At 40.3% G+C, this 72,089-nt stretch overlaps 2 protein-coding genes across 2 annotated transcripts; both read right to left on the bottom strand.

Moving 5' to 3' along the window:
• Positions 1–13,637: 13,637 nt before the first annotated feature.
• Positions 13,638–45,182, bottom strand: LOC144453285 (galactosylceramide sulfotransferase-like). The gene is made up of 2 exons (XM_078144545.1): positions 44,129–45,182; positions 13,638–13,997 (listed from the first exon to the last, which is right to left on the bottom strand). Exons 1-2 carry the CDS (start codon positions 45,170–45,172, stop codon positions 13,638–13,640), a joined length of 1,404 nt encoding a protein of 467 aa, XP_078000671.1. The 5' UTR covers positions 45,173–45,182.
• Positions 45,183–45,612: 430 nt separating this feature from the next.
• On the bottom strand, positions 45,613–47,041 carry LOC144453291 (uncharacterized). The gene is made up of 2 exons (XM_078144551.1): positions 46,349–47,041; positions 45,613–46,127 (listed from the first exon to the last, which is right to left on the bottom strand). The coding sequence occupies exons 1-2, from the start codon at positions 46,691–46,693 to the stop codon at positions 45,651–45,653; spliced, it is 822 nt and encodes a 273-aa protein (XP_078000677.1). The 5' UTR covers positions 46,694–47,041; the 3' UTR covers positions 45,613–45,650.
• Positions 47,042–72,089: the final 25,048 nt, after the last annotated feature.

Genomic DNA, 72,089 nt, shown 5'->3' on the forward strand with positions numbered 1-72,089 from the left:
AATAGATGTCATACAAAAAGCTGTACTCGACCTACTCGTTTGTAATCCCTCCCAAGCATCATGTGAAGGAAATCCATTGTTGGGGGCTGTCAATCACATTTCCACAATAGTAACAAGCATGTTGCAACCTCCGTCTGACATTGTAATAGTATGCCCTTCCCCCACAGTGGAAATACCACAAGAAATTTGTCATTTGTTTGACGAAAAATCCAAGCAGACACGCATACCACTTCTCTGACATAGCATACTTACTATACGTTGGCCTCCACAGACAATGCCCCCAACAAAACCAATGCCAGAAACATTGGATGGAGTGGGGTCTATGGTGATGCAAAGTCCTGATGTACACGACAATAGAATGTCATCATTTACAAAGATACGCCTCTCGGCCAGATGATCGAGAGTGGTGTCAGCAAACAGTTTTTCTATGGACGTGTCTGCAAAATCAGCAATCCCTAGACACTCGAGTTCATAAGACCCCTTGGCCAGGATGTCCATCAGCAATCGGACAGGATTGCCTTCACTGCCATCAATGTGACGAGGGACAAGATGGCTTTTGTGAATGCAAACTCCTCTAAGACCTTTACTCACACATTCTTCACACATGTACGTCTGCACTATGCTTTTGACGAGTGGTCGACCATTCCAAGACAATTCCAGCAGTCGACTTGACCAGTGGTCTCTGTTCGTCATTGAAGACGTGAATAACACCGACACGTTCTTTGGTTGAAAGATAGGGGCTGAGGTGATTAAAGAAGTCTGTTTCACCCATGGGAATTCGTCCACCCAGCCAAATGTGCAACCTGCTCCTCTTGATGCCTAATAGAAAGAAAGAAAGAAAGAAAGAAAGAAAAGATAAAAAAAAAGATTAATATGCAAATTTAACCTCGTACGACATGAAATAACAGAGTAGTTGCATGGCCTTATTAAAAGATATGCTTTATTAGTTGATGACTCATTAATACATGGAATCGCAAACGAGAAACACGTATATACAACAGAGTGGCATTGAAGTCTGGTACATTGTACCCTTTCACATGTGCACAGAGAAGTGTACACTGGTTAATCCCTTTGGCAGAGGACAACACTACATATGTACGGAATCCTTACAGTATCACAATTGCAATGGAGAAAACCGAGGTTGTTCCCTTGTCTTTTCCGAAGATGCACTTGTTTGTCGATTGACTGGTCGGTCTCACAAAAAAGGTGTATATGTAGGACTTGACCGACCACTGTATCCCTCTATTACACCCATCAATAGCGACACAAGAAGCCAAACTTTTGTCAAGAGGTCCAATGCTATTTTTAAGACAGTTGCACCTGTCCTGACAAAACTCTATAACCCTTCAAATCGAAATGAGTACAACAACTTGGAACGCATACAGAATTTGTCAGTTGATGACCTGTTTGCAGCTATTCAAATGAATGTCTTTAAAAAGCGAATCTCTTTACCAATGGCTTTGACGAAATGTCTCTATAGTAGTGAAACGTACCATCTGAAAAGAATCCACTGTCGGTTCTCTGAATTACTGGCCCTCGAATCGAGTGTAAGGGATATACTGAAAGTCGTCTTGCAGCACGCTTCACGAAGTCATTTATCATTTCTCTGTATTCATCCAGAAGCAACTGTTGTCTATGTCCTGACATGTGTTCTTGAAGGTTTTGGTCATGGAAGTAGAAACATTTTTGATGAGAATCGTCACAAACAAATGGGCCCCATGCCTTTGGACAGACATTTATATCAAATATTCAACATACATGTCAGGAAATTAACTCAATGTGCTAAAATATTGCAAACCATTATGACATCAGCCCCTTGTTTGAGAGCACTTGAGAAAATAAAATAAAATAATTATTGAAAAAACACACGCATACAATGCATTCTCTTGTCTTGTTTATTTATTCTGTTCAAGCATTATATCGAAATGGTCAGCACACATTCTAAGATGTATAGGTGCTTTGGCAGCATCTATTCCTTTCAATCTATTTGTTGTGTCCAATTCCAGAATTAAGGCTTTGTTTCCTTTCCTACTGTCCCTCCCATAAATTTTGATTGGAAGGCTTAGCATTTGGCTGGCACATACAATTTCGATGGTCATTGCTGCATGAGGTTCATTACTGAGTAAGTGTTTTATACTTTGTTCGAGTGTTTGAAATCCTCCAAGTAGAAATTTACCCCGCCCAAAATCTTCCAACAGTTGTTCTTTTTGGGTATCGTCCAGATTGTCCATATATGCTCCAAGATTTTGCCTGAACTCTGTGGCTTCCCATTCCAGGTTGTCAACAACTGTTGAATTACTCCATCTTCTATCCACATAGTTCTGAATGTAGCTTTGATTTCTTGCAACAACACAGCAGCGAAAGAAGCATGCATCGTTTATGCCACTTATCTGTATGATATGCCAGATCTTACCATCAATACTTGTGTCTTTGGGTAGTTTACTAAATTTGTTACTTTTACTGATTGTTTGTTTTTTGTTGTATGTTTTCTTAGGAATTTTAACCACCGGTACTTGCAGCGTTTCACATTGAACAGGTGTTTTGTTTTGTTTTTGGGATGTGGTTTTGGGATGAGAGTTTTTGTAACTTTTGTTGTCAACAGGATGGACGTTTTGTTTGCTATATCCCATTCGCTTCATTAACATAGATCTCTTCTTGTTCTGCCTCTTTTCGAGCAAACGAGCCCATTTCATCTGTGGACGAAAGGTTGTGGAGTGCATGTCAATTGTTTATTTTTTTACATGGTGTGCTGACTTTTCCCCATAAATACAGACGTTTTGTGTGTTTCTAAAAGGAATGGGGATATTTACGCACCTGTATTTACCTCACTACAATGTAAGGATTTGTCATGACGACAAGGAACAGCAAGAAAAGGGTTAGGACTACAACACCAGATGAGGACAACACCAGTGACGATGATTTCACAAATGATGGCACAGGGAATAGCAAACGTCGGGTGTGTCGATCTGGCAACAGAATCGAGTCCGAATTACTACAAAGTGAAAATCCTATTTGTCGACTCAATAGGATTTTAGCAACAGGATTCGATAATGGTTTTGATGTGTTCACAAAAACAGGCCTTAAGTTTCATGCAAGAGGGTGTGCTGCAGATTTTATCAAGTGCCTCCTGCAGGTACCAGACAGTGTCGTATCCGACAACAAGGATTTGAAATTGTTGTTGAATGCATACAAGAGACTGTTGCAAGTATACAAGGACGTGTCAAAAGGCTCAAAGAATGGGGTTCCACCCAACAGCTTAAATAGAATCATGTACATGTTGGTGTTTGGTGGGGGATTTCTTTTAAAAAAAAATTCGAATCACAACCAGTTTATTACATTCACGAATTCAACAGAAAAGTTTGGCAGGTACGATTACACAAAAGTGGTGTGTTACAAGAACATGCGGAGTTTGCCAGGTGCAACATCGTACAGTGGAAGAGATAGCGAAGAAGGTTTCGAAGTGAGCTATGAAAAAGCCAAATCCGTTCGCCAAACGTTTACTGCCTATGCTGCAGCCAAATTCATTGAACAACAAAGACAACTGCTTGCCACTGAGGGTGTACAAGCCAAACAAATCACTGAGCTGAGAGACATATGTTCACTGTTGTGCAGGTACGAAAGAGGTACGTCATACCGTTTCTTTGAATACATCCACAAGACTGTAAGACAAGAAATGCCTGGATTCTTCACACTGTTGGTTGCAAGGGTTCATGCAATGGTTTTCCATTCTCTTGAACAAGTCGATGCGAACCTAAATATGTATCCATACCTTTGGAGTTTTGTATATGGTGATTGTGAAAATGCTTTGCGTTTGTCCAGCGATGCCCACACAGATAGGAATGAATTGCTGAAAATGATCACCAAACTATACAGAGAACACTCGGAAAACAAGTACTTTGACAACTTTCTGACATCCTTTCCTCATTTGGGTGTGCCAAACAGTATCAAAGATGGTACATTCGAAAGTATTCGCAGTGCTATTCATTCCATTGCCAAAGGGGTTCAGGAAATGTTTGGAATGCACAAAGATAGTCACATGCACATCGACTTCAATCAGCTCTTTGGCCAAATGGCAACGTTCTTGAAAGGGAATGACAATCACATTATCAAGACAAACATGGTTGTGCAGAGAGCTTTAGAGGAACTTTTAAAACAAGACACGAATAGTCCATCTACGACATTGCTGTTCGACTCTGACAAAATGGGGCAACTGAAATGTGGTCACACTGAGGCCAATTGGGTGGCATTGGTGTATGGTGGTTTTTGTGTCACTTCTGACATAGAAAACAGTGCAAATCAGAGACAAAATAAGCTTGTCAGGACCACAGACAGTACACAGAGATACGGTCTATCTGGTGAGCGTATGAACAACCAACAGTACGAACGGATGAAAAAAAATGAACCATGGTCACGTGAGCACACTGCCGAAGTCGTTACTTCGAATAGCGAAGACACTGAATTGTACACAGTGTCAGATGCCAGTGTCGTTGTTTCAGAAAATTCATTAGATTTCAATGATGATGATGACATAACGTTAATCAGTGACCCCAGTCCACAACATGGTGGTGAAATGCAGGACTATTGTCCAAATGTTTCAGACGACGAAACACAGTTGAATACAGAGACACCACCATTTGAACTAGGTTCACACGAATCTGTACACAGTGGAGACGATAATGAAACACAGTTGAACACAGATGCACAACTAATTGGACTGGGTTCAAACATTTCAGTACATAGCAATGATTTTGATGACGACGACGACACACAAATGGACATGGCGGCACAGGGACTTGAACTCAGTACACACGTGTCAGTACTAGACAATGTAGAAACACAGTTGTACCTAGAGGCACAACCAGTAGAAGTATCTTCACATGTGTCAGTACATGATGATGAACCACAGACACAACCACTTGAAAAAGGTTCACATACACCAGTACATGCTGTTGCTAATGATTCTGTTGCTGCTGCTGCTGCTGCTGATGATGATGATGATGATGAAACACAATTACCCGAAGAGGATGATGATGAAAAGAATGATGACGCAACAAGTCAGCTGGTTGACACTGTGACATTACAAGACATTATTCTTCAGGCTACACCTGATTGGCAAAATGACACTAATGATGAAGATGATAACAGTAATTTGGAAGAACAAAAACAAACATCTTTGCACACACCCAAAGTGAAAGTAAAGACACCATCTCTGGTGGGTGGTAAGGATTTTATTGTTGATGGAGAGGAGCTGTCCCATGCAAAGCGCAGACTTCCAATGTCAACAATAGAGGAAGCTTCCACATCCCAATCCTATATGATTGTTGCACCAGGCTCAGTTAAAGATCATTTGAAGACAGCTGAAGATATGAAAAAACCGATTGTTTTGCCATCAGATAGTGAGGACAATGAATCTGAATCTGAATCTGAATTGGCCAAAGAAACCAAAAACGAGATGCCTCAGGTAGACTCGTCCCTTAAGAGCGAAGTAGATAGACTGAACAAAGCTTTACATGAAATGAAGCAAGAGAACGAATACAAAGACAAGAGGAAAGCACAAGCGGAATTTGCTCTCTTCAAAGTGCAAGGTAGTGAAGAAACTCTCAAATACACACTTGAAGAAATGAGTCAAGAGCTGGACGAGAAGACAAAAGAATTAAACAGCTTCAAACAAAAATGTTTGCAAACACAATCACTTTTAGAAGAAACGGTAAAGGAAAACAGCAGTAAATTAGAAGAAACTAAGGGCTCTTCTGATGAAGCAAGTGTGCAGTTGAAAAGCCTAATGCGAAAATATCAGCAGGTCGAATTAGAAATGAATGAAGCTAAGCGGGAAAACCTTCATCTGAGACAAGAACAAGTGAACGAAAAACTGCTTGAGTCCGAAATAAAGAGACTCAAGGAGGAAAATCAAACCATGCAAAAACAGTTGATAACTGTCGACAAAGAAAGAATGGCAATACAGCAGAAATCAGAGGAGACGGAAAATGTAAACATTGAAGCTAAGCGGGAAAACCTTCATCTGAGACAAGAACAAGTGAACGAAAAACTGCTTGAGTCTGAAATAAAGAGACTCAAGGAGGAAAATCAAACCATGCAAAAACAGTTGATAACTGTCGAAAAAGAAAGAATGGCAATACAGCAGAAATCAGAGGAGAAGGAAAGGGCAAACATTGAAGCTAAGCGGGAAAACATTAATCTGAGACAAGAACAAGTGAACGAAAAACGCCTTGAGTCTGAAATAAAGACACTCAAGGAGGAAAATCAAACCATCCAAAAACAGTTGATGACTGTCGACAAAGAAAGACTGGCAATACAGCAGAAATCAAAGGAGACGGAAAAGGCAAACGTTGACTTGTTAAATCAAAACAATATACTGCAGCAACACATAGAACAGGTCGACATGAAAAATAGGGATATGAAACTGAGGATGGAGGAGACGGACACGACTTTGATGACAGAATTGGGAAAAAGCAAAGCGGTCATCGAAGATTTCGCTAAGCAAAACAGTGATTATCTGCAACAGATAAAAGCACTTAAGAAGAGCAAGGAGCAGTTACATTTGCAAATAATGGAAAACGAAGGGGAAAGTGAATCTATGTCGGTAGAGAATGATTTGTACAGAGCTCAGACCAATCAGAAAGTCAGACAGTTGCAAAACACAAACGAGGGTCTTGTACAGGAAATCAGAGCGCTGCAGGCACAACTTGAAACTGCCGTGTCATCGAAAGATGCAGATGCAAGGCATGTGGAGAGTAAATGGAACCAATTTTTGGTAGAGAAGAACAGTGAAATCGATTTACTGAAGAACCAGTTGCAGGTATCAACAGAAAGAAGTGAGAAAGAGATGAAAGTGATTGCTCATCAAATTAAAGACAAATTGTCGTCAGAGAAAATCAAAATAGCTGAAGAGCTAGGACACACACAACTTCAGGCAGAGGAACTAAATTGTCTTGTACACAAGAACCGTCAAGAATTTGAGGACAAAATCAAAGCAATGCGACTCGAACACGAGTCATTTTTGATCGAGAAAACCAAGAGTGACCGGGAAAATGAATGTTTGAGGACTCAAATTGAAAAGAAACTGGTAGCAACAAACGAACTGAATACCCAAAAATTACAACTTTTGGGAAAGATTGAGGATTCAAATCTTATGTTGGCACAACTGCAATGTCAAAACAATGACAAAGACGACAGGTTACGGCATTTGGAAAATCAAAATAGGATGTTGGAAACAAGAGTGAAAGAATTGAAAGACAAGACTATCAATAAAGATTTTGAAAAGACTAAGCTCTTGGTAGACAATGATGACCTCGGGCAACAGATGAATGAATTGAAACGTGGTAACGAGAACAAAGAGAAAAGAGTGGCAAATTTACAATCCGAAAAGCAATTGTTGGAAAGCAAAGTGAATGAAATGCAAGAGAAAGTCAGAAAGACAGAAGCCGATAAGGACAGGCTTTCTGAAGAGTGCTATGGATACCGAAGACTTATGGAAAATTTGAAACACAGGTGCGAGAAATTCGAGAGTGACAATGAAAGGTTGAAACCTTTTGAACATAAAAAGTTGCTTTTGGAAGACGAAGTGACCACACTAAAATTAAAGGTGAGAAAGACAGACTTGGAAAACATGGAACTCTCTGAATATGTTAGAAGTGTTGACAAGCAGATGAAGAACTTAGAAGGAGATAAAGATCATTTGAAGAGAACAATGGGAGGTGAGATAGAACGGTTAGAAATGAGGTTGAGAGATTCAAAAGAACGCCATGATCATGGCATGGATGAACTTGAAAGAGCCAAATTCGAGACAAATGAAACAAAATATGAGTTGAACAACTGTAAGAGGCGCTTACAGTTTCTCGAAGAACTGATCGAGAATTTGCGAGAGGAAAGACTATCTCTTTTCTCAGGGGAAACAAGCGGCAACGTAGTGAAACAAAGATTGTTGACATTGGAAAATGTTTTGCAAGAAACCAATGAAAAACATGCCCAGGAAATTGACAGTTATGCCAGAGAAGTTGGAATGTTAAAAACAGACAAAGAAAACATTATCAGAAAGATAGAAAGCATGCACGATCAATTGAATGAGAGGGAAAGACAGCTTCACGGTGAAATTAACGATTTAGTTGAGCGAATTAAAAGAGACAGAGAAACGATAAATCATCTTGAGCATGAAAATAGTACACTGAGAAAACAACAAAAAGTACAAGAGATAGAACAGAGTGGCAATGAAAAGGATGCATTACAAAGAATTCGAAGTGTAGGAACAGGTGAAGCAAGAACTCATGGTCTTGAGAAAGAAAACAAATCACCGAGAGCAGGACATGAAGAAGAGATCGGTAAGGGGAAAGAATGTTGCAGTTGTACACAATTGACCATACAAATGGGCAGGCTAGAAGATAAAATACAACGTTTACAACAGCAAAACCTTACACTGTCAAAGTCATCCTCCAAAAATTGGGAAGTCATAAGCAGAAAAGAGAGTACCTCATACAGTTACAACCCGTGTTTCATACCAATCGTGACATCGGTGAGAGGATTGCCAAGATTTTATTCTGACGACATGTGTATAAATGTTTTGAATAGTTCTTTGAACCCACATGTGACCTTTGATACACTAATACAACAGGCCCGATTATTTATGGCGTACAGCAACTTAAACCTTGAAGGCCAACAAGAAGAGTACAAACGCATGGGTGCAAGTTGTGCAATGAGAAATTCCAAAGTGGCTACTTTCTACCCAGTGGTCATTCCACACAAACCAAACGAATCTACAGTTACCATGTTCCGTCTCATTCTGTTACTGGGAAAGACACCGAATGTGCGCTTTGTGGACAGACACGACGCCATGATACCACTATGTTTTTTTGCAACAGAGGAAAGAGAGTTTGAGTTTAAATCCACGTCAGCAAAACATGTGCTTGTCACCCGGAGCAAACGAAACATGACGACACTCTTCCCATACGTGAGAATGCTTTTGCAACACAACAGAGAAAACAACACAAGTCAAATAACTGTAAAATGATAACTTGATCAGTCATCAAGGAGTCAAGATACAAATAAAGTATAGTATAAACGTACACCGTCTAAGTCAGTAAAAAGAATGATGGCACATGTGTTGCATTTCCTCGTACTGCTTACGCCAATGGCACTGGCACTGCCAAACACTGATGGATGTGATATACCTACCATGGCCAAAATAGACAATCCCAGAATTCCATGTCAGGAACTCATTACAAAAAGTTACATTGCCAGTGACGGATGTGCTTCGAAAGATGTTGTCACTCAAAAAACATGTGTTGGACGATGTTCTCGCGAAGACAACGAAGACATGCGATGTGTGGGAGATGGGTTTACTCGCAAGATGGTGGCATTGCACTGTCCAGATGGCAGTATTAGAGAGATCATGATGCAACTAACCACGTCATGTAGATGCAAGGCATGCACACAGAGGATTAACTTAATTGATACAACAGGACAGATCGATAGGACTGTTTAGTAGAATTCTACTTCAATGTATAAAGCAAGCAAATAAATAAATGACACTACACTTGTAATGAATGTGGTTTTCTTTTAAGAACATGTTTATTAATGTTGTTAACATCGTGGTTCACAAACACACAATATGATAAGTGTTCAAAAAAAAATTCCTTGTGTTTTCGTAACAAAGAGAGGGGCTATAGCTACACCTGAACTGAATACTAATGAACCACTCATAAATCCGAGTGAAAAGATAGACGGCAGTTGTTGTTTTGTGCATGAATTCGAAAACGAACCATGGTTATGGGCTCGGCACATCAAGAGAAAAGAGAGGGAACCTGACGACTGGATGAGTGCACAAACACATAAACGTATTGGGTGGGTTCCTGTTTCTGAAGAAGCAAACTACCAGTGGCATTATAGTAGTGTTGACAAAGACTCGGGTTGTGGTTTGGTCTTGCAACCATTGAACGACAGTATGTGTGAACTCACGACAGTACCCCTGGAAAAGTTACTGGGTCAGACAGTTGAGCTTGTGGGAACAAAGGTAAATGCCAATCCGTATCGACTGGGCAATGAAAAAAAACCTTTCCACTTCTTGGTTCCCCATGGTATATTTATATTAGACAAAATGCCAAAAGAATGTACATTGAGTGAAATGAAAGCATGGATGAATACACAAGATATGGAAGGAGTTGTGTGGGATGGAAAATACAAGCTTCATCGCCATCATTTGGAAATGCAGTGGCCATTGAAAAAGAGTGGTGACACACGACTGACAAAATGGCCAGTACGAGTGCATCATGTTACTTTTGGGCCACTACAAAAGTTAAATGGTCAATGTTTTAACAGTTTGAAAGAAGTCGACGAGTGGTATTGTACCCAGAGCTAAATGTTTTGCATTTTTTTTCCATCAAAAAATATGTGTGACTCTTTTCTCAAACATGTGAAATAAACGCTGTGCAATATCATTTCCTTGCTTCTGTGTGTGTAATTCTTGCAGTCTGTTCACCATTGTTGCAAACACATACACTCCCTTGCAGTGTACATCTGGGCAGTTAACGAGGTAGTAGGTTCTTCTGTCAGACATCGTCACATTGTATAACACGATCCTGTTCTCTGCTCGTACGATTTTATCAACACCGTATACATCGTGAAAGTTATACTGTCTATTGTTCCTGTCAATGGTAAGGACTCGACAATGCGAGCATTGGCTGAACTTTGCTAGTTTTGCTTCGAGAGACTCTAATGAGTCATCACCCTCAACGTCTTTGGCCCCTTGGCTTGTCATCTGTGTGGAGATTTGGAGAACAGCATTGAAATTGCGATGTAGATTTGTCATTGCTTTTACAGCAAGTTGTATGGTGGAGGTTGAAGCAATACACAACACACCATAGAGGGTTTTGACAGTTGGCTGAAGCAGTTGTGCAATACCACCATGTGATTTGTTCTCTTCAACGAATGTCGTTTTCATGAGGCTGGCCAATTTCTGCACGTCCAAGGTATTGCCCGTGCAAAGTGCATAAAGAGGGTGCATGGGACCTTCTTTCAGTGTGTCCACGTAATACATGGAAGCAGGAACCTTGCCACAGATGTGACGATATTGTTCCTCGATCTTTTGTCTTGTACACTGGTCTGCATTTGGCAGAAGTTGTTTTAAAAACAATGTCATGTCTTGTCTGCCCGATACAATGCTGTTGAGGTTGTGAAGAATAAACGTTCCCATCTCATGTCGAATGCACTTAATTTTCTCTTTGTCAAGTATTTGTATCTGACTAACACTGTCAATTGTTCTTTTGCACAGCACTTGATTGTTCATTCCCACCAAAACAAAGGTCTTTATACTTCCATTATCTTTGCATTCGACATGACCTAGATCAACCCATGTTCCTTTCTGCATATCATCCAAAGTGTACACTTGCCATTGCGATGATTCAGACAAAGTTTCTGGATGCTTAACAGAAACAAACTGTGTCACTGTGAATTTGACAAGTACGTGGCCTTGGAAAAGCAAGGCAAACAACTGGTCTTCCATTACTTTAATCAGAGGTGGTGCGTTTTTACTTTTTGATCGAAACCCTTTCACTATGACTTTGTGTCCACCCATTGCCCCTTCGTTTCTAATGCACATGGCATAGCGCTGCTTCATACCCGTACAAACGGTTATCTTAGCTCGCCCCTGTGACTCAAATAGAATATGTTTGTCAGTGGCATTACTCAATTTCAGTTGTTCTGTTAGTGCATGCTTGTAGTGGTCACCTAGTGCCGTGATGAGGCAATTCCATTCTTTTGGTGTAAGCTCGTGATCTGGAGTGAGTTGGGTCATGAGTGAATCGGTCAGACCACACAGAACTTTAGGGTTAGTTTTTGAACTGAGCAAGGGATGTTGGAATTGCAAAGCAGCATGTTGTACCGTTGTCAACATATGTCGTCCCACAGCAGTTATAGCAAGGGCAATGTGTTCGCGTGAAAACAACCCAGAAAGAAAATTCATGCCATAGGCTCCATTGACAAGTAACTTACGTGCCTTCTGTTGACAGTCGTACCAGGGATTCGAACAACTCAATTTCTGATATTCGTTACGCTGGTGCATCAGCTCTGCCAATACCTCTGGTAGCAGGCCCTGTCTCACAGACGAAAGAACAAAACAACTACCATCTGCAACAACTTGATGCAGTGGCTGACATGTCTCGTTTTTTTCCAGTATGAAAGTTGTCACATCGATGTTGAAGGTAAGAATGATTGTGCCATACATGCTCTTGAAATCTCTAATTTCAACATCGCCCAAGTGTAAACCTTGTAAAGGTCGAAGGAAAAGACCTCCTCTTGGACTCACGTCATCATTATCGCAATCGTCATGGACAGTGGCTTTGCGTTTGACCCCACGTTCACTCTGAGGAAGCGAGAATACGAAATCCCTTTCCTTGGCCTTTCGACACATAACCGAATGGAAGAAATGACTGTGTATTACGAGAGACACATCTGCATCTGTGAAGCTAACGAAAACATTGGCAGCTTCACAAACGGCTAGATAAGCATGAAGCATGTTTTTCGTAAAAACATGTTCACAAAGACTCTCCATGGATTCTGTTCCTTCCTTTCTCACATCGATAATCCCAATGCCAACCCCTTCACGTTGGATTCCTTTCCATGATCTGTGTCGTTTGTCACGCACCAACAACAGTTCAGACAACTTGTGACAGGACAAAATGTTTTTCAGGAGAGAATGTCCACACAAGAAATCATACTTGCATTCACACACAAACCTTTGTACTTTGTCCATTTCATTTGTCAAGGAATAACGACACGTTCTAAGTTCTTGAAATTCATCTTTTGACGACTGTTGAATACAAGATATGATGATGTCATGAGTGTCCACATCGACGCATAGCACATTTAAAGGTGGTGGAGGCAATTGTGGTGGTATTGCTAATTCAACAAAGTCACGACCCTTGACAGTGGCATGACAATGGGGTCGCCCACATAAAGACTGACAATGACAGAAGCCATTCCAACCACGAAAGGCAAGGGTGTGCCAACCTGCACCACATAGTTTCAAGTTGCTAGCCACGTCCAAATTGCCATAATGTGGACTATCGTCAGCAGCAATCAAGAGTCGGTCAGCATGAATACACTGTCTCAATATCTCTTTTGTCTGAACAACAACTTTTCGACAGCTTGTTTCAATGAAAAAGAAATGCTGTTTGTTGGGAGAGAAGTAGTCTCCAAGGGTTTTAGAGGTCGAACCAAACTTATAGAGAGAGGAATGCACTTGTAGACCATTTGTTATTACTGCCACAACGTCTTCTATGTCCAGTGATATACCAAGTTTTGGTTTGAAATACAGGCGATAGAAAGGGTCACAAATGTCAATGATCACATCTTCCCCTGTTTTTGTCTTTGCAAACAAAGTACAGAGGTCTGGAGACTGGGTGCGTTCCTTCACTTCTAGCTTCAACAAATACACTGATTCTCTGTAGATGGTCATTGTGAGACTGAATAAATCTTTCACAGACCTTTCATATATATAATATGGTATGGCCCCTAGAACATGATAAGAAAAAACTACCTCGAACGTGACAACACTTACGACAAAATGCAATAACAATAAAAAATGTTTGTTTTTTTTCGAACAAGAGTTCACTTTATTTAAAATAACACTACACATATGACTGCTTTGCTTCTTTCTTTCGTGCTCTGACTTGCCTTGTGTTTGCTTTCTTCATTGACATCTTATGCATCAAAGTAGCATAAAATATTACTCTTTGATTAGACTCTTTTATGGCTCTGCTCAAACTCTGCTCGAGGTTTTCTATTACGTGATCATATCCAAGTACTTCTAGCACCAAGTCAATGCATTTGTCCAAGTCTTTCTTCTCTTTGCTATGGTGTACCCGTCTCCTTTTGTACTCTGCAAGTTGGTTTCGATAAAAAATGTATGTGTCTCGCATCTCTGTGCAAAACCCAAGATTATGGTGTGTGGAAGGTTGACATGGTATTGGTGGCTCGTTCACTATTACCTGTGGGATTGGAGACAAAACAGAAAAGAAATCCTAAATATCTAAATCTATCAAAACAAATTAGTGTGAAGTGGTATGTGATAATCACACAACAAACTTACTGATATACCATCATTTTCACTAAGTTCATCTACAACTGATGGTTCAGAATAAGAAGCCATGGCAAGTTGTTTCTTCCAAAACACACTGAGTAACTGATCGATAGCAGATGATAACACAACATAAATACCTTAGTTATTTCACGTGAAAAAAGTCTTACATCACATGGTCTAACAAAAAACTTGATTCATTGTCGATGTTGCAGCTGTCATCGTCGTCATCATCATCATCATCATCGTTGTCTGTTGTTGATGCCAAATTCAGCGATATGTGTGTCATTCCTTTTGATTTTTTGGATTTAGGTTTTTTGGATTTCCTTTCTGAACATAGAACCGTGTGCTTTCTCTCTCTGTTCCTAAGCAAGACCTCACCTGCAAAGTATCTGTCCATGTCCAATACTTTGTCTGGATGTGTGACTGAAATTGCTTTGGCAGTACACTTTGTTAATTCTACCAAAACAACACCGAGTATTGCACTGGCAACCAAAGCAATACCATAGGCTAACAAGTTATTTTCTGTGCTACTTTGACCAAACTGGGAAGTCGAATCGCCCTTATAAATATTATACAAGAGCGCAGGTCCCATCCACTGTGACAAGTCAAAAAGACGTCCCATGTTAGAATTTGTAAAGTTGAGCGGTTCGGTGTCAAAATAACAGGGAAAGTATTCCATGACAACAGACTCTGGATGTGTCGTTGTCACCAGTATGTCACCAGTGCATTTGTCGCATTTCACTGTAGCATTTGTGATGTTGGTTACTTGAACGTTCATCAAATTGAGATTTTCATCGGGTGACATACTCGCCAAGTAAATCAAAACAGGACGTGTCCCCATTTCTTCACCAGGACTGTCGAATGTGTACATTGACACGTTTCTGATAGAGATGTTAGACAGGGTTCTCAATGCTGTTGCTAATACCACTGGTGACTCCGTTCTGTGCCAACTGTCGTGTTTTGTTTCAAGAGAAGCCATGCATTCTGTGTTATTAATTGTCAGGTCACGAACTGACACATCATCACCCCTAATGACAAATAAACCACATGCAGGGCCTCTAGAAAAATAGGCTTCTTCCCCAAAGTCACCAACATCATTGTGATTGTCATTTGTTCCTTTTCTTTGCAAAAGGGGTTCGACAACACGTATGGTAGGCAAATTCTCACATCCTGGTGATACAGACACGTTTTCTTCCAATTCTATGAGTGACCCCCCTCTAAACGTAATGGGTTCTGTATCGTCTGGACATGTGCATTTCAGTTCTTTATCAAAGTTGTCACAGTTTACAAGAGTGTTAGGAATGATGAAATATTCACTAGGTGACAACTCTGTGTTTGTTTGTTCACATAATGTTGTTAATTCGTCAATGGTTCCCACACATTTTTTGTAGTCTCTTGTGCATTTCAATGAGTTTATTGTTGTGTGTGCACCGAAGAGAAAAAGGATGACCACAATAGAAGACAAGTGCATTGCATTGCATTAATGTTTATTGTTTTGCATATACTCATTTATACGTACTCTTTTGAGCATACACATACATGCCTGTGTGACCAAGCTCTTTAGACGTCACAAGTCGTTCCACATGTGCACTTGATGTGAGTTCCATTCCAAAAGGATGCATAACTTCCACAAGTGTTCCAACACACTTGTGTAGGACACAACATTGAAGGAACGAGTTTGTTCTTGTGCTGCAGTGCATGCACACAAATACCTTCCTTTTGATCATAGATGTAAGCACAGTGGTTCCCCAGGAACATACACCCTCTGTCTTGGACGACAGTAATGGTCTTTTCGGTATTTGGAGGTCTCATGCCTCTACAACGAAAGAGGGACAGTGGTTTGTCACACCTGTTCTGTGAATTACACGAAATCCAATAGAGTCCATGACTGTATTGTAGACATGCATTGTCGCCAACTGATGAATGAATACATGACTCTGGATACAGTATAGGTGACATTAAGTAGTCTTTGGAACCAACATACAGGTTTCCAATGATTACGATAGGACTTACATCTGTCTCTGATCCACATACGACAACAAAGACATATAATGCAAACAGGATTTGTAGCATTCCTCGGACCATTGCACTCGTGAGTTTTTATCCAATAGAAATCTAGCAACGTATATAGTCATTCAAAGACATTCTTGCAAGGTCTATATAAACGAAGAGAAAATGTGTTAACGTCACATGATCAATGGATGAGGAGGAAGCCTCCATATTGTTTTCACGCGATATTAGCCATTTTGAGCAATCAAACAAGACCTTGTTATGTTTGTCATTTCTCGTTGGATGTATTTTTATTGCTCTGGTAGCTGCAGTGCCTTATTACACTCCTGTCCATGTCGTATTCACTTGCAATCGATACAATCAAGAGATCGAAAAACACATTGTCTACGATCATAACAATAACAGTGTGAGTTGGTTTACAGAAGGAAAGTCTCATCTTAAAGCATTCGAAATAACGTCAGAGTATATTGATTTACAAAACTGTCGAATTGATGTAGTATCTGATTGGAGAATAGTGCACGTGACCCAATGTTTAAATTCCACTGCCACAAGCTGTTTCATCTGTCTGAATGATGTGACCATCTCTCTTTCAAATAACCTGTCACTGTATTTGTATATAAGATGTGATGCCAGTGACTTCAGATGGCCTATTCGACTGAAATCGGACCAATTCTTGTCCAGTCCAATTTTTTACGTGCAGAATGATGAGTACATGAGTTTTAGTGATGCAAATGTATCCGATACAAGACGTTATGTTATATTCAACAACTGAGGTTCATTTGCTTCCAGCCAGCAGTTCAGTATGAATTCAGTCATTTCTTGGGGTGACGTGCCACTTGTCAAATTTACATCAACTATTTTTTCCATATTGATAATAAGCCAGGACAAGTGTAGCAATCGCATTAGACGACTGGTAACACTGACTGTTTTGACATGAGATTCATGCAATGACTGAAACTGTTGTAGAAACGATTCAAAGGATGTGTACTCTAACCATTGCAATGCATTCATGTTTTGCCAAAAACTTATTGGGTCTGGAAGTGCTATGAGGTTTTCTATGTTAGACGTTCTTTCACCTGTCCACATGCACAAGGGTACTTCATTTGCACTTGTCCTCGAGTTTGCATTTGCATTTGCATATGCGAACACGTGTGTTTCCAGTAAATGGTACAGCTGCTGTTGTTGGACGTCTTTGGAGAACCATCGCTGATGTATGTCTTGAGCATGGTAATTGGTCGTCTGCTCAAAGTTGTCCTTCATAGAGAGATATCGAACCACGTCTTCCTTTGTCACATCACCGTTATTGCATTCTCTTTGAAACTGTGAGTCTTTCAAATACCCATCGCGGAGGGTGAGGTATTCATTTAAAGTCTGACCATCCATGGTTATCATGGGAGAAAGAAACCAACGTTATTGCAATAATTCACTTGCCTACTACATAGTTCAATACGACAAAGTAGAAGCAGAGTATCACACTCACTGTGCCATGTCCGACATCACACAGTATGTTGAAAGAGCTCTCGACCTGTTCATTCAGGGACCTTTTTTGGTCCAGAAGGAGGGCAAATTACACCTTGCTTGGCCACGCGATAATTTTGTCACGAGTGATTCTGTATTGTTGCCTGCAGAGACCGATAACTCTAGCTGTGGGTATGCTCCATACAAACTGATCAAGCTGATAGTGTGCAAGCGCCTTGAAGACCTTCGCTTGAAAGCTGCCATAGTGAGTAGGTTCAAGACGAGGTCAGATCGTGTAGGTTGTCAAGCAGTACGTGTAATTTTCGAACGCCTTTTCGTGGAACAGTATCCCAGCATGCACTGTGTGTTTTTCTCTGTCTTAGAAAGTCTGGATAATGCTGCAATGAGACGCAATGTGTATGCTTTTGCAAAGAAGCTCCAGATGGCATGTGATGACTACAGACACCAGTCGTCTGTGGTTAACAGGATGATCGGGACTATTTGGCTGAAAAACAGTCAGGAAGATCATTTCGTGAAAAATTTGAGAAAGGGTCATGGTATTTACGTTCGATGTATAGGCATCTCAAACCAAGTAATCAGAGTGCAAGACAAGTGGAATTACACATGGAAAGACTGCACCATCATTTTGTCTACAGGTAAAAAAGAATACGAACGAGTGGACGAAAGAATACGCTGGTTGTCAACTGCCTTTGTCAATTGCCCAGTAAACAGCTTGCCAGAAAACGTTCTCAGTATACTGTCATCAGCATGAACAGCTGCAACATATGGGACATAGTTTCCACTGTCGACATAGAAATGATTCTACTAAACAGTCCTATCGATCTGTGCTGTTGTATCAATTTGTCTGGCCTGGTAGGCCAGGTCATTTTCTCCTCTAGTCCTACTTGCCAATGTACAATAGCCCAAATGAAATTGCCCAATGATGATCCTTCGTTTTGTCAACCACAACTAATGGGTCATGCAACACTTCATATGATAGCAGATATGATAGCACCGTTTTCAAGTGATGTGACAATTGAGGAAAACAGTTTTGTTTTCAACAATGTTGTTCATCTCAGCCACGACGTGTTCTCTCTCATACTGAAATCACCATGTTTGAGTGCTGTGTGCAACCTACAACAGAGGACCTTCACAGTTACACAACACACAAAGATAGACATGACTGTGAGGTATGAAGATTTACAAAAAGACATTTTACTTTCCAAAACATTGTCACTTCTTGCCCATGATGCCCTAAGACGTAAAGAAAAGTGCAGGAAACACTGTCGTCGAATACACCCTTACAGAAAAAAAGATATACTCTTAAGAAATGTAGAAAGCACACGTGCTATTTACGGAAGAGAGTTATCAAGAATAAAATAGTTTTTATTGGTTACAAAAATGCAATACTGTTTGGCTCATATTGTAACAGATGTAAAAGAGAGTGTAGCTGACATCAGGAATCCAAAATACGATGTTCTTATCTCAGAAGTAGACAAATGGCGCCTAACGAATCTTCCCGTGAGATGGGAGCACGTTGTGGGAAATGAGAAAGACAAGTCAACCTCCAGTATTTTGTCAGACAAAGGTATAGGTCGTGTAAAAAACTGGTGGTTGGATTACTCGTATCCAAACACACCCTTTGCTGTTGCTGTGTTGCTAGAAATCACAGCTGAAGACTATTTGCAAAGTCCACTGAGAGAAATCTATGACAGCGTCTCTCTGAGCCAGGATGCAAACGATCGAGGTAGGTGTTTAGACGTATCAATGGTGAGAACTGGAGCAAGATCTGGGACCAGAGTGGTGTTCGTTAAGGACAAAGACAGCATAGAACGTCTTGGAAGAAATGCGTTCGGTTATGGATCACAGTATAAACGTAAAGGCAACTACAAAACCATCAAAGCTAGCATGAACACAATGGAGGGAAGAGACGATGGACTCCCTGATAACAAGGGCGACCACCACGATGCAATAACATGCGACATGGACGGAAGAAATAGTGAAGGAGAGACAAGTGAAGACGAATTGACAGCCAAAGAGTTGGCTCTAGTGGCCAAGATAGCCCAGGACCTCCCTGACAGAGAAGCATCGGATATGATTGACCTCATGCAACAGAGACAGACCCAAATGAATGGAATGGCTTGTAAATGGGACACTGTGACTCTGCAGTTGCAAAAATTCATGAAGTATGTTAGCTCCTTGCTTGACAAACAAGACACATTAGAAGCCAAAAAAAGGCGTGAAGATTTAGCCGAACTCCAACACAAAATAATGCGTCATCCACATGATGAGAAACACATCAATGCCTCTTTTGAAAAACTCACTGAAACATGTGAAAACGTATTTCAAGCATCAAAGATGGGTGGTAAACAGAAATCGTCCAACATACAAAATAAATTGAATGATTATTATAAACGTGTAGCCAGTAGGTTACAGAGAAAAGGATCAAATGCCATGTTCAATCTAAATACAGAACAAATGCAACGTTTAGAAAGACTGAAACAACAAGGTCAGCAAAATGAAAGTACACAATCTCTCAAGGAGTATATTTCAATGCTGGAAAAGGCTACAGACAATATGTTTACAGTGCAACAACAACAACAACAACAACAACAACAACAACAACAACAACAACAACAAACCCAGAAGCCAGTGTTAAACCAACATCAGCAATATTCATCTCTTGAAGCCCCTCTTCCATACAACCCTGCCTTTCAAACACCTCCTGTTCAACCATATCCATACCTGGGACAATTGACCTGGCCAAACCAACCGGTCAACTTAATTCATCCACTACAGCAACAACAATGGCAACAGCAACAACTGTATGCAAATGGGCAGGCATATCCAAATACAATTGGACAATTTAGTCACACTGTTTCATCCAATGCACCCTTTTCACAAAGTACGATTCATCCAGCTTTAATTGACTACAACCAGCAGCAACAACACCAAACACCCACATCCTTACCACCACCACCTCCTCCTCCACCACCACAACAACAACAGCAAGCACCCCCACCCACAGTCCCACCCCTACCCCAACCACAACAACAGCAACCCTACCAAAAACCAAAAGAAACTCAAATCACAGAAGATAAGCAGACAAATGAAAGAATTGATGCAAGTTTCAACACCAGTAGTGTCAGTGACGGAAAACTAAATTACTGGAAAATGAGAAAACCCATCAGTATTACTGGTGCATTGCCAGAAAATTTGTATGAAGAACCACAGCAACCATTGACCAAGAAGATGTAACATTAACGTTGTGATGCAATTGTCTTTTGTATGTCATGTCTCATTACAATACACAAATCAAGGCTCCTCCTGTGCAGGGCCCAGTCATTGCTCTTGAAGCGGATAGAACATTTTTGTTTCAGAATTTCGACAGCAACCGTCTCAGTGACACCCGTGATGTTCTTTACCCTCGAGATGGAAATGTCAGTATTGTACCAGGCCAAGTATTGTTAGGTCGGAGAGATGCAATAACAGGAAAATGGGGTGTTGTACCATCGCCTGTTGGGCTTTCTAGAAAAACTTTGGATCATATGCAGGACATAGAACAACAGAGAAGTGAGTGGCATCTCGACCCTCAAGAATTCAAACTCGTTGGTATAGCATCTACCGAGAGCACCGAGTGGGAGAAGGGCAAACTGATGTCAGTGGTTTCCAAGTCGCCGAGCACGGGTTTCCTGCACACGGGTAGCCAATGGATTGCAGACGGCCAACTCGTCTGTGTTCGTCTACCTAGTCACGAAGAAGTGCAACAGCACCTCAATCGGTATGGATCAATAAAGTTCTCCACATTTTCCTGTGACAACAGAGACAGATACAGGAGCATTTACGACTTCATTGACTATTTAGGATTGAATAGAGGAACTGCTGCATTGTCGAACTGCAACGATAAAGAACAAGGTCTAAAAGCACTGACTAGCATATTGGCACAATGTGTCGAGTTTTCTCAAGCCCGCTGTCTACCTAACATGATGAACATGGACGAATTTCACAAGTGGAAACATTCTGCATACTCACACGAAATACCCATCGAATTGTACACAAACGAATCAAAAAGAATACCACTGCAGCATTTTCTACATAACGTCATAAAATTGGCTGACTGTCTGCAAGCAACGAATGATTACGTTGTGCTTGGAATGGCACGACAGGACATAAAACCCTATGAATATGGGAAAATCGAAATGTTTGTGTAGCAATAAAAACACATCAAACAATGAAAATGATGCCTTTGTGTGTTAGTTTATTGAATCAATAAAAAAACGACTTCCAAATGAGAATGCCTGTTGATCGTTTTCTATCTTCCCTTTTATTGGTCTTTGTTTTGGCCAAACTTTAAGTTCATACGAGAGATATGTGGTGACACACATCCCCACCGGACAGCACGGTCTCTGTCCACCCCAGAGTAGGTGATTGGGCATATTAGTTCATTTATGCCCAACGATTCCATACCGTGTATCCAAAGCCAATACAGGCAATGAGTATATTTATCACTATACACATCTGTGTGGTTACATTTTAAATGTCCTGTGTGTAGCTGATATACAGTATCATTCTTACAATGGACTGGTTTTTTATTGAGAGCTGTATTATCGCAGTTGATATCTGGATCTGCCATACAGATATAGCCATAACCTACATCATCTCTTCTGTGCATATTGTACATACACAGCCACATTCTACAATGCCTATTCATCAAAGTGTAACATTTTTGTTTGTTACATATGTCCTTCAATTTGTCTTTAAGGTTTCCACCTACATATGTAGCTAAAGTACACGAGTTGTTGACTTTCAGTAACAATGAGTCGGTTTGCACTTGTTCATGCGCATTTATATTATATGGGTCATGTAGACTGTAGTGTGGATTGTACTGATGTGCACCGTCACCAAGACAAAATCCCTTTGACCACTTGTAACAATGATCCCTTGATACCAATAGATTCATTGTATCCTCGTCAAAGTCTGCCCAATTTGTTGGCTTCAACATGGCTTCTGCTACCTCATCTATTTCTTGCTGATAACCCATCCCATGCTTTCCGATCCATTTTGTATATGCTTTTGTGAATTTAGTGATGTCTGCCACTTGGTAGTTATCTTTGCGATCAACTAGTTCTTTATCGTCTTTCATACAAAATTTAACGAGTTTTGTTGTGGGCGATAAATCATCATAGTCTGACGGACGTTTTTGTTGCATTCGTGATGGAGGCAATGGCTTGATATCATCATCGAAATTATCGTCTGAAGGTACATATCTTGCCATAAAGATGGCTTCTGCTACTTCAACAACATCGTCGATGTGCGTTGTGTCGGTATGTTCGGACATGGTTAATGCTTGTCAGAGAACTTCTGTAGGATGTTTCCCTACTCGTTAAGAGTCAAAAAGGGAATGATCAAACACTAACAGAATCTCTTCCTTTTAAACATTCATGGACGATGCTACACAGCAACAACCAAGTGTAACACACGAAATTTCGACGATACGTTGAAGATATGTTTCATTTCATGACACACATCACTGTAAACCCTTCTGTATATAACCTAACTAGGTTTGTTGACCCAGAGCCTTACTACTCTACCAGTACCGATAACCGAATTGGTGACTCTCAATTTATTAAATGTTAATGAGTTTGCTTCTAACTTAAATCATTGATGGTTCCGATCATGCCTTGTCTACATATACGAGGTGTTGCAGTAAATATGGTCCACATGAGGAACAACCTGACGAAGGTCACTTTAATTGGAGTACTCCTGGCTGTAATTTCAATGATATTTATACATGTGGCGGTTTTTAAATTAACCAATCTATTTGACCGGACTCCCCGCATTGTAAGTTAATCTTTCTACTGGGTACTTGATATATGATTTGTTTGAACCGAAATACAGTAATGTTTTCTTTTCTCTTTATTACTTTATCAATCTATTCACATGACTGTCATCAAATAAACAAGACACTTTGAATTCTTCAGTGTTTAGATTCATTGTATTTGTTTTCTCTCGTATATTTTCAGAAACAATCAAGACCTCTAAACGGAAGCGCAATTGTCAATGTTATTGATCCACATTACTCAAGGTCAAATGAGTCCGTTAATGACCTACAAAATTCAAGGTCAATCGAACCTGTTATTGGCTTACACAATGTTACCGGATCTTCCAAGGAACATGGGAAACAGTTTGGTTACCTACAACCTCATGACCATTTTGTGGTACCCAACATAGCACATTTCATCTGGTTTACATGTCACCCATTTCGTTTTGAAAATCTTATCAGCATGCTGAGTGTACACAGGGTTATGAAGGCAGATAAAATATTATTCCACACAGACTGTCAACCTGAGGGCGAATGGTGGCAGGAAGCCAAGAAATTTATTCCTGCACTAATAATCCGTAACATGACAATGCCTACAGAGGTGTTTGGAAATAACCTTTCAACTAAATGGCCAGAGCATGCTGCTGATGTTGCAAGACTGCAAATTTTGATGCAGTGGGGAGGTGTTTATCTTGACTTAGACTTGTTTGTTTTAGCATCTTTAGACCCACTACGATATTACGACTATGTCGTAGGCAGATCAGACGATATTACTATATCAAACAGTATAATTCTGGCTAATAAAAACGCGACATTTCTGAAAATCTTTTACAACAGCTACAAAACCTATCACAGCGAATGTTGGACTTGCAACTCAGTTGTCAAGCAGCATAATTTGGCAAAGGAAAATGTAAACCTGTTGCACATCGAGCCCCAGAGCATGATAAAACCGAATTATATCAATTATGCACAAATATTCAATGGTAAATATAATTGGAGAGAAGAACATTTCACTGTCCATGTTTTCATGAGACTATATCGTTCAGCAAATGCAAATAAACCACCGTTTACCAAGGAAAACATTAAAACAATGGACAACGCTTTTGGTGAAATGTGTCGATATATATATTATGGGTCACCTGACTTAATTGATTCAAATGTTACAAAGTTATTATCATTAGCACCGCCTGCATTTTTTTAATATTATTACTAACGATCATACATGTTTCAGTATGAGATTGTTTGGTTTGCAACATGGCATCTTCTGGATTTACCAATGCACGCCATAGACAGGCAAAACCATTTGATGGTCAAGACGTGTTAGATATTGATATGTTGTTTTCTGGTGTGTTGAGAGATGGTTCGTCCGCTGTGGATGGTATTGGTGGAGGTAAACCTTCCTCTCGACCATTCCCCATGGATGCTGATTACATCGGATATCGCAATCAGGGACACACTGTAACAGACAAGGATTGGGTAGCATACAGAGATGTTGTTCTCAGTCAAAGAATACTTTTTGATGCCGTGGCACCTACAGATGGTGTTATAGGAATGAACAAAGACAAATTGGGATGGTTTTGTCCAGTGGTGATAATGAATGGGTTAAGTACATTTTCAATGGAAGAGATACTAGCACCCCCAGTCGTCATTGACAAGTGCACGGCCAGTTCGGAGCTGCAGACACTTGGAGCTGAGAAACAATCGCGCCAGTACACTATGGAAATGTATGGTATTGCCATTTCGTTATCCCCAGAGCTCATTCAACGGGCGTCAGATGAAGAAATCAAAAACGCCTTTAAAATGAAAGTGACCCAAGCAATTAACAGTATAGCAATGACCTTACAGCGAATAGTTTATGGAAGCATATTCCGTGCACCCACACTTGAGTATATGGAATTTCGAAACGTACGGAATGAGAGAGACATTAGCAAGAGATCTCTTTTCTATGGCACTATGCAAAAAAGAATAAATTTGTTTCTGGCATGGAATCTGAGGAGAACGAACAGACAGGCCATTTTAATTGATCTAGACAATAGTCTGAATTATTCCAGTCAGAACTTTGGTGATGCTGATACGATAATTTGTCATCCAGTGGCTGCAGGGGCGATGAGTACCATGGTCTTTGAAGCATCCGACTCTTTACAAATCTGGGACAATGACAGAGAAGTCTATTTCATGTGTACGTCCAAAAGTGGTACAGTCCTTGAAAGCGGCATTAAACCCAACAGTTATCTCAGTCACAAGGAAGGACCACCTACATTGGGGACCATGGTTAATGGGAAAATGAAATACATCATTCCGTGCCCTGATGCAAAAATCGATGGGCACACATATAATTTGAGTGAACTGGAAGCCCATTTCAAGAGCTTCAATGTGATTGGATACAATCCCTTGCTTCACCGACAAGGGGGTTTGTTTGATTTCAATGAAATAGCCTCAGTGGATTGGAATTCGATAATAGTGACTGATTTTGAAAAGAGAAGTGATTCTCGTATCACTCTAAGTGATATCATGGAGAAGAGTGGTTACTTCTTGCCAGAAACTTACAATGCCAGGGTATACAACAACCTATTGAACAGTGTAGATTTCATGGTATTGAGAAACATCTCACCTGAAGAGTATAACCAAGGTTTTGCTTTACCATTAGATTTGCGAAACAAACGTTGTCTGTTAGACCCAAGTCGCAAGGTATTCTATGATCCAGAGAGACGGAGTTTTCGTCCAAGTTTCACCTATGGACACAGTAACTTAAGTTCTTGTCCTGTGGACAGGGGTGATATCGTTTCGGGTATGACTATTATGTCCAGGTGCATGGTGAATGGCGAAGATGGTGAAGACGAGGACTTGTTATGTAACTACCTGAAAGACTGTCTCTCTCTCGAGTGGACAGATAAGGATTTCAACACACTGGATTTGTTTGACGCCACACGTTTCGAAGAAGCAATGGGCAACAATCAAGTGGAAAATGTAGGAAGGTTGAGTGAAGCTGTGATTGGTGATGTCAGATCTAACAATGGCTTAACACATTTCACTAATTATGACCAACTTTTGATGGTGAGACATTTCTGTCAGCTGGTTTCAAACAGAGAAGGCAAGACAAAAGAAAGAAATGACAATAGTCTAGATCCATTGGAATCGGCCATAATCAACATTACAATCATATTGGCATTTGTTGAGACACTTTATGAAAAGTACAAGAGCATAACGAGGGCAAGACAAGACACCACGCACAGTTGGCTCTTTCACCAGTTGGGTCACACTACTCTCCAAGAAAACTTCAGAGACCATTCACCACATGAGGAGCACATGGATATTCAGCTCCACAAGGCTTCCCTTTATCACAATGTTGTTCTCCGATCGTTTTCACCTGTCGTCTACATTGCTGGTTGCAACAGTCTGGAGGAAGCTTTGGGCAACAATCTGGTTAGGGTTGTCGACCATGTCAACATCAACTTCAACGAGGAAGTGTACAATTACAACAGTAACTTCAAATCACTGGTGGCTCGCAAGACTTTTAACACTATAGCTGACCCATCATTCATCCAACCACAACATAAATTCCTTGTATCTGTCTACTGCCCGTTATTGTGTTACAATGAAGGAATGTGTAGCGAAGAGTACGCAAGAGGTGATCACTTTCTTAATGACAACTACTCGTACAGAACCGATTGGATATGTTCTTCTGCATATGGGTTATTGGTGAAATGTTTCACACTTCTCTTCATAAGCATGTTGCAAAACCCTGCAACTACCAGGGCACTTGGCAATGCAGGCGTGTATTTGAACACGGGGTTCCTGTTGTTTCGCACAGTGCAGCAAACGACGTGTGGGATAGCTATGGCAAGGTCGGGACGACAGAACAGATACCTATTTTGTGGAAACTGTAAAACAGACAGTTACCACACCAACTCGTCTAGCTACATGACAAACATACGTTTAGAGGCAGAGGCAGTGGACAAAGACCCAATTAACAACACAAGAGTTCAACACCATGTCGCAGGCCTGGGATATAGAGGTGGTATGGGTACAGACATATGGGACCCTTTCAACAAAGACAGTAAAGGTGACTTTGTGGCCGTGCCCATGTGTCCTTCGTTAGACATTACAGAGTGGAGTCACATACAACCAGTCAATGGACGCGTTTCCCATTCTGATGGCAACACAGCAAAGGGTCCGTGTACAATTGACGAGGTTCAGGACTTCTTCACAAACAACCCTTGGGGCACTCTAGGACTGTCAGAGGCACAGGTCATTTTAGGAAACATGCGCCACCCTCTCTGGTCTTTTCAGGAAAGCCAGTATGGAACATACAAGAGTTTTCTGCAGGCCAAGGCACCAATCACACAGTTCAAAGTTGGTATTGATACTTTTCACCGGCCAGTGGATACCAATGGTTTCCACAATGAATCTAACATTGCAGTTCAAGGAAGACAGTACCATGACAACATGAAATGCGACCTTGCATATAAGACACTGAACAAAGGCTACTATGGAGAAAACGAGCATAGTTCAAACACTTTCCAAGATGTCCTCAACATTGCAACAGTTCGCGAAGATGAAGGAATGGTGTTGATGGACCCTAACACATGTCAATTGTCTACAAAAAGAACCGATCCGTATTTCATTGAAACTGGAGCTCGCAAGAAATTTAAACCTCTAGGGCAACCGAACAACACTTTTGTCATACGCTGACATGTACCATTAACTTGACAAATGCATGGCAAACTACATAAATTGCTCACACAAAAGAATCTTATTTTTTAATTTTATTTTTTTTTATTGAATAAACGTTTTCTCTTATTCATACCCTAAAATCCATGAGAATGAATCTGTGGTTTTGGAAAAACAGCCCATAAAGTGGATGTAAGTGTATCTTTCTTGCATGGAATGTATAGCGACCAAAGCATAGACTCTGCCGAGACTGTATGTGTTTGCTAACATGACAGAACCGATTTGAGCCTGGAGCACGGCTTTAGAGAAAAACGAACGTTTGTATCGAGTGGTTTTGTTTTTCTTTGCTGATTTGTGCTCTTCAATGATATCCCGGTGACTCCTTGTTGTTGTCTTGAGTTCGATAACAGTATAATGTTTGGTTTCTACATGAAAAGCAACAATGTCAGTCAAAGCTACACTTGCCTGGTTCATTCCATGCCTAAAATTAGTCACGGGTAATTGACAAACGAGTGGAAGGTAACCTTTTTTTTTTAGTGTAGAGAGGATGGTTTGAACAGATGGGCAATGTGTTACGTCATTGTGTTTGATTTTAGCTTGAACTTTTAAGTCTATGGCTTTACCAACATTCATGGCAGCATGCGGATGAAGTCCAGATTTAGAACATTTTTTCTTTTTCCAAGACCGACGATGGAAATACTTCAGGGGCGTATGGTGTGGGTCGATTTGTTTCGTAAGTCCTAACAAAGGAGTCCCGTCTGCATAAAATCCGCCTTTACCTCTGACAATGCTATATTTTTTATGTTGGAGAAGGTGGTCCAACCGATGATTTCTCAAATCTCTAGAATCTAAATCAGCTAAAAACTGCGTTCGTGTCATTGAGGTGTATTACTTCTATTAACGTGGGTTGTTTGAGAGGTCATTAGTAGTAGCTCTGAGCAACATGATTTCGACCAGGAAAGTTGGTAAGAGTGCTCGTCCTAGTACTTTTGGGGGCAGCAAGAAAGGCATTAAAACTCGTGTGCAACGAAAGTTTAGGAATGTGTTTGATCGTACAATTGACAGTTTCAGAAGATTAGATGATGAAATTATTGACTGCTACAGGGAGAAGGGCCTGCGAGCTTGGCACGATCACATACTGCTCAACTTACAAAAGTTCATATATGCTGTTTTTTTCACCATTGCCGCTGTGATGCTGGTAGTCGAAGGGAATATGGCAGGTGGTGATCCTTGCAAAATGACTGACTTGTACGGTATTTTCAAATTCTGTATTTATCCAATGTATTTGGATTTCAGCATGACCGTATTGAACGTTTTGTACTTGATTTACCGTGGTTTGAAGGGTGAAGACTCGTTACTTGTAGCCCTGAATGAACCCATGTCATGGGAACGTATTGCTGTACATGCTTATCCATTGTTAGTTGTGGCTATCTGGACAGTGACTGCACAAAGCGTGCCAATGTGTTTCTTGACCACTGAATACAGGGATTCTGGCTGGTGTCAAGTCTTCACATCTGGTGTGGTCAAGGCATTGCTAATAGCTGTGCTAGTGTTATCTTTCATACACTTGTTCACTCACATTTACCACCACAGAAAACTGACAAAAGAAATAGATTTGCGAGGTACCAAACAAAGTCATGACATGACAATGACTGATTTGAGTGAAACAAAATCACTGCTAGAGCCAGAGGCTGTTATGGATGCCGATGAAGGTTTATTCCCAGGCGACCATTCACAAACATACAGATATTAAAACCTGTCGTACACACTGAAAAAGACATCGTGTTGTAGTGTTATTTGTTTTAAAAGACATCCATATTAGCGTGTGTCGTATACTTTTGGAAAACGAAAGATGGAAAGTGGTGTGTTGTACCCAGATTTAGACAAAACTGTATTGAGGGGGTTAGGGGGTGGATCGAGTAACAAGAGCTGCTGTTTAATGTCTCTAAACAAGTCCCTTGAAAAGACGTGGAGCAGGTTAAAAGCTGTCGACCCCATACGGATCGACAATTTTCTCGAAAAAATATTCAAAATAACAAGTAGCCAAGACTGTGTAACACTTGTCGAAATAGCAAACTTGGCTCGAGAAGTCCCTGTTGTGCAGAATGGCAAACCATGTAACCTGTATGACATAGTCAGGGAAATGGTCATGCATCAAAGGGAGTTTGTTGTCTATGGTGTATATTCCAACAGTAGTGCGTTCAACAGTGTCTGTACAGTGAACAACAATCCTCTGTTGGATGATTTCTCGGAAGGCAAAAGACTTAAAGGTGGTAGCAAAAGTATACAGACGTCTTCAGTGTGGCATGAAAGACTGTGTGACATCAACGGTTTAGATAAATTTTACACCATCAACAGACTTGATGGGACCATGACTATGGCCAAAACCTACCTTGATGCTCCCCATTCCCTTGTGGTTGGTAGCCCTCCTCTCATGGACAAAACGTGGCAGGCACTAAAGGGCATGTTGAATTCTGGCCAGTGTATTTCAGTTGATGAATTAAAGGAGGACGGTTTCTGTTTTCAGGCTTATGTGTTTTTGCTAGGTAGACTTCGTTCATTTCTAAATTGTCGTCAAGGTAACAACAAAATAACCATTCTGCCAAGAAGAGAAGAAACACTCTTAGCCAAGATTCCAAAAAGCATTGTAACAGACAGTGTCATGTTTGTATCTGAAGAAAAGCATGGTGTTGTGTCATTCAAAAAATTGATAAAACATTTGCAGCAAAGATATGAAGTCGAAAGTGGCATTGGTATCGAACTGTACCTCTTGGCACATGACTGGGCATCTGCTAACGTCAGAGTTTTTATGAAAGGGGACCACCTGAGTCATGGCGATCTAGAATTCGAAGATCAGCCAGAAGAGAGGAGATGTGTGTTATCATTACTACAGACATTTGAACCAACAGCAGATGTCAGAAACCATCCAAAAATTGCAGACGTGCTGTTGGGCCTTAGATTCAGCTGTAGAATGCGAGACTGCAATGACAGGTTTGCTAATGAAAGGTATGTAACACGTCACCTGTTTGAAAAGCACGGGTTGTCTGAGCAACAAATTGAGGAAACGCATGCACTGGACACTTGTGAAACGGCTAACTTTTACAGGTTTTTCGACGAGTGTAGGTGGTTGGACAGAAACGAACGACTTCGACACAGGGAAGCATGCAGGCTGCTACCCAGCCTTACAGAAAAAAGTAAGGAGTTTGTAAAAATGCATGTGCAAAACACAGTGAAAAGAAACGGGTTAAAAGCGGAAATAAAGCGGTTGAGAGAGTTTATGCAGAAATCACATGACACCGATGTTATAACACTTTTGAAAAGGACTTTGGCCAGGCGACAACAACATCTTGACATCAGTATGTCTCGCATGTTATCTGAAGAAGAATTTGAATCTCTGTATAACATGTGGTTGGGTGTGATCAGAGACAGAACAGAGGAAAACAATACTATAGCTAACTTTCAACGAGAGTGTGAAGAGGCTGTATCGTTAAACCAATCGTGGAAAGCATTCAACCTGGCAGAAACGGATTTTCAGAACTCGCTAGAAAGATGTGGTGGCAGAGACTTTAGTTCTACATCCAATCAGGTCCTAGAAATGGAACTAGTAAATGATGCAAACGACCCACAGACAGGAAGTCTGCGCTCATCCATTCTAACTAACAGACTCATCCAGGGTCGAACATCACCAAGCAATGACAACACAGATGCAAAGAAAATGTACTTGACCAAAATGGTTTCCAGTGTCAAAGCTTATCCATCAAATCATCCCGAAACAGATTTCTTGCAGCTGTCGACAGCAACTGACACTAACATCCATGATAATCCCAGACAAGTGAAAAGAAAACACGATGACGGGGTTATCAAACTTCGCTTTCCAGCCCAAGGCAACAAAAGCAGAGAGAAATCGAGCATGTTCCCAATGGAAAACCCGTCCCTTAAGAAACATTTCTTCAACCAGATCGATCAACTTAAACCTGCTTGTGACGACAGCAATGATGAGTTGATTCTGTTAGAGCCAACGAAAATCAAAGTCCACGGATCTGATTGTTTTGTGGACGTGTGCAACATCATGGAAAAAATAGTAACTGTAGAGAATCCTGAACACAGCAGGGCATTTGAAATGAAGACTCTAATCGTGCAAACACTGAACAATTTTTTCCTTTTGAGCCAGAAAGGAATACTGTTTCTCCAACAACACATACAGTCGCAAGTGTTGGTCAAAAGCTTGGGAAGCCCCACTACATTTAGACAGACATGGATTCAGTGTTTACAGCAATTGTTTAAACTTCTCAACGAAAACGAGAGAGGTCATAAGAATTCTTTTTTCCTGAAACGCTACTTTAAACGAAACGACCCATACAAGTGCATTGTATATGTTGACAGAGATACAGCTTACGACGACATTGTAGCACAATGCAGTGGAGACAGTTGCAGAGTCAGTGATGATGACAGTGACAGAGATGACAATGATGAGGAAAGACCCCTTTCAAATCGAAAGTGGGAGAGAGCAGACTGTGCACTATGTTTGGAACCTTTGGGACCCAACAGGGAACTGCAGGGCCTTAACTGTGCTGGCCAGAGACTCAGAAAGCGTCTAGGTGTTGACCAGTCAGATGACGAACTGATTCGTTATGCAAACAGTCAACACCAGTCCGACGACTGGAACGGCTGTCACTTGTTTCACGAGTCATGTCTGCAGGAGAATTTAAGAGTAAATGCCATGGACGAAGAAACGTCTCAATTTTCATGTCCAATATGCCGCACTGCAATATACCAAAGACAACAGTTGGACATCATTCAGTTCAAACTATGTACAGACACGAAGATATCACAAAATACATTTGATGTGAAATCTATGTCAAATGCACGTGAAACTGTGAGTCTCAAACTTCAGAAAATACAACTTTCATCGTCACGGGACATTGGGGATTTGAAGTCCACCATACGGAAGTCGCTATCTCGTCCACCACTCAAATACAATGACAAAACTCAACCCAAGTACACACTCAAAGAGTACACAGAGTATTTACCACGAAGAGTAGAAGAACGAAATGTGCAGAACCTTTTCGATAAAATGTGTTCTAAAAATGTAATCGAATACACAGATGAATTTGCCATGCAACAAGTTAAAGTGAAACCAAAATTTCGCTATAATGTAGATGCAAGCATGAAATTCAAGAATGTCGAAAGTTTAAGCGAAGAGTACTTCCCACAAAGACGAACCGCGGAATACCTGCATTCTAAAAAAGGATTCGAAAACACAGTAGAATTTGCCATGCCAAAAACAAAAGAGAAACCAAGATTTCGCTACAATGAAGACACAAGCATGAAATGCAAGTACGTCGAAAGTGTAGATGAAGATGAAGAGGAAGACAGAACAGTACAAAATACTTATCCCGTGCCAATTTTTTGAATATTCATTTGAACACAAAATACAAAAGTTAATAAATGAATACACAAACAAAAAATGGTTTCTTTTTTTGACTTTTTCCCCCTCTCTTATCTAGGGTTCTAATCTTAACAACTTAGCTAAACCGTCCACGTGTTGACGGACAGTTTTCCATGTGAAGTCACGTGTGTCAGTCTTTATTAAAGAAAGAAAAGTTGCCACTGCTCTTCTCAGTTCCATATCTCTTGAATTGGCCCTACAGGAACCGTAACACAAATGACTAGGTCTGCAGCATTTGGCATGATTTCCATCATGTAAATACAATTCGCATCTCACAGGGTGATGTCGAACCACGTGTCTCTCTAGATTGTCACCATTGTGGGAAAACAAATCAACTGGCCTGAAGCCCGAATACTTCCACAGAGCAACTTTTCTGTAAGTGGCACTTTGGGGAGAAAGCCAGCAGCCACTGGGTGGAAACACGTCACATGCAGAGAAAGTCTGAAGAATGTAGTCAGAAAGAGAACTGGGGGTTCGACGAAGACGCCGCGCGCTCGATTCCACATCAATCATGTCAAAAATGGGGTTGTAGAAGTCACCGAATTTCTTACAAAGTTCTTCATGTACATGTAATGTGTACTCATTGTTTTTGCATTCTGGCTGGAGAACAAACGGTAACATCGAACAAGAGATGTCCCTGTCTCTTTCCCACTGCAGGAAATCATTGTCATACAAAGGAGCTTCAACAGGTTTCCATTTTCTCATTACCATAAACCTTGTAGGAGACAAAAGTCTCACTTGTTTGACAAGACGTGGATTGAACAATCTCCAGACAGTCTTCCCGGGGGATTGACCTATATTTCTCATGAGTGCGTCGTATTTGCAAGCTGCATTGGTGAGATCGATATGATGGTTTGATTTTCTTTCGTCCAAAACACAGTCACTCTCAGTCCAACACATGTCGAGTGCAACGTCATATTCAGGCAAGTCTATTTCAGAAGCAAATACGACTTTAGGTGACTGACGACCACTTAGACCTAAAAAGGCTTCCGTTTTACACTCTGCTCCAACTGCTCTCTTAGCATACAGCACTGATGGTCGAGGTTCTTTGTTAGTAGGTGTTGGAATTGGTTGAGGTCTGACAGAAGCAAGTGGTTTGATTGATTGCCCACTACCGTCATCCACTTTCAAACAAAGGTCACTCAACATATCAACCACTGCATCGTATTTGTCGTATTTGTCATATTTATTTTCGTCATGGTCCTTTCTCGCGACAAGTCTTTTTGGTTTTGTTTCACAACCCTTGTAGGACAAATGAGCCATCGTGGTTTAATTCCACTTATTCACACGTTCATTCATACCTACTATTTACGAACAACATCATTTTGCTAAGGAACGAGAAAGGATGGAAGACAAAGGGAGTGATAATTGGATAACACTCACTGCATGGCACATACCAACATCTGTGTTTGTAAGACTAGACTGTGACATTGATGATATTAGGTTTGACACATACGAAGAGGCACTGACACTGACAGATCCAGACAATCCCTATCAATGTGCATATTCAAACATACCAGTTTACTCTGCAAAAACAGGAAAACGTATAACTGTTGATATCAGAGACTGTTCATTTGATTTGAAAACTGACACATTCGATCACTATGAACACTACCATCGCACAATGTTGATGCTTTTCTCACATCTACCATGGCTTGTTACATGCAATGGGCAGACATTACGATTGCCATTGCCGAGGGAAGCTGCTCCATTCAGGTTCAGGTCTATTGAAGTGTCTGCCAAACAAATGACTGAAGGTTTACACGAGTTCCCAGCTTTGAGGTTGTACCTAGAAAACAAAAACATGCAGCTAATACAATCAGTCGACATGCCAAAAGTGATCATACAGTTGAAACGAAAAGAAACCAAAAAGGGATTCAGACCTCTACTGAAGGGGAAAGCCAAGTCCATCAACAACATTGAATGTATGACATTAGATAGCATAATAAACGAAGACACCTTGGCAAGAGTCTTGAAATCTTCGGGCTGGGATTTAGCCTACTTGGACGATTTCCACAGAGCATGCCGTGGAGTGTGGAAAAGTTTCAGGTCTATGATGATCATAGGGCAAAATAAATTGTGTACGGAAATTCCAATATCGCCACTTGCAATGTCACAAAAGAATGTATAAATGAGTTGTAAGGTTATGAAAAATAAAATAAAAATGAAAACAAAATGAGAGAAGTTTGCATTTCAATATTGATTCTCCTCTGTCTTTCTCTGACATGGATCATTGAAGTTCTCATTCAAATAGACATCTATCCCCTTGTGGATTGGCAGGTCATTGTACCTGCCACCAGCTATTATCTTCTGGCCAGGTTTGCAACTGAAGCCCATGAAGTCAGAGATTCGGTCACTTATCAAGTTTTCAGCAAACTGGCTTGGTTAAACTGCATCGTCCTTTTTGTGAGTGGTAATTTGTCACTGCTTTACAACATATTTACCCACTTGAGTGTTTGTGCCTTGTCAGACGGTGACCACATAGCCATTGCAAAACAGGCATTCGGCTGCAACAATAACACCCTGAGCGAATGCCACCAAATCATCACAGACGGTCCTTCAAGACTTGATATCGAACACCAGCGGTGTCCCGAAGTTCGGTTAGGTAATGGAGCATCTGCTTTGTATTACTTAACAATGTGTGTATTCAGATACATTCCAAGTGGCATTTTACCGCTTCTCTTGCACATACGCACGAAAGGACGTCCAAGATGTGTGACAGACAGTCAGTTTTGCATATACGAAGGCAATATCAAAGAGTTAGCCTATGGTGTCATACCGTTTCAACGCTATCTTGTGGCCACTGTTGTGTTGTGTGCATGTCTGTTTGTGGAGGCACTGCCAGGGTATGAAAGCTACAGTATGATCAGTTGGTTACCCACTATACCCTTTTTGGCCTGTTGCCTGCTCAGTTACTCTCTGAGAGAAGACAAAGGAAGAAGACTTGTGTCCAATGCAAAACACAACGATGCAATCAGACGATGCTTATCTATGGTCACGTACACAATAGCCATAACATCTGTTGCTTTTGCCCTGCTCGATTTTGCAAAACGAGGCATATTTTTGTTAACAGGTCCTTGTTTATTTGACAACACGCATTTATTCCCAGAATGTTACAGGTTAGACAGTAGTGAGGAGGAATGCATGGAGGTTATTCTTCGAACGAGTCCAGCAAGAACAGACGTGTACAACTGCCCTAAAAACAGACTAGGTCCCTTTTGGTCAAAAGTGATGTACATGTCGTGGAGCATAAGGGTGTTTTTCCTTGTTTTTTATCACGGTATTTTAATAGGCGTCCATAGCCACTACGAGCCAGTATCCATCAAGTCGGCACTGTCCATGGCATCTTATGGTGGAAAACTACCCCCTGACATAAAAGTGTCCAGGCCAAAAGAACAAACAACAAAAAAAGATAAAAATCCAGTCAATAAAGGAGACCAACCCCTTCCATCCACATCATGTTCCAATTTAAGAGAAAGGACAGTAGAAAAACTAGTGTAGGATTTTCGTGACGGGAAAATCTATACTAACGTAAAACAAATTGGAAACTTTTAAAAGAAAAGAGAGAAATGAAGGTGTTGTCTTTGTGTGTTTTAATTCTAAGCATTCTCGTGTACATGGTTTCATGTGAATGTGTTCCTCGAGATGATATCTATGTCTTACCCAAAGACTCGAGGTCATTGATTGCATTTGGAGACATAGCATGTCATACAACGTGTACTTGCGACGATACGGCATGTTATAAATTCGGTGATCACATCAACACAACTAAAACTTCCACACATCAGTTTCAGATGTTCTATGAACATCAATTGTGTACCTGTCGTTGTTCACAAGGACAGGGTACTTTTCAATGTGGCGAAACACAGCCTGTAGAGATGTATCGAGTTCAATATTTGTGTCCTACTCCCAACGGACAACAACACACAACAACACCAACCCCTATCACAGAAAAGAGAAGCGCATCAACAATTCAGCCAAAAAATGGTATTATGGTTTCATCATCACCATGTGTTGCACAGTGGTATTGGCATAAACGGTGGACAGAAGATGTTGGTAGACCAGAATGCATGGCTCTCGACGAAGGGGAGGAGTGTGATTGTTTCAATGAAACTGCCAATTGTCCAGTATTACCACACGACATGAATCAAACAGACACATGTCTTCAACATATGCGTTTCACAGCACTGGATACTCATCCAACGTACACTTGCAAAGTCAAATACTGTAACTGTTTGTGTCTGGACAAAGGTAAACAAAAAGGCGTCTGGGCATGTCAGCTTCCTGTAAAACAAATACTTGGCAAATTAATCTGTCCCAAAAAGCCGAAAACCAAACCAAGTGAGAGTAACATAAGGAATACCAAAACTGGTGACAACACCAATACCAACACAGAGAGGAAGAGTGGAGAAAATATTGATCGTCACAAACAACACAACATAATTGGGATAGTCATTGGAGTAATCATCGGATTGACGTTTCTAATTGTGTTTGCCACTTTGACATATAATTTAGTCATTCGGATCAAACATCATCAAGTAACATTATCACACACAACATAGTTCTGGAAGTAATGTATTTATGCAATATATATATATATATATATTGTGATAAAATAAAATACAAAAGAATGGAAGAGAAAACTCGTTTACTATTCCTTTTGGTATTTTTGACACTTTGTCTTGCATTCAGTGAGAAGATCAGTGACATACATTTTTATGATGTAACCCAAACACCGTGTGCAAGCGGCAAAGGTTTTCTCATTGAAAACCTTGCTACCAACAATAGCAACTGTCTGTGTAGACAACAAGGCAGGGTTGGAGAATCTTGTGAAATGCAGCTCCCTGACCCATCTTGTGGCATTTGGCCACATGGCGGTGACGGAAAGATAATACCACAGTGTATGTCAAACAGCAATGGTTGCCCATGCAGTGATGGTCAGCACCTTGGCACATGCAGATTGTCAACTGATTGTGTGTATTACGGTAGGCAACGTATCGTATGCAGCAACAGACATTGTGAATGCAACTGCAACAGCACATCAGGCGAATATTCTCTATCATGTTCACTGCCCCAAACAACCAGACTGATTGTGACACTTAATTGTAGGTTTGCTTCTGTTGAGGAAGTCAACTGTAAATCATGGGACGTGTTTTCGCAGAACTGTACAGATTATGAAACATTCTCCACGTCAGATACATGCTTTTCCTGGATGACGGATAGAACACTAAAAACCTGTCATATGGGAGAGCTGTATGAGAATGGTACACAAGAATGCCATTGTGATGCTGGGACGACAGTCACACAAGAGAGGGAATCATGTATATCTACAGACATGTGTTTGAGGCATTGGAACGGAAGTGCCTTTCAGTGCAGACGTAATAACTGTGCGTGTGACTGCAGGCTCAAGCACCTTTATTGTCAAAACAGGTTCAACGAGTGGGCAACAAGGGACATTGTCTGTCCTACATCACTAAACACTCTACATACACTTTCCACATTACAAGCAACATCATCCATTCTGGAGGAAGACATGACTCAAATGTCTACCACTTCACGTGAAACAACGTCGTCACCACAAGGTACGTCCCCTACATCACGTGAAATACGTGAAGAGGTAGCAGCAATTGAAAATACACAAGACGAAATAACATTATCACCTTCCACATTACAAGCAACATCATCCATTCTGGAGGACGACATGACTCAAATGTCTATCACTTCACGTGAAACAACGTCGTCACCACAAGGTACGTCCCCTACATCACGTGAAATATCAACCACAGCTGAAATACGTGAAGAGGTAGCAGCAATTGAAAATACACAAGACGAAATAACGTTATCACCTTCCACATTACAAGCAACATCATCCATTCTGGAGGACGACATGACTCAAATGTCTATCACTTCACGTGAAACAACGTCGTCACCACAAGGTACGTCCCCTACATCACGTGATATATCAACCACAGCTGAAATACGTGAAGAGGTAGCAGAAATTGAAAATACACAAGATGAAACAACGTTATCACCTTCCACATTACAAGCAACATCATCCATTCTGGAGGAAGACATGACTCAAATGTCTACCACTTCACGTGAAACACCATCTAGCAGTAAGACAACGTCGTCACCACAAGGAACATCCTATACATCACGTGAAATATCAACCACAGCTGAAATACGTGAAGAGGTAGCAGAAATTGAAAATATACAAGACGAAATAACGTTATCACCTTCCACATTACAAGCAACATCATCCATTCTGGAGGACGACATGACTCAAATGTCTATCACTTCACGTGAAACAACGTCGTCACCACAAGGTACATCCCCTACATCACGTGAAATATCAACCACAGCTGAAATACGTGAAGAGGTAGCAGAAATTGAAAATACACAAGACGAAATAACGTTATCACCTTCCACATTACAAGCAACATCATCCATTCTGGACGACGACATGAATCAAAGGTCTACCACGTCACATACAACACCATCTAGCAGCATGACAACATCGTCACCATATACATCTCCAACTTCACAAGAAATATCAACCACAAATGAAATACTTGAAGAGGTAGCAGAAATTGAAAATACACAAGACGAAATAACGTTATCACCTTCCACATTACAAGCAACATCATCCATTCTGGAGGAAGAAATGACTCAAATGTCTATCACCTCACGTGAAACAACGTCGTCACCACAAGGTACATCCCCTACATCACGTGAAATATCAACCACAGCTGAAATACGTGAAGAGGTAGCAGAAATTGAAAATACACAAGACGAAATAACGTTATCACCTTCCACATTACAAGCAACATCATCCATTCTGGAGGACGACATGACTCAAATGTCTATCACTTCACGTGAAATAACGTCGTCACCACAAGGTACATCCCCTACATCACGTGAAATATCAACCACAGCTGAAATACGTGAAGAGGTAGCAGAAATTGAAAATACACAAGACGAAATAACGTTATCACCTTCCACATTACAAGCAACATCATCCATTCTGGACGAAGACATGACTCAAATGTCTACCACTTCACGTGAAACACCATCTAGCAGTAAGACAACGTCGTCACCACAAGGTACACCCCCTACATCACGTGATATATCAACCACAGCTGAAATACGTGAAGAGGTAGCAGAAATTGAAAATACACAAGATGAAACAACGTTATCACCATCCACATTACAAGCAACATCATCCATTCTGGAGGAAGACATGACTCAAATGTCTACCACTTCACGTGAAACACCATCTAGCAGTAAGACAACGTCGTCACCACAAGGTACATCCTATACATCACGTGAAATATCAACCACAGCTGAAATACGTGAAGAGGTAGCAGAAATTGAAAATACACAAGACGAAATAACGTTATCAACTTCCACATTACAAGCAACATCATCCATTCTGGACGACGACATGACTCAAAGGTCTACCACGTCACATACAACACCATCTAGCAGCATGACAACATCGTCACCATATACATCTCCAACTTCACAAGAAATATCAACCACAGATGAAATACTTGAAGAGGTAGCAGAAATTGAAAATACACAAGACGAAATAACTTTATCACCTTCCACATTACAAGCAACATCATCCATTCTGGAGGAAGAAATGACTCAAATGTCTATCACTTCACGTGAAACAACGTCGTCACCACAAGGTACATCCCCTACATCACGTGACATATCAATCACAGCTGAAATACTTGAAGAGGTAGCAGAAATTGAAAATACACAAGATGAAATAACGTTATCAACTTCCACATTACAAGCAACATCATCCATTCTGGACGACGACATGACTCAAATGTCTACCACGTCACATACAACACCATCTAGCAGCAGGACAACATCGTCACCATATACATCTCCTATTTCACAAGAAATAACTTCCACTATGCAAGTACCATCTCTTTCACCGGATGTAACATCTCATAAAGCATTGTCGACGGTTGGAGAAACATTGTCAGAGATATCTTCAAAAACTTTTAATAAAATACAACAAACAACGTCGACAGGCAAAATGACAATGACAAATGTACATTCGACATTGCGTCCTTCGAGAGCGGATAAGACAGGCAGTGTGTACCTTTCTACAATAACAGCAATTGTTTTTTGTGTTGTCATTGCATGTGCAATCACATTCATCCTATTTTTACTCGTCAAAACCAGTCGCTTTCACCATGGAACAAGTTAAAGTATAATAAAATAAAATAAAATGTTAAAAAACAAAAGAATCCATCTCTGTTGAAATGTGTGTGTGTGTGTGTGTGTGTGTGAATTACATAAGAATAAAAGCACTATAAAATACACTTTGTTATGTGGTTAATAAAACAGATTTATTTTCGAATTACAAGGCTTATTAAATTAGGCCTTCATTTGTCGCATTTCATTTGTAATAAGTTGCATAAAGAGAACAAATTCTTCCATGGTCGGTTTTTCTACCAACGAGTTTTCGACTCAACGGTCTTCATACTTTGTGCTTTTCATCATCACAAGGAAGATGTCTGTCATGGGGAGAGACTGTCAGGAAAAACGCTGTTTCTCCTTGACGTAATCTGTGAATGGAAGTTCTGTACGCCTTTGTCCACCATTCGTTTTTTCTTCATCGAAAGAAATGCCCACATGAATGCTGTAAGTTTCTTCTCCCTCGCGTAACAAAGAGCGACATGTGCACGTATTTATGTGATAAATATATATATATATATATATATACAAACAAATTTTCTGGTGTTTTTTTTTTCATCCACGCAAGTAAAACACATTCGTCACGTCTTTTATGCAAATTACGACGGTTAGTCCACGGTTATAAAAGAAGGCAAGGGGTGATCTTTCCTCATTATCAACTAAGTATGAAGCCTGCTGTGCTCGCTTGTGTTGTTTTCCTCATCGCCTGTTTTGGCTGTCTTTCCATCAAAGCCGAAGAGGTTTACTCCAGTGTTGGTGACGATGTTATCCTTACGTGTCGGCACCCTCGACGCAGAGATGCACGCCGACTTTTGTGGCAGTATGAAGGTGGTGAATTACCACCTAAACTCGACGTTAATGTGAACGGGACGGACTTGAACCTCCGAATAGAAAACATCACTTATTCTGACACTGGTCGGTACACATGTAGGAAGGTAGGGGGAAGACGTCGTAAACATAATGCGGTCTACGCCAACGTTAATTTGCACGTCGGTGTGAGACCAGTGATTTCGGACTTTAAATGTTACAGCGAGAATATTCTCGAGATGTGGTGTGAGTGGGATTTGGTGGACTCGACAAATGACACGGTAGAGGTTTTTACGTACCGCCACTACTTTGAGTCAACTTCAGCATGGCGTGACTGTCCAGACGTTGAAACGAGAGGTCGGCGATCGTGTTTTTTCGACAGGTGGACCAACTACGGCAGCCTCCACGTAATGAGGATTGTGGTATCGAATGCTTACGGCCATGACGAAAAGGAGATTAAGTTCAACCCCGATACGCAGACGCGTACCAGACCACCCGCTAGCCTAACACTCGTGCGAAAGACACCCTACACTGTACACGTCAGGGTAGGCAAGCCGGACAATTGGATTGAAGATTATTTGCAGGTGGGGTACGCTTTACAATACAGAGATGATGTTTCTGAAGATCAAACGTGGAAAAACATCAACGACGCCTACAACAAAGACACTTTCGTCGCTGTTGCACTAAAGCCCTACACGGCATACTCCTTCCGCGCAAAATGTCGCACAGAATACGGCGTTAACGGGTCGTGGAGCGATTATGGTGACACCTTACATGTATTGACAGACCAGGCTGCGCCTTTCGATGGTGTAAAGTTGAGAATCAGTCTTGCTTTCTTGGAAGGGGACAGTGTCGAGATGACGGTTGTTGTTAGACAAGATCCTGTATTTTCCAATGGCGTTATCGAGGGTTACCATTTTGATCTTCGTAAGGGTACGAATGAAACCGGCAAAGAATTGATTCTAGAAAGTGGCTTACGTGGACACACTTTCACAAATCTTACTTCTATGGCCGACTATACCGTCATTGTCACTGCCTATAACGGAGCTGGTGCTTCGCCGCCTACATACTACATGTTAAACACTCGAAAATGTTTCGTGAGTTGCACTCCCCCCGCGTATTGAAAAGCAGGAAATGCACGCTCCAATACTTTTTTAGTTGAAGATGTTTTAATGACTGTCTGTGTTTTTAGGCAGTAGAATACACAATACGTGTGTGTGCATCCAGTGTTGTGGTTGTTTTTTTTTGTTAGTTACTTACATTTACATATGCCAAACTGAATTTTTCAAGTTCGTTTTTTGGAGATTAATAAAAAATCATTTGTAAACGGAAATATGTGTGTGACTCGCAACAGTTTTTTTTTGTGTGTAAAAGTGGTTTTTGGTCGATTTTTCAACTCAATGGTCTTCATACTTTGTGCTTTTCATCATGACAAGGCAAATGTCTGCCACGGGGAGAGACTGTCAGGAAAAATGTAATTACGCACATTTTGTAACTGTTTCTTCCTGACATAATATGTGAATGGAAGTTCTGTTCTCGTCAATCCAAGACACATTGTGTCATTCTTTACAGATGGTTTGATTTTGATGCTTTGTACACTTACATGATTTGGGCGCCACACTTTGGGATCATTTGTAATGACTTTCTCAATACAATGGTTGGAATAGTATTCCCGCCTCGATTTCAGTTTTGCTAGTTCTGTTTGTATTCGCTCTCTTCCGAAACTTTCAATACGTTTCCAAAGTGTTGTATTAAAATGGTCATACAATTTTACATCTCCAGCATGCCACTTCAGTACCTTTCCTGCCACTTCTTCAGTAATGTTACTTTTTGATTTTGGTGCTCGTGCATTCATTGAAAATGCTACAATATCGTCTGTATCCCAACACATCAATTCTTTGAGCAACACAAGCGATTCATCCATGTACTCTGCTATCATTATTAAATTAAATGTTTCGTCTATATATTTAATTTTGTTGTCAATATTTGTCACGTTCCACATATCCTCTGAGTTCATACCAAGGTCAAACAGCATAGGATTCAATAATCGTGCATTATGTGATTTATTATAATAATATTCGATACCGTCAGCGAATTCTTTCAAACCTGCGGGGCCTTTTAGACCAACATAATTGCCAAAGTCGAAATAAGTGAATGAGGATTGAAATAATGATACGGGCTGTCTCAAACAAGTAACATATACAGTGCTCGGGGGCATAATGGCGCTGATACCTTCATAGCTAAATCGTGAATGGTGTGTAAATATGTTATACTCGTTCCAGGGCACTTTCATCGCTTTTCGTTTATCGAATGGCTTGGGCCATCCCAGATAGTTTCCTGAAGGCGGGAGAACGAAGGTCAGATTGTTCATGTCACCATACCTTAGCAGTATATTAAGAACTGTACTGCTACCGCATTTATGTAGCTTAGAAAACGCTATGTTTTTCTTTGGTTTACATGTTGGAACCGTCACCGAGACATTAGCATCAGCGTTTCTTCCTCTGAAGATGTCATGAACAGGAATAGAAGAGTATTTTTTCCAATTAGAGTTGAAGTTGGAATAACTGAGCTCGAAGAAGAATTTGCAGGAGACGACACTCAGTATAACAAGGGTGACGATATGAAGTTTATACAATAAGTTCTTCATGCCGACAGTATTGATCTAGTATGAGCAAAGATAAAAACAAATTTATCAAGTCAGGGATATACGATTTGTTGGGGCAAAAAACCCCTTAGAGTTTATATACCTTGTACGCGTCGACGAGTGAACATACTTTACATACAGCCTTGACTAAACTCTTCTAGTATAATGTTAATGTTAGTGCATACCCTACGCCACGTGAAACGCCATCTAGCAGCAAGACAACGTTGTCAAGACGAGATACATCTCCTACTTCATTGCATGTGCAATCACATTCATCCCATTTTTACTCGTCAAAACCATTCGCTTTCACCATGGAACAAGTTAAAGTGTAATAAAATAAAATAAAATGTTAAAAACAAAAGAAACCATCTCTGTTGAAGTGTGTGTGTGACTTACATACCAATCAAAGCACTATGAAATACACTTTTGTTATGTGGTTAATATTAAACAGATTTATTTTCGAATCACAAGGCTAATTAAATTAGGCCTTCATTTGTCGCATTTCATTTGTAACAAGTTGCATGAAGAGAACAAGTTCTTCCATGGTTGGTTTTTCTTCCAAAGAGTTTTCAACACGGTCCTCGTATGCACATTGAACTTTGTTGATTTCATCATCAGAAGGCAAATGTCTGCCACAGGGAAAGACTGTCAGGAAAAACTGAAATCTACATGGCCTTGCTTTATCTCCTTCTTCTTCCTGTAGCATACTTGGGGAGAAGAAAGGTGCCCAAATTGCCAATGCTTTGCATATCACATTCAGTTTATATGCAGATGCAGCTCTATCTTCAAGGTTGGTATTGAACATCATTCTAGCCATTCCCTTCACGCATACTTCCAGAGAGGTTTTCACCAAACACGTTTTCTTCTGCACTGTCTTGCAATTCATGAGGTACAGATATACCAGTGGATACTTGTGTTTGAAAAGTCTGGACTCTTGGTAAACCCTTTCTCGAAGTTCCTGTAGGCAAACGAAAACAAACAAATAAAACAACCTTAATAAACTCATACGAAAGCAAGAACACCCACACCCCCAAAACACCATATATATATATATATATATATATATATATATATATATATATATATATATATATATATATATATATATATATATATATATATATATATATACCCTTTTCACAGTACTACAGAAAGAAAATTTTGTCATTTGTCACTCACCAAATATGCCAAGTAATCATCTGGTTTACAAGGACGAGTTGATTTTGGTGGTCTGATCGTTTGACACTGTGCAATCTCTTTCAACATCTCTTTATGCACCACTTGTTGTACAGCCCTCGACCTTTCTTTGCTCCTCCTGATTTTACGTTTGCATCTTTTGGCTGCCTCTTTATCCATTTTCACTTGTAGTTTTTTCTTCGTTGATGTCATCTTGTGGATTTTACGTTTGTGTCTTTTGGCTAACTCTTTGTCGATTTTCTCCTGGTGCCTCTTAGTAGCTGATGTCATGTTGTGGACTGATGATGTTCTTTCACTTATGTTGCTGCACATAATGATCGTTGTCATATATATAGCCTTGTTTTGCAAATATTTCTGACGTCACATCTTGTTTCATTACGTCATGGACGTCATTTATATTGCCTTGTTTCTCAAATAATTCTGACATCACGTGATCAGATATACCACATTATATGTGATGTCAACAAGCTGTAAAATGGATGAGGAAAAACATGTGATGTCATTTTTTTCTTTGACGTGAAAATATATGCACGTTAATCACAAGTCCCACGATATGATGTTCTCAAATATTTATGACGTCACGTCTTCTTTCATTGTGTCCGTGTGATGATGTCGACAGCATGCAAGTTGTAAATTCATGGATGTGGAAAAAATGTGACGTCATTTTTTCTTTGACGTGAAAAATATGCACGTCCAACGATATGATGTTCACAAATATTTATGACGTCACGTCTTCTTTCATTGTGTCCATGTGATGATGTCGACAACATGCATTTCGACAGAATCACGTTCGTATTAACACTAACAATACTGTAGCAAGCACACTCGCAGTGTTGTAAGTAACATTCTTGCTACACGTAGCTGCCCCCACCACACACGTTTGTGACCACTAAGACGTCTAATGACGTAGGCAGCGAGTCACGTGAAGTCACGTGTCAATTGTGTGTGTGTCTCTCACATTGTGTTATTAATTCAACTGCGCTCGTACGACCTAAACTTTTAAGTCGCACACACAAAGAGGCAGAATAGATAAGTAGCGGGTTTGTGTGCACAGTGTCAATTTCTCAGATGAGTGATGGAAAATAGGTGTCGAGTCGGGGCAGAGCGGGGAAATGGGCAAGACCTTTTACCAACGAATTCAAAATCGAAAACGGGATTACACAACAATATTGAATTTGGCGACGAGGGGGGTAAATACATCAATCATACTGGCGGAGCAAAGGGCAGCGATCTTTACTGGCAGGAAACGGCAACAAAGTACAATATCATCTCTAAAGTGTATTCGTTTGAAAAACACGCCGTGAAGAACAAAGCAAGGGTCTTTCTCAGTCAAAACAATCTCAATTTAGCGGATGATAAATTGAAAAAAGCTAACCAAACTCTGAAAAGACATTTCCCAACGCGGAATAAATTCTGTGACAACTTACTACGGAGGAACTGGTACCAAGTCAAAGACTCGCATGCAGTCTTTGCCGTCGGTTTACTTACCGAAGACAGAAAAACATGCGAGGGAGGAACAGGATGGACGGTTCAATTAGCCGTCGACAATAACATTCGTGTATATGTCTACGACTGTACAAAAGACAAGAAGACGAGCAAAACTCGCGGTTCATTAAAGTGGTACACCTTTGACACGGATCAAGAGAAATTCGTCGACGTTCAAACTCCGTCACTGACGTACAACTTTACCGGCATCGGAACAAGGTCTCTGCCAAACGAAGGCAAGGTAGCTATAGACACAGTGTTTGCCAAAACCTTCCGATAAAAAAAAATACCTTAAATACCCTGACAACGTATGTGTCCCGAACAATGACTACTTGTGTTCTACTAGTAAATCGAGGGTGAAGTTGACATGCAGCGATGAAAGAAAAGAAGTTTAACTTAAATTATAACAATGGTGCCGTCGCTCTTCTATGGTTTAAGGAACTCACATCACTCCATCGTCGAAACGTCACTTCGCATATGGGAACAAAATTCTTTTGTCAAAATGACCGACAACGAAATCGATGTAATAAACGATCTGCTTTTTAACCCGCTGATTTTCACCATGACGTATAATTCAAAGTGTATAAAGCACAAGGATGTGGAAAAACTGTGACGTCATTTTCTTTACGTAAAAAACATGCACCATGATACGATATTATATCAAGCCACATCACGTGTAGAGAAAACATGACGTCATAAGTTTCTGGATGTGGAAAAAATACTATTTTTTTTGGACGTGAAGAACATGCACGTGCCCCATCAAGCCACATCACGACGTCATAATTGTCTTGTTGTTGCCTATAAATATCTGCATGCTTTTCCATTTGAGCGACATTCTCATCACTGCTATACTGACAAAATGTCCAGTATGAGGCAATTCCAACACGTTTCAACAAGGAGTGACTGCGATTCGCAACTCGTCGAGACTCTGATAAGAAACATCAATGTCTGTACACGAAGTCAAAAGGCGAAACTGGAGAGAGAATTGGAAATACTGAGATCGGGCAGCTGCAATCTACTTGCAGGGGTTTTGATACAAGAGCACAAGAGAAGAAGGTATCTAGAAGACAAAATAGATTACCACATCGAGAAAATGGATATTGTTATGAATCGAAACCTAAACCTACAAGAATCGATGGAACTGTTTATCAGGCAGGACCCGTACACACAATAGGGACAACGAATCATTGGAACAGTTGGCAAGATTAAATGACCAGACATCTTGACGATCATCTGGAAAGACACATCTTGATTTTTGGAAGAATGCAAGTCATACAGTACGATAAACATTGATGAGAAGAACATATCCTTCACACTATCACAAAAGATAGCACCGAACAATTTGATGATGTTTGATAATGATTTACTTTTTCAAAAATAAAAAATACGATTACTATCAACTTTGTGTAATATATCATTTTTTTATTTACCCAAAACAAATGCATACAAAAGTCAGAGGAGTGCATATAAGCAAAGTTGCTCAATATTAAATGTCTATTCTATGTAAAATATCTATATACCCTCTCTCATTACGTTTGAATACCCATTCGTCTTCTCTAGACGATGACACAAAACTGAAACGAGCCCTCTCTATACAGTCATGGCATACTATCATGTGCTGGATCATTTCTCCAAAACGTGTAGGTTCATCAAATAAACAGTAACAGTCGATTCCTGTGAGTTTTGAGGCTGATTTACAAAGCATTTCAATCTGTAGAAAGTCTTCGACCATAATGTCCACGTATGTTAGACTAGACATACTTGGCGTGGGTTCAGGAAATAGTATTGCAATTCCATGTAACCTTTGTACATTTGGTATGTTGGCAAGGTTACACACATAAGTTCCAGTGGAAAATGTTAGTTCTCTGAGTTCAGACAAGAGAGGAAGGAATTCAAGTGAAATACCATAATTCCAATCAGTGCGTAAGTCTAGTTCGACGATGTTTGACACCATAGAAAGATGCGCGAGATCTTCTGACTGGATAGGAACATCGTGTATATGCAAATGACGTAAACTGGGTAAGGGTGGCAAGAACTTCAACGTTTTGATACGGACTTTAAACAGAGAAAGGCGAGACAGATGCTTCTGGTTTGCAATAAAGGAAATTTCAGAATCATACATTTGAACTTTATTCAGAATCAATGTGTGCAAGGAATTTACATTACAGACAATCTGTCTCCATGAAAACCATTCCCAGCGCCCCTGCAAATAATTAATTCTGAGAGAACTGGTGTTGGTGAATTCGAGTCGATGCAGATTCTTGACATGTTGAAAGTGTTCAAGGTCCTTTTGACTCAACGTAATAGGGTTGGTCTCATCGATCTCAATGTCAAGCGTTCGAAAGAAACGTGAATGCCTGAACACGTTCAAAACAGTTTCCCTACTCTCCTGTATGTCAGTATTCCGCAAGACGACATGATTCCAAAGAGAAGGGTGATCGCAAAGATATTGTAAACGGCAACACATCTTTCGCATTATGTTCTCACGTACCATTACAGGTAAAAAGGACAGAATAGATACCAGGGAATCATCACACAGATCCATGAGTTCCATGTTGCTTGATCCCGCAATGAAATATGCGAAAACTGCCACAGGCAATGAAATATATAAATGTCCACATCGAAAAGAACGTGTCGTTCATGCTATCACAAACAAAATATGTGTCCAGTGAATTATGAGAGCTTTAACTGCGAATTGTATGTAATTTTTAAGGGTCATTTTAAAAATGCAAAAATCGGGGTTTTTTAAAAATCTCCACCAACTCTGCCTTCCCCAGCACAATTTTTTTTTTTAAATTTCTACTGTGCCATGTTAAAGTAGATACCGAACTCCTCATTTGCATAGATGTCATGTGATCAAAAACATTCTCAAAAACAATTAAACAACATTAAATAAAACGATTATCTAGATGAATTCTCTATGTACAGTATCTATATACCCTTTCTCATTACGTTTGAAGTTCCATTCGTCTTCTTTATAGTATAACACAAACCTAAAACTAGCCCTCTCTATACTGTCATGGGATATCATCATGTGCGAGATTATTTCATCAAAATGTTCAGGTTCATGAAAAGAACAGTAACAATCGATTTCTCGCAGTTTCGTGGCTGATTTACACAGCTTTTCAATGTCATGGAAGTCTTTGAAATGAAACTGCACGTGTGTTAGACTAGGCGTACCTGACATGGATTCAGGAAATAGTCTTCCACGTCCATTTATTTTTCGTAGATTTGGCATGTTGGCAAAGTTACACAAGACATTTACAGAGTTGTCGCAGTTAAATGTTAGTTCTCCGAGTTCAGACAAGAGAGGAAGGAATTCAAGTGAAATACTATCATAATAGGCTACAGTACCCTGTAAGTCTAGTTCGACGATGTTCGGCACCATAGAAAGATGCGCGAGATTTTCTGACTGGATAGGAACATCTTTTATATGCAAATGACGTAAACAGGGTAAGGGTGGCAAGAACTTCAACGTTTTGATACGGACTCCAACCAGGAAAAGACAAGACAGATGCTTCTGGTTTGCAATAAAGGAAAGTTCAGAATCGTACATGTGAACATTATTCAGAATCAATGTGTGCAAGGAATTTACATTGCAGACAATCTGTCTCCATGAAAACCATTCCCAGCGCCCCTGCAAATAATTGAATGTGCGAGAACTGGTGTTGGTGAATTCGAGTCGATGCAGATTCTTGACATGTTGAAAGTGTTCAAGGTCCCTTTGACTCAATGTAATAGGGTTGGTCTCATCGATCTCAATGTCAAGTGTTCGAAAGAAACGTGAATGCCTGAACACGTTCAAAACAGTTTCCCTACTCTCCTGTATGTCAGTATTCCGCAAGACGACATGATTCCAAAGAGAAGGGTGATCGCAAAGATATTGTAAACGGCAACACATCTTTCGCATTATGTTCTCACGTACCATTACAGGTAAAAAGGACAGAATAGATACCAGGGAATCATCACACAGATCCATGAGTTCCATGTTGCTTGGCCTAACAACAAAATGACCAAATGTAATAATTGTCACAGACACAAGTATTAGCGATCCACACGTGTTGACACTAGTAACATGAAAATCCTCTTTGCAGTCTTCATTTTGTTGATTGTCATTTCTTGTCTGACCAGCTTGACAACGTTTACAAAGAAAGGTGACAAGACAGGTTGGTTCAAGAGACGAGTGCATACACACGAGTTGTCATGGAGCAGGGGGAATTTGATCGTGATGAACAGGACACCAACGAGATGGGTAATGGATCCCTTAACCTTGATGACGACAACAAACTATTATCTTCCAATGCCTATTTTGACGAAAGCGACACAGAAACTGAAGGGTTGGATAGGTCAGAAGCTTTTACACGTGACATATGCCGTGTCTCTGCACGAGCCAAGAGCCTTAGTAGGTTACACGACAGATATTTCTATGTGGGTGCAGTAGCCGTGGCTCTCATCCTTTTTTTGGCCTCCCTTACAAACACGGTGTACCTAAAACACCTGGCCACAGTTGTCAATGAAGCCAAGTGTGACGTGCCTTATGGTGACAGATTTGTGTTGCAAGAGGACGGGTATCGAATCGAAAGCATGGAGGGGAGAATCTTTATGGAAAGAACAAGCAATGGCACCAACCTACCTGCAAGCAAATGTGCCACAATGAATGATACCCACAGCAAGTTAATGGCAGCAAGTCGAATAGACTGTTTGTCCGAAATGCCCCTGTACGACCCCAAGGGAACACCTTACTACATCTTACGACTTTTCAACAACACTCGGGAAGGGGAAGAAGGTCTGTATTTGGTACAGGGGCCTTGTTGCAGTGCAGATGATCACGACAAGGTACACGTACTCACTAACATCCAGACGGGACACGTGTCTGTAGGTTATGGCTATTTTCCACAGGCTAAACAGAAATCGGCAGAGTTGTATGTGGATGGATTCATCCATGCAATGGCTCTCGGCCAACCTATTCAGAGATGTCACGTGTAAGAAACTTGAGTATTTGAGTCCTCCTTACCACCATTTACATAGTACTTGGCATTGATGGCAGAGGTTTTAAGTGAAGAAGAGTTCATAGACGGTCAAACAAATGTCGATGACCATTACATAGATGAAGAATACGAGCAAATGGAACACATTGTTCCACAGCAAAATGACATTATTAGCTTGAGCAGTGGTACATCCTCGGGTTCAGATACTATTATTATTGGTACACCAAAAAGTGTTTTGAAAGACACAGTTCCATCACTTGCTCTTGACGACACTATGGACTACACCAATGAAGATTCGCAGTCCCAGTTTGAAGGTGTGTTTTTGGGTGAGTCGGAACTTGAATTAACAAACAAAGATGGTTACTTGATGTTCAAAAAAGACAGACATTGGAAAAAATACAACAGTGTCAATCCAATTATTGGTAATATTGTCGATGATCTTACATTCGTCACTTTTTGTTCGTGTGACAAATACTTACAGACAAAACCTACTAACGTGTCAGACAAATAATATGATAATAATAAAATGGACATCAACGTGTGTAGTGAAGATGTTCCTTACCAGCCTGCAGTTCAGCCATTACCATTTGCAGCATTTGATGGGAATTCACCATATGACACGTCGTGTGCTCTGTGTGAAATAAACATAACTGCTGAACAAAGGGGAGAACCTTCTAAAAATGTTCTGGCTTGGGCAGAAAAACAGTATCAAGATTCGGGTTACGTTCCAGATGCCAACACCGTAACAGATGTTTTAGATGGACTGTTGGAATACTTTAGGAAAATACCAGATTTACCAGACACTCGAGACCTGAAAACGAGACTGACACAACTCAAGAGGAAAGAAGTTCATGACCATTTTGCACTCCATATTCAACCCTCTGCAGAACGCGTGTATGACGAGCAAATGCGTATATGTCGAACTTTACAGTCTGTTGTTTTGAAACAGATTTGTTTTACAGACAGTGTGACTGGACAAATGGGGATACAACCAGATATGGTCAAGTTACTGAAATCACTGTTCAGTGAAGTCAGAGAGATTTGCAAACAGAAAAAAGCACTGCAACAGAAAGAAATGTAGTAGACACAAACAAACAAACAAATGAATAAATTCACTCTGTAAAAAGCATATACTGTGTCTTATGTTTAATGTGGTACAGAATCTTAGAAAGAGTATCTATTATATATCTTAATAGAACACACACATGGATAAGTTTTGACAATATGGTTTTATTTGTTGTGACTATGGGTGTGATTTTGTTGATTCCAACATGTCCATAACATGTGTACATCGTTCATTGTCAGCAATTTAGTACTTCCCCTAATTACTTTACTTTTCTTTTCTTCCCGATATTTTTGTAATCGATCACAATCTTCACTACTATAGAAACCAGAAATGCCATAGGGGTTATGTTTTAGGTGTTCCCAGCAGTGTCTCCTTTCTTTTTTCGAGCACGAATTTGAAAAGATTGGCTCATCTGGCAAGTGATCTTCAACAATTATTAAATCTTTATTGCCCAATGCTTCAACTGGACCATAGCCAATATAACTGTTTTTCTTGTCCTTCTCCTTCCCTTCCTCCTTCTCCTTCTCCTCCTGATTATCGTCAATGTATTTTGAAAGATAATGCAGTGGTAACTTGGAGTTCAGGGCCATCAGCTTTACTTTACGGCGATGGGAATTCTTTTTGAATCTGGTCGCTGAATCCTCAGTAAGCTTAAGTACAGCGTCCTTGCAAGTAGTATCGGTATTGATCTGACTGAGCACACGATTTAAAGCTTGCCACTGAAGCCTTTCTTTCTCATTGTCTTGATAAACTATCAGTACTTTAGTCACCCTTACCCGATTCTTGTTTTGGTAAAGATGATTGATACTCCTCTGCCTCATAAAACTGTTTGCAGCCATTTTCTCTCCTCGGAGACACAACCCGATTCTCACTTCTAATTGGATTAGGTCGATTTGGCTGACTGCAGTGCCGCACCATTCTCTACCATTGCAAACCACTTTCACATAGCATCTCAAATAACGCTTACCTATTTTGTCATATCTAGTAACCCGTGTGATGTCCATGACTGCACTCAATGCATTGCCAATTTGTGTGCTGAATTACGTTTATAACATGGACTGTGAACGTGTCTCAAAGTCACTCACGAAATCACTTTCTGGTATGTCTAGCACCTCCGACAGAATACTAACCCCCCTGTTATTTCTGAGATATTTGAAAAAAGGTAAAATGGCTGCCAAGTCTTCAAGACGTTTTGGTTTGGCTGGCACAAGCGGAATACCCGTTTTGTCCATCCAAGGAGCAAGCACTGCATTAACAATGAACTCCTGCCATGCCAATGAACACACATCAATCATTTTCTGTAGACTGTCATAGTCATTAGTGGACGTTGTCGTCCCCTTTTGACTCCCCAGCTTCCCCGTATAACCAACGTGGTTAGTGAAAGAGATCGTACCCAAGAGTGTATTGCGAACATGTTGGTTGAATTCATCAACAGAATGTGTTATGTCCAATGGTCTCACCCCAAGCCAGCTCGCTTCCACCTTCTTGTCTTCTTCGAGGTTTTCAATGACCCGATCATAACGCCTGTCGATTCCAGGACCAGGTAAGTCACCTTCCTCCACGCCACCACTGAAGAGAGTGTTGGTTTTCATTCGACCAATCGTCTTCCAGAGCTTTGAGTTTTCCAACTTCACGGCTTCTAACTCGCCGACAAGTCTTGTCTTTTCTCTCATCTTGCCCATACTTTCTCGCTCCATATCAAGCAAGGTCGAAGACTTTGGACAAGAGAGTCCCATTTTGGCTTGCAACACAGACTGAATGGCACTGGTTGTCATTTGGTCATCGAGGATATCTATGTCAGTACGAAGCCGTTGTGCATCCTTACCATCTGGGTCGTCTTTCGTACCAACAACAAAAAGCTGACGGCAGGCATTTCTGATGCTCATATCTCTGCACCACTGCAAGTGTTGTATCTGCAAACACTTGTCATAGAGATAGGACATGGCACTTTTTGCTCTGCCATTGACATCTGGCTCGTCTCGGCAGACGATGCGCAACTCAGATCCATCCAAGGCCCTGGCATGCAGAAAACCCTCCATGTCACGAAAGACAATATACCTGTCATCATCAATTGCTTCAGGGAGATTGAGTTCCTTGGAAGTACCAAGGACAACAAAACCATAAATCAACACGGAACGTATGACTAATCGAACAAACTTCTGCAAGTGGCCTTTGAATGATTTCTCAAAAGCGTCCAACAAATGGTTTGGAATATTTTCATTTACGACTTTGTCACTGTCCTCCTCTCGCTCACATGACAACCTGGCCCCAGTTCTCACTCCATTCTCAAACATGGCACTAATTGAAATGTTGTCAGATATCCTCGTCAGGACACAGTGACAAACAGGATTGTTCTGAAAACTGGTACGCAATACATTAAAATGGGCATGGTCAAGAAAGAACAATGACCCATGACCTTTCTTACTAAACTCCTTCGATATCAGCTTCTGGGCCTCTAACTTTTGACTTTCAATCCATTCTTTGTAACTACTGGCCGACTGAAAGATACGATGTTCCATGAGTATCCGTCCATGGGAAGATAAGAGGTGGTACCCATGCACATTAACACTCGGATTTGTAAAGGACTCACACACTATGACAATAAATCATTTATTTGTTTATTTAATGATATCTTTATTCATTTCCTCATTTATTCCTGCACCCCCAAAACTCCTCTTCAGTCACCCAGCATTTCCTCTCTGTGCCCTTTCGTTCAGATCGCTTGTACACTATGGGAATGGCAAAGCCAGGTTTCAGTAGGTAGAAATTGGTGTGCGTTCTGTCAAACTCTCTTGTCTGATGTCTGTGGACCTTACAGTCGAGCTCAGTCTCCTGCTGGCGAATGAAAGACTTGCTCACTTCTAGTGTCATTCTGTGTATTCGAGGTAACGTAGTAACATCCATGCCAACACCAGGCCACCTAACATTGTATATGACACCCAAACCTCGTGGCCTGATGTATTCTCCATATTTGTCCCTGACTCGGGTATGGTCATCCTCCAAAATGAACTCACAGTAGTCTGCAATGTCATACCACTCGTTCCAAAGATCAACATCGGTAACTGCATGGCTGAGGTCTTTACTAACGGTCAGTGTTATCATGGAGTCATTGCACCTTTCAAGTTCGTCTCTGCTCATCTCAGCACACATGCTATAGTCTTCTCCATTTAGGTGTTGAATATGGTTGACCTTCTCATTTGCCACGAGAAAGTGCCCCAGGGTCTCCACCTCTTCCTCCTGGGCAGACAACAGTAGTTGCCGGTAGTAGTTGGTCATTTCCCTGTAACTTTCGAACATTCTGCCCTTCTTATTATCTTCTTGGGTCTCCATGTTTTGGGATTACAAGTCTGTGTGAAGGTTGGTAAGATATGATATGTCAGATTTCAATACCCTGCTTATATAGAAAACTATAACGTGGACTACAAAAAAATCGTGACGTAACGACAATCCATTGGACGATGACAATTATGAAAGTTATGACGTCACTATACACTTTCTCACGGTCTCACGTTATGATAACGATACTCTTTTTGACTGGTCATGTCAAACATAGGCACACACTGGGCCATGTACAAGAAAAAACAAAAGAACGTGATCACATAACCTGTGCAACAGTTTTTAAGGGTCAATTTAAACATGCAAAAATGTGGGGTTTTTAAAAAATCTACACACCCACCCACTAGCGACTCAAAAAAATTTTGAAAAAAAAAGTCTACACACACGTGTTACAGAAAACTGTCAAATTCTAATGTGCATATATGTCATGTGACCATTCGCCAATTGATACTCCCGCGAAAATGTTTCAGAAGCCTCATTTGCATGCACAAGAGAATGCATGTCAAGTGAAGTGATGTGTTGTCACAAAACAATTCTGTGTCCAATGAATTGTGGGAGATTTATAAGGGTCAATTTAAACATGCAAAAATGTGGGGTTTTTAAAAAATCTACACACCCAACCACTAGCGACTCAAAAAGTTTTTGAAAAAAAAGTGTACACACACGTGTTAAAGAAAACTGTCAAATTCTAATTTGCATATATGTCATGTGACCATACGCCAATTGATACTCCCACGAAAATGTTTCAGAAGCCTCATTTGCATGCACAAGAGAATGCATGTCAAGTGAAGTGATGTGTTGTCACAAAACAATTCTGTGTCCAATGAATTGTGGGAGATTTATAAGGGTCAATTTAAACATGCAAAAATGTGGGGTTTTTAAAAAATCTACACACCCAACCACTAGCGACTCAAAAAAATTTTGAAAAAAAAGTCTACACACACGTGTTACAGAAAACTGTCAAATTCTAATTTGCATATATGTCATGTGACCATTTGCCAATTGATACTCCCACGAAAATGTTTCAGAAGCCTCATTTGCATACATGTGAAGTTTCACAACCCATTTCCTGAAGAGATGTATTGCCACGAAACAAAAGAGGATGTTGTTGAGAAAATGTGCATGGGCCAGAACCCAATGACTGTTTTTATTACGAACTTTAAACATGAAGTGATAATTAACATGAAAATTAAGAACAAATCATTTATTTTGTTATTGCTTTTTTTTTTGTCCTTTTAAGGGCAAATGTTCTCTTCCCATGCTCCAATGGGTTCACAAACCTGCCGGCGGTATCTTGTTATTGATTGACACCATCGGTTATGACACTTTTTCACCAGGGTGGTGGTCATTTCTTCGAAATCAATCACAATATTATATTCTGTAAACAGTAACCTTGTGCAAACCAGGCGTTCATCTCCCCAGTACAATAGAAGTTTTTTTCCATTTTTGAAAACTTTTCCTGTCAGGGGCACTGTTGTTTTCTTTTTCAGACAGGACGACACATGTTTGCTACCTTTGCATCTAAACACACATGGAGACATGAGCTTGTTGAAAAAGTCCACTTTCACACGTATGTCTTTGCTTTTCATAGTCAATTCCTGCCAATGACCAGTGGCACCCATGTCAAGTGAAGATACCGGTATATAATTCTGCCAATGAACAGTGCCACTCATGTCAAGGAGATAAATTGGTATCTTCACTTGCATTAGACATGTTTTGCTGCGCCTGTCTACCTCGCGATTTGTGAAATACATTTTGCCTAGGAAGACTAGACCAACCGAGGACACGAAAAACATGGACGGGAAATAATCACCTACTTCCACTGGTGGATAAGCAATAAGAGTGTTTTTGTTACACAACAAAGGTTTGTCTTCGTCATTCGTTCTGGTTATCACGTCGGTAACACTCCTGTATCTTGAATCAATGCTGACCAACTGCACAATAACTTTCATCGAAATAGCATTGGAAGCGTAAACAATGTAGCAGTCGTCCTGATTACAAGGTCCTGGCATGAAACACATTGTCAACGAAGGTAGGTCTGGGTAAAGAATAATGTTATACTTTAAAAATGGTTTCAATTGCATACAAGAACTAAGATTGTCTTTGATTTTCCAAGGTCCATCTCTGTGAAGAATGAATATATTACATATGGAACAGATTTGCACCAAGAATAAAACAAATTCCTCAAACAGATGCACTTTCAGAAGCATGTCTTTTGGCAGTCGGTACTCGCTAACCCATTCGACTCGTGGTTGCCATTTGTCCCATCCGCGCATCAAAGAGTCGATGTTAACACTGTACAATTTCAAACAGTTTGGGTATAACCTTGCTCTACTGATGTAGAAAACGCTATTTTGAGAATCGTTGACTTTTAAGTCATAGTCTGTATACAAGAATATTTGTTTTAGATAATGTATTCCGCATGGGAACCACCTCTCATATCTTTTATAACCATTGCAATCCCTCATAATGATATAAGGTCCAGCTACTCCAAAGCAATAGAGTGCACGATTTAATGGCCTAGAGTGTTTCTTTCTATCAACCTCTTTAGTTTCTTGCACAAACTCCCTCAACACTGTTTCTATCAATTGCTTCTTCAAGTTTGTTGGCTCTGTCTTACATATATCTGCCAAAACCAACTGTGTTGACGCTGGCATGTTTTGGTAGACGGAAAAACGGCCTGTGCTTACTAGAGGTCTCAACAGGTCACAGACTGTGTCAATAATCATCATGTCGAACTTTTTGTCATTGGTGTCCAAGTGCAATAGCAATTTGGTTATGCAGTGAATTCCATCAGCATCATCTGCCAGATTGCCACCACAACACTTCCACCAATTCTGAACTAAATTGAACACGTCTATGTCACAACCTCTGAAACATTTTTTTGTATGCACGAATCTGGATAATACGCTCAGGTCCCAGAGCTGAAATAAAACGAAATCATCTTCGGTGAAGTCCTTTTTCGTGTAGATTTTTATCAAACCAGCAATGGTATCTGTCAAATCACTGTAAGTCTCTGACAACCCTTGCTTGCAGAGTATGGCAAAGTAATCCATCATGGTTTGGGTGTTGTTGGCAAAAAAACAGACACCATAGGGCTCTTCATGTTTGAAGTAGACTTGAAGTTCTTTTTGGAGGTCGTCTATCCAATTCTTCATGCAAAGAAAGTCAGCAACAAAGGTGATATCTGCAAGATTGTCTGGTGTCACATAAATTTTGCACTTTTCATTTACGTTCCTGTAGTAGGCCTCGAAACTGAATTTTCTTGTCTGAACGTATGACAAGAACAGATGCCAGTACTTGATATCAAAGTGCACATTTTCGACGTGATTATCCAAATAGACAATGTCCTGTCCCAACTCGTAAAACCGTATCAAAGAATCCAAGTAAGGTATTTCTTCTTTCAAAACGGAGGGTAAAACAGTATATTTGTTGCCTCCCAGGCGAAGGCAGATTTTTCTCTCCACCATAGTCGTTAAGTCTCTCAGACAATTGACAATTGGCTTCTGAAGAAGAATGACCTCTATGTTTATATACCCTACGACATCGTGATTTACATGTCACGACCATGCCATCCCATTAAAGTCCTGATGTGACGTCATAACTTTCTTTTCAAAATAGTATAAATGTCTAGGCCCAACTGCATTCAGTGCTTTCACTAGACGAAATGGATCGACAGCATGATATATTTTCCTGCCGTTGTGTTTGCCAAGATCAAATGTACGACCTGTCGCTCGAAAACCTGAAAGTGGAAATTCCATATTTGGCAGGACTAATCAATTTCAACCAATTGGAGACACGACAATGTGGCTCTGGTGTATTGGTACTGGAATCTATGTTTGAGGCCTCCCCTTTTCCAGTCGAATACTGGCACTTGTTCTTGTCATTCATTGAAAGAAAAGAGATTGTCATGTCTGCTTCTGGTGATTCTGGCCAAAAGACGTCCATTACTCTCGAGAACATTGGTGATGTTACCACTGCTGCTGACTACCTGAACATGACAGGGTGGCTGGAAAGACTCGCGCATTATTTACTGAAAAATTTCGACAGTGAGTTAATCACGAGTTACAGTGAGTACAGTACATTTGAAAAACTGGTCTACTTCTTCAAAGTACTTTGTGACTTGCCGGCAATGAATGATGACCTGCTAGATGTTGTGGCTGGCCATCTGGCTGTGTTTGCTAGTCATTTTGTCGACACAAGCAGAGTATCGAATTCTTGGTGTTGGGAGCATATCTCTCGTTTTGTGCAGCGGAAGAAGAAGTTAAAAGGAAACGATGTTGGCGTGTTTTACATGGTCAGGGATTGGTTGAAAAGTAGTGTAGAAGTAAGAAAAATAGACCCATTGCAAGCCTGTGTGTTGCTTTTCTGTATCTCAAGAGATAAAGATGCCCTCATTGGTGATAAGGTGTTTCAGACCGTGTGTGACATGCTAAAGCCACTGGCACTTGATGCCCGTTCTCTATTAGCCAGTAAAATGTCTCCGCCCATGCAAAATGTCTTGACATCAGTCCAAGCCATAGAAAGCATGGAGGCTAAGGAGGAATTAACAAATGCACTCGTCCATGCTTTTGCCAAAGAAACAAAGTCTCGTACTCAGGACGAAACAACTGCTCCAATAGATTGTACTACCTATAGGGTGGGCATTGGAGAAAACAGCTTTGTACAGATTAGTGATTCACATGGCAGAACTAATGAGGACACTTATTTTAGAGAAATGCCAATGGACACAAGTTACCGATGGAGAGTAAAAAGATTTAAAAGGTTTGATTTCAAGGTGGTTTCCGGAAACAGAATGTTCTTTATTGATGCAAGTGTAATAATATATTACGAAAAAGTGTGTATGCTGTTTGTTATATATGCTGGGCCTTTGCCATGTTCCAATAATCCTCGTAATGGTTTGAATTGGGAATTCCTTTTTTGTGAAAGGTACCGCAACGCTAAGGTCGTTGATCCTTTCGTGAGAATATACAGTTATGACAAATTTGTTCTGATTCCAGAACCCTTTAGTTACCATCTTATTGTAATGCACTGCAATGGGCCTTGGAAAACGGAAAAGGATGGTTGCATTACATCCAGATCGCACTACAAATACGAATCTGGCATATGTGATGATGTTTGCAGGAGAAGCATATGCATCATGCCCGTACCCTCTTCTGCAGGGTCTTGCAAAATTGTATATGCAAGTGATGCCAACTCTAGAGAAATAGATATAGATATTATTGCTGTGAGCCAAATACACAGAAACAATGAGGACATTATCAGTCATGGAAAGGAGCCTTTCAATTGCATTGACGAAGACTGGATAAGTTATCCACCCCTCCCGAATGGCTATTATTTCCCGTCACTGCATTATGTGCCCAATGTGGGACTAGTGTGTATTGGTTCAATGGAAATGGAGGAAAGGGTTATTTCCCCTCAGCTTAGTGAGATACTCATAAGCATGCCAGTGTTTGCCATGCAGAACACTGAATTGAATGACTGGAAAGAGGTTAAGTTGCAGGTCAAAGGGGCTCATATTGGCAAAGACGATTTGAACATGCTGTACAAGGATAACATAAATCAAAGCAGGCATTGTAATGCTCCAATGGTCGGTAAAGCCTATAAAGATGGTCGACTTCTCCTTTATGGAGGAGACGAAGAACTGGGACCTTTGAGCACTCTCTTCTGGAGCTTTGACATTCTAATAGATTTCAACAAAAACACACTTGAGCTATTGAAGAGAGGAGGTTCTTGTAATGGCCTATTTGTTGATAACTTGCATGGGCCCGAACCCATTGACTGCTTTGATTACAAACTTTAAACATGACCAACGAAAGGAAATGATAATAAACTTGATGATTAACAACAAATAATTTATTTTCGTATTGTTTTTTGTCCTTTTACAGTAATGTGTCACATGAGTTCTTTACTTCACAAATTGAATTATGGGAGTTTTAATTGTCACGAAACAATTCTGTGTCCAATGAATTGTGGGAGTTTTATAAGGGTCAATTTAAACATGCAAAAATGTGGGGTTTTTAAAAAATCTACACACCCAACCGCTAACGACTGAAAATATTGTTGGAAAAAAAGTCTACACAGCCATGTTAACTAAAAACTGTTAAATTCTAATTTGCATATATGTCATGTGACCAAAAAGTCCTGTGAACACCAAGATAGAATCGGACAAATTGCACATGCTCTCTTACTGGTAGACATTTCATCCCTGGTTACAAAACTGATTTTTTAGCATTGAACTGATATTCATTGTTTTCAGTCAGGATACCAAAAAATAAGTCTACTATGAGAGCTTTGATGGAAATGTAATTGAAAACCGAAAACGAATAATGCCGTTGGTTAGTGACAGCAAGGGAAGGGTTCCAGATTATCTATGATGTTTCAATAAAATTGAATATGTGTAGAATGGCACTGAAAAAAAATATTTCTGGAAGCTCATTTCTGCAACGGTGAGTTCTTCCAGGAGTAAAGACATGTTATGTATTACAGATGCAATGAGTGTATGTGTATAATTACAAATATGCAATATTATTTTGGTTTGAATAACAATTTATTGAACCAATAAACAAAGAACAAACAAACAATGGAGACTCTTAATTGTTTCATTCTTCATTCACTATCTAATTCTGTCTCACTGTTGTCTTCTTCCGAAACACTTGCTACAGGCAGCATCTCGAACTTGAATTTATTTAGGAACACAGCATTTTCAGGCACTGCCATGAAGTCGATATTGCATCTCGAGTCGCTGTAGAAGTCTTCACCAAGGCCGTTCCTGCAATCGTAGGTACAAGCGGGAATGTGATCCAACCCGATGATGTGATGTGAGAAATAGACTGAATCACGATGTGACATTGCAAAGAACTGGTTTTGGGTTTCCGTCAGCAGTGCTACACGATACACCACGAAATGATATTTCAGCTTCTCTGAGTACGTGACATCTCCGATGACCAAAACTGCTACAATCTTGTCCACCTCTTGTTCTCTTGTAGAGTGGAATGTCTGATTGAGTTTCCTATAGATCCCATGGCTCAGATGGGGCAAAAGCCAAGTGTTTGTCGTCTTGTTCAAGCCACAGGAGAGGGTGAAAGGATTTTCGTACAACTTTCCATTGCTTGACATTACGAAATCACCATATCTGTTCATAAAGCATTCGACTTTTGTACCTTTAAATGCCTCGGTGACAATCAAATCTTCCTCCCCTTCAATGTCTGTACACTGAACCATCGATGGTGATGCCATGTCTCTGATAACTGTGTCAAGATAAGGGATTTGTCCTCCAGGAGCATGCTTTGAAAGTAGACCGCTTTTCTTAGCAGTTTCCAATTCTGCTGCATGATGATATGTGCAGAAAAACATGTCCTGGTATTTTCGCTGTTGATCCATCATGTTGATTGAGTGAGCGAAAAAGTCAAATGGTTGCCCAAGATGGTTGACCTTACAAATTTATACTTTTCACGAAACAAAACTGTGACGTCACATTTCAATGGCATGAAGTAAACCATGACGTCAAGTACAAAAAAAATGACCTTACAAATGTATACTTTTCCCCAAAGAAAACTATGACGTCACATTTCAATGGCATTAGGTCATGACGTCAAGTACAAAAAAAAAGTTTATACTTTTCCCCCAAAGAAAACTATGACGTCACATTTCAATGGCATTAGGTCATGAAGTACATCCACCATAAAAAAGAACAAGATAAAATTGTGACGTCATAGTTTTCTTTTGTCTTAACCTACATCGTTGGAGTTTTTTACTTCACAAAACAATTGGAATGAATTATGGGAGTTTTAATTGTCACAAAACAATTCTATGTCCAATGAATTGTGGGAGTTTTATAAGGGTCAATTTAAACATGCAAAAATGTGGGGTTTTTAAAAAATCTACACACCCACCCACTAGCGACTGAAAAATTTTTGGAAAAAAAAGTCTACACACCCATGTTAAAAAAAACTATCAAATTCTAATTTGCATATATGTCATGTGACCAAAAAGTCCTGTGTACACCAAGATAGAATCGGACAAATTGTGTGTTAGTGAATCGAAATGGAACATGCTTTCTTACTGGTAGACATTTCATCCCTGGTTACAAAGCATTGAACTGATATTCATTGTTTTAAGTCAGGATACCAAAAAATAAGTCTACTATGAGAGCTTTGATGGAAATGTAATTGAAAACCGAAAACGTATAATTCCATAGTTTCCTATAGGAGTCTGAAATGAGTGTATTTATGCATATGTCATTGTCCTAAACAAAACATGAAGAATGCTTTCAAGAGTAGTGTTTGATGACATCATAGAATGTTTGACTGATGATCCATTTAATTTGAAACCTGTGCATGATGTTCAGAACATAGGGGATAATGTATTTGTAATCTACTTTGTCATTGGTGCCTCTACAAATGCTGGTGTCAGAAAGTGTGATGTCAAATGCCTTTGTGATTACTTGGTTTCCTTGGAAGACTTGTATGCTGTTTGTTTCAACATCTATGTTCTCAGAGCCGAAAAACAGAACAATCTCGTGTTGTGCATGAACATTGCTTCCAAAGACTACTTTTCAGACGAGGATGGAGACAACTTGGCAAGTAAACGGTTGGGCGACAGAGATTTCGTCAGCGTCATAGAGAACACCGTGGGTGGCAGAGTCACACAGTACAACACCGTTTCTCTTCATGAAATGGGAGGGTCATCGAAATTCTATAAAGTTAAAGTAACACTTGATGGACAGGGCTATAATTTATGCAATTCAATGCACAAACTTAACAAACACTTTGACTGGGAGTACAGTTGTTGTCTCGTTGACGACTTTTATCACATGGACCGAAATTCGTTGACGTTTTATATACAATGGACTGAATATGACAAGGGTGACAAGGATGAAGTCGACACTCAACATTCCAGTACAGATGCTTTTCCGTGGTCCCTACTATTTACTTTGATGCTTTTACCACTCATAACTATTGCGTGGTTGTATTTTTACCAGACACGTCACGTTCATGTCTTTTGAATTGAATGAAAACGCAGATCCCACTTCAAAGTGAGACATTTTGGCTATGGCTTTCTTTCAGACTTGTTTGCAGCGTGTGTTGTTGTCTTTGCCAGGGACACAACTTGATCAATTGCAAGTGGAGGTGTTTTTGGCTGGCATATTGCAATGCCAAGGCAATAAGAAAGAGACAACAGATATCCGAAACTGCAGAGAGGGTAGACAGCTGGTCAAACTCATAGTGTCCGAGTTACAAGGGCTTGTGAAAGAGAAAATCGATGACAACACTCCTATTCATCCCCACTGGGTCAGACTAATGGTGTTGAAGATGTTTTACAAACAATCTGTTCACCCTGCGTGTATGTTTTATCATGCCTGGCTAGATAAAGATGTGTCTGTCGGGCAACATAAACTGGATTGTTTGATTAGTACACACTTGAAACCGAAATCGTACTTGTATCCCCTGCCACAATTCAAAACAAGCAGATGGAAAAGTGTAATGCCAATTACTCGCGTGGCAAAGTGCATCGACCTATGTAAACTGCTTCTCAATAAACTGCCTAAAGTGGCACCTGTTAGACTACCATTATTGTTGAAGTTGGTCTATGAGAGGTATGTTTGGCAGTGGCCACTCGATGTCCTTGTGTGTTATCCCAAGACAGTCAAGCACCAGACTTTCTTGCGAGCACTGGTTCATCTCAGACAACAAATACTCCATTACGATTCGAGGGGGGTTGCAATGACAATACATAAAATGACAGTTAGGCAAAAGAGATTGGTCAAGACACTTTTGCTTTTGCACAGACGTGCCTTTCAGATCAAGTTCGTGTACGACATGGACCCCAGGGTGCTGTCTAAGCTTTCAAGCAGCAGAAATTCACCAGACGAGGAATGGAAACTATACGTGGCCCATCACACGAGTGTTATCCAGTGTCGTCATTGCTATGCTGTGCTTACTTGTTTGAATATAAAGAACAGAGCTCCCCGCTATGTCTACTATCTCCACGAAGACACCCTTGAACCCAGATGTGGACGATGTCATTCGTCTCGTCTCGTTAAAAGACCCTTATTTGATCCCAGACACGGTGTTGCCTGTTACATAGAACAACCCGATTTTCCAACTATCAGAGTGTGTCGAGGTGGTAATAACCCAGAGTGTTACAATTTGACAGCTCTGGACAGCGGTCTGTGTGGACCATGTTCCAGTAGTATTCCAGTTGACAAACAAATAAACCAATAAATCCATTCATTCATTCATTCATCCATCTATCCATCCATCCATCCATCCATCAATTAAAAATAAATTAAACCGTCATTTAATCAATAAAAACTATTTCACTTTATTTTTTTCTGAGTGTGTTTCTTTGCTGTCTGTAGAAACTGTGCAAACTGTAGGTGCTTCTAATAGTTTGGCTTCCAAGGCCTCTTGCCGTATGTCTTGTACTGTTTCTAAATGTGCCCCATTCTCATCATCATTGTCGGTGTCACTTTCATCCAACATTTCTTGCCAAATCTCTTGTGTCATGTTACTTGCATGACGCAGTTTTTCCAACCTTTTCGATATGTGCATGGCTTTCCTGGGTGGACACTGTTTGACTTCCTTTGTCAGTTCCTTGATTTCACTGTATATGTCTCTAGACTTCAATTGGCGCAGGAAACTTTTACTGTTCCTGATCTCTTCTTGCTGCATGTCTATCGATAACTCTTCTAGTTGTAATTGTCTCTTCATGAGTTTGTCTAGCAAAGCCACATTCATTGTCGCCATTCTATTGTGAAGTGCAGTCATAAATGTACAGCTACTTTTTTCAGTATCAAGAGCAAGGGCAACAACCTTTCTACCCATCTCTTCCACTCGCTCTTCGTTTGAAGAGCGTAGTAGTGCTAATTCTCTCTTCTTCGAAATTTCCGTCAGGCGACGTTCTTCTTCCTTCTTGACCTTCTTTTTCCTTTTCTGTTTTCCAAACGAAAACATTGTATTGCTTGCTTACTTGCAAAAAAAACCTAAACATTTATGCACTTGTTTGGGACTCGAGAGCAAAACAAGTTGATCGTCATGTCGTTTTCTTTTTCAAAGGGGCTAGTGTTCATTTTTGCTCTCGTTGCCTATGTTTTAGGAACTTATATCGTTTTCACCCATTTGAGACTAGGTGGTAGTTTGGCTGAATCGTTTGGGGACGAAAGGTACAGTTATGTCAACTATGTCAAGATCAATTACCAGTTGGTGTTCTCGTCCCTTTTCTGTGGTTTGAAACTCACTATGATTAATGTGTTGGGTCAAGTATATGGGCCAAATGACAAGTTTGTATATTTCATGGCAGAAACATTTATTAGACTGTCCACTCTCTCCCTGCTGGATTTGCGTCTCAGACAGGTTCCCGAAACAGACTTCCATTCGCGTCTGTCAATCCATTTTGGAGATGTGATGGCCATGATCACCATGGCCCTTTACAATCGTTACACTGACAAACGTGTTAGGAATGAGGGTGACCTCCACTCAAAAATATATTGTTTGCAAATCAAAGTGGAAAAGTTACAAGAAAGGCTAGACCAGAACGGGATAGAATAAAGGTTGTTGAGGTATCAAGTCTTCTCCAAGAAACACGTGTTTGTGTATGCTATCTTTACGAATGGTCACACTGTACAACCAAGCCAGACAAGCATCTTGGAATTCGTCACTGCCTTTGAAAGAATACTTTGTGCCCATCACCTGCAGTCCCATGTTTACTTCCTTTCCATACAAGTACACAATACCATCTCTACCATTCCAGTGTTCAACTCTGTGTGCCTCCATTACTGGGAAATGGTGTTTTCTACCCAATTCTTTCATTAAACAGTGCAAGTAACAGCAGTGAAAAAGGTCCACTGATGAATCAGAACTCTTTGAGATGTCATTGTTAGGTCGCACACGTTTTAACTCCTCGACAAAATCACAAACTTTGTGTATGTTTACATTACCAGCATCCATCCACATTCTGTAGGTGGTCTCCAGACGCCACTTGCTTTTTTTCAGGGTGTGTGGATCAAGTGACAAGAAAAAGAACATGTCAAGGACCTGTCCTTGAAAGTGGTCATTCCAAGAGATGCTTTTCAGCATTCTTGCAAGTCTTTCCTTGCACACAGGATCGTGTAGACATTGTAAACCGGATGTGTTTGCAAAAGCCTCGTCGGCCTTCTGACGCTCTTTCAAGTACATACACAGGTCGCTGAATTTTCCATACACGTCCAAAGTAAACGTCTTGGGTGCCAATTGATATTCTAATTTGCAATTCAGTTCTGTCATTTCTTTCCGGATTTCTTGCAATATTAGGTTTTGTCTTTTCCTTTCAGAAGCAAGTTGGCGCAATTTCATTTGCAGTTGTGGTGAGAGAACCTGTCTTTCATCTTCTGTAGACTCATCTTTAGATCTGTCAAGGGTGCTTGGATGCTGCAGGGAAAAGAGGGTGCCACTGTCTGGTTTAAATGTGGCAGACACCGTCCTGTACAAATGGGGACATTCTGTGTTTTCGTAGGACTTTTGGTGTTTCAGGGCATGTTCGAATCGACACTCCCAACACCTGGAGGTGGATGATACCAAACCTTTTGGAAGAGAAGGCATCGTTCCAAAGACAGTCAAGAAACTATGCAATGCGTTTCTAAGTAGACACAGCATTTCGGTGCTCTCTTGTGACCACTGGAAGTATACATTTTCATGCAGTAATAAATCACAATCAGTCAAACTCTTTAAACAGTGTCTGTTTATATTGTCTATTTCCTTACCAAGTCCACCATGTCTAAATTTCTCTAAAAATCGCATGTGTATATGGCACCATTGAAGCAGTGGTCTAACAGCTGCCTTCACACCCTCGCTCAAATCTCGAGTATGTGTTTGCAAACATTGGGAAAGTGTTTTGAACTGTGCATTGGTCAACAGCCAACCACAATGGCCGGGTGGTGGATGGTTGTTGACGAAGAGCAAGTACAACCATGCATGTTCAGATTGCTCACACAAGATAGTGGCAATCTCTTCCAAAGACAACTCAGGACAGTGTCGATACGAGAGGTTTGGATTTGTCTTTGCCATTTCGAGTGTGTGAAAGGTTCAAAAGTGTTATCTGTATGAGTCGTAGGAAGTTGTCGGACGATTTCTGCAAATCAACTCGAGGGTCTTCAGTGGAGACAAAAGATGTTTCTTTTGACCCCTTGTCCATGACTGTCCCCTGTTCCAACAGATCCCAAACGTTTATACATAGAGAGTTCTGTGTATCGTCACGAAAAAACACGTCAGAAAATATATACAATACGCATACATTTTAATATCAATAGTTAAAGGACACCGTCACCATCAGTGTCACTGTCACTATCTGTGGATAGCTTCACATTAAATTTATCAGCCCCAATTGTCATCTTCTGCAATTTGTCTTGCAGGCGACAATTAACCTTGAGTTCGTTGATGAAGTCATCTCTGTTCAATCTGGCCTGCACTAAGACAGCATCTTTTTCGTTTTCCAGACAGTCCAAACGTTGTTTCAGTTCTGAGTTCTCCATTGCAGTTGCATCGGAATGTTCAATGCACTGTTCCATCAAACTTTCCATGTCCTTTTGCATTCTCTCCATGGATTTTAATTTATGACTCACTTGTGTCAAGCGTTTGGACACATCAGACTTTTCCTTCAGTAATTTGCTAACCTGGTTTTCAAGGGACTTGATCTGTTGACGAGTGTCTTCGACAATCTCGTTAGGACCTACAAGGTAGACATTCATGATTCAATTAGCACATCATGCAAGGCCACGTAAATACATCTCAACAGGAAATGAGTTGTGAAAACTTCACGTGACACGTATTCTCATGTGCATGCAAATAAGGCTTCTGAAACATTTTCGTGGGAGTATCAATTGGCAAATGGTCACATGACATATATGCAAATTAGAATTTGACAGTTTTCTTTAACACGTGTGTGTACACTTTTTTTTAAAAATTTTTTTGAATCGCTAGTGGTTGGGTGTGTAGATTTTTTAAAAACCCCACATTTTTGCATGTTTAAATTGACCCTTATAAATCTCCCACAATTCATTGGACATAGAATTGTTTCGTGACAACACATCACTTCAAGTGACACGCATTCTCTTATGCATGCAAATGAGGCTTCTGAAACATTTCGTGGGAGTATCAATTGGCAAATGGTCACATGACATATATGCAAATTAGAATTTGACAGTTTTTTTAACACTTGTGTGTGTAGACTTTTTTTTCAAAATTTTTTTGAGTCGCTAGTGGTTGGGTGTGTAGATTTTTTAAAAACCCCACATTTTTGCATGTTTAAATTGACCCTTATAAATCTCCCACAATTCATTGGACACAGAATTGTTTTGTGACAACACATCACTTCAAGTGACACGCATTCTCTTATGCATGCAAATGAGGCTTCTGAAACATTTCGTGGGAGTATCAATTGGCAAATGGTCACATGACATATATGCAAATTAGAATTTGACAGGTTTTTTAACACTTGTGTGTGTAGACTTTTTTTTCAAAATTTTTTTGAGTCGCTAGTGGTTGGGTGTGTAGATTTTTTAAAAACCCCACATTTTTGCATGTTTAAATTGACCCTTATAAATCTCCCACAATTCATTGGACACAGAATTGTTTTGTGACAACACATCACTTCACTTGACATGCATTCTCTTGTGCATGCAAATGAGGCTTCTGAAACATTTTCGCGGGAGTATCAATTGGCGTATGGTCACATGACATATATGCAAATTAGAATTTGACAGTTTTCTTTAACACGTGTGTGTACACTTTTTAAAAAAAAAAATTTTTGAGTCGCTAGTGGTTGGGTGTGTAGATTTTTTAAAAACCCCACATTTTTGCATGTTTAAATT

The sequence above is a fragment of the Glandiceps talaboti genome, unplaced genomic scaffold, assembly GCF_964340395.1.
Source record: "Glandiceps talaboti unplaced genomic scaffold, keGlaTala1.1 scaffold_38, whole genome shotgun sequence".
NCBI classification, from domain to species: Eukaryota; Metazoa; Hemichordata; class Enteropneusta; family Spengelidae; genus Glandiceps; species Glandiceps talaboti.

Coding starts and splice junctions, on each gene's coding strand:
- LOC144453285 (XM_078144545.1), bottom strand. CDS start 45,172: ATGAAGAACTTATTGTATAAACTTCATATCGTCACCCTTGTTATACTG. Junction 13,998..44,128: donor AAGTGTGGCGCCCAAATCAT/GTAAGTGTACAA, acceptor CCAATCCCACAG/GTAATAGTGAACGAGCCACC.
- LOC144453291 (XM_078144551.1), bottom strand. CDS start 46,693: ATGACAACGATCATTATGTGCAGCAACATAAGTGAAAGAACATCATCA. Junction 46,128..46,348: donor ATGATTACTTGGCATATTTG/GTGAGTGACAAA, acceptor GTTTGCCTACAG/GAACTTCGAGAAAGGGTTTA.